Source organism: Leiobunum rupestre, chromosome 6 (genome assembly GCF_980474605.1).
Source record: "Leiobunum rupestre chromosome 6, qqLeiRupe1.1.hap1, whole genome shotgun sequence".
Classification (NCBI taxonomy): domain Eukaryota; kingdom Metazoa; phylum Arthropoda; class Arachnida; order Opiliones; family Sclerosomatidae; genus Leiobunum; species Leiobunum rupestre.
Window position 1 is genome coordinate 54,936,645 of NC_143389.1, and position 72,089 is coordinate 55,008,733.

Genomic DNA, 72,089 nt, shown 5'->3' on the forward strand with positions numbered 1-72,089 from the left:
AAGAAATTTACAATATCTATGTACACTAACTTAAGAAGGGCATTATGGACACCTACTTAAGAGGAATATTTACGAAAAGTAGCCCTTAACTGTCAATTTCTCGGCTTCTGATTGGTCAAATTTGGTCAAATCAAAGTTATTTGAACTAATAATATGACGAGCAACGACTTACTAATTGGAACCAAATCCGTAAACCCAACGGTTCTCGAGATAGTTTTTGAATGACCTTGAAGACATGGTTCAAGGTCATTCAATTTTACATTAGTAAATGTCTCCCTGCACGAGGAATGTTCCATATAAATTTGAAATTTAAAAAAAAAGTTTTTAAGTTATTTATCATTTTTCGTTTTTTTAGTGAACACCCTGTATAAGTAAGCTGTTTACTAAGGAAATAAAAAAAGTTTAAGTCGCACTGTTAAGTGTTAACCCTCTGAAATGTTATTGTTGGTGTTTTATTATATTTAAAAAATAGATAATTAAGAGGCTTACCTTGATATTATAGTATATGGATTTATTTACCCTGTACAAAATAGCAATCTAAGAGGAATGTTTACTAAAATGAGCGCTCCCTTTTCTTAAGAATCCCATTCAACGTGTTACATGACCATTGATTAAAGCGTAAAAAGTAACACTACGCTACTGATAGCGTTTTCCATTGGGAACCTCCGAGCACTCCCGGAGTGCTCCAAAATCAAAATCGTATTCCATTGGGAAAAAAGGGGCAACTCCGAGAGGGAGGATCGTCTTCCATTGACCAAGGTACTCCCTCCCGGAGTGCTCCTGGAGTGCTCCCGGAGTGCTCCCAGCTGCCCCAACGGAGGGAACCAAAAAAGTGCTCCGAAAACGTTACGTATTTCATTGGGAGTTACCAGCGCGAATCCTCTGAGCGCCTCCTACAGAGAGCAGTGACGTCATTCAACAAATCTGGATCACACTCGGAGGTTCCCAATGGAAAACGCTATAACACTGATTAAAACTATCCGATTTCAGACTTTGGCCGTCTACGGAACAATACCTCCGAAGCTTTAATGAAATCTATCCGATTTCAGACTTGGTCCGCTTACGGGAAAATACCATCGAAGCTCTAATGAAAGATATCCGATTTCAGACTTTTACCGCCTACGGGGAAATACACCCCCTCCCCCTAAATTTCCAATACGTGGAAAACGTTAATAATATGATAAATCAAAAAACATCAAGAAGATGTTCTGCCCAATAAATTAACGTATCATTGACCCTTCTAGACCTAATTGTTGAAGAGTTATGTAAGATACGGCGGCGGTGGCGGTGGTGGTGGCGGCGGCGGCTACACGGTACGTGATCTTAGTACACACAAATCCCTTAGGATTGTGTGTAAAAACCATTAGAAGCGCTTTGGCGAAAACAGATGTCCTCGGTGGTCACCGCTCCCTCCCAATTTACTTAACACGGCTAACCGCAAAAAAGAACGCGTTTGGTATAGCAAAGCACCTAATTTAATAAGAAGGACCAATTTGACCACGTATCTCTCGTCAAATTAGCAAACTATGTTGTTATTCGTTTACTAACAAGACTTCCCTCGCAAAATTTAGTTTATATACGGGACACGTTTAGCAACGGGACTCGAGGAGTGTTTATTAAGCTATTGATACTCTTTAGATTATGGCGTCACACACGTATAAATGGTGACATTTGGCGTTATATCGCATTAATAACTTCGTCACGAAAACACGATTTTTAAAAAAAAAAGTGATTTTTATTTTGAAACACCGAATGAAATTGTAATTTCGCGCGTCAAACGAAGGAAAATGTCCCCATAATTCAACAATAAATGACGTTATGGCGCGGAGAAAACGAAGTTATTAATAGGTAGAGGGCGCGGAAAGCGTGATTAGTGGCGCGAGTGTCGACTAGTAATCATAAATGGATTTTCGGAAAGACTCCGCCGAGGGACAAGCTGTTGGCGAGCGGAGAATCAAATTCAAAAATATCGGCTAAAAGAGGACGAAAAAATGCGCTGCACTAAAACAGCTTGCAAATTAATCCGAGGGAAGAGGACAAAGGAACTCTCCTTTTGTTGGTGGACAAAGAACGTACGCTTGACAAACAAATCCAAAAGCTCAGCGAAGGTTACTTGAAAATAATAGTAAAACAAATATTAATATAGTCGCGATACTGAAGACCTCGACCAAGTCGTTTATAGTTAAGCAGGATCTTTTTACGGAGAGGTTAGCGTACCGGCCTATCTTTGCCGTGTAAAGAATTGCGATTCCTGGAAAATGAGTACATAGAGGGGAATATATCGGTGTCTCGTCGCGCCATCAAACGACATCTAGTGGTACTAATATAATTTTTATGTTAGACTGAATAAAGTCGCCATCTATTGAATCTTAACATTTTTCTATATTATATAAATTATCTTTAAATATTTGTATTAAATAATTAATAAAACGATATAATCAAACTGGTACCATAAAACAATTGGTTTTACATTATTTTTAGCATATATTTTGTGGTACAGTGGCGTACCGAAGGGGCAGGGGGATGGGGTGGCCCGGGAGCCCTCCATAACCTAGCCCCAGACCCCCGTAACTAATTTCTGGGTGCGACACCGAGCGTATATGACGGAAAGCAACGCGAAGAGATTTTTTCCCGACCTGAAACTGACGAACGAGCTATTCAAATAAATGAGGGTACGCGAGCCACTCTATAAAGAAATTCGGCCTGAGCCAAAAACACGCGGGCCAATTGGAGGTCGTTCGACCGAAGAAACTGATAATAAAAGTTTTCGGATTTAAACCTACCATGAAAAAGGAAATTAACAGTCTTAAAATAAGAGAAAGGATTACCTCGCGAAATCCTAAGAGAATGTCGCGTTTAATCCGCCGAACATAAAATCTAATTGAAAAATAATCAAAGGTATTATCTCCTGGGCGTGGATTTGAATTTGCCATCGCAGCTGCGGATATTTCTTTGTATCTTCTCACTTTTCCGTATACCGAGATTATTTTCCGGCGCGGAAAATCAATAATTTTGGGTTTCTCGAAATGAGATTTCAAGAGTTTTCGAGAGATTTACGTCGTTCTAAAATTGATGTACTTTTCGTTTTGCGAAAATGTAATTGAAAATCGTCTGAACAGTAGACATATTAAAGGTATACGAGATAATAATAATTTGCTGGTACAAACAGAAATTAGAACGTAACCGGGATACGAAAAACGAAATATCTAAAATGATTAAATATTGTGTCGTGAAAACTTCATTAAAGTTTTCCGGTTAAATGTAGAGGTGTTTCCGGGAAACGAAAATATATAAGCGAAGAATGTATATTGTTAACGAGACCGATGAATGACATTGATGCTGATATATATTTAAATTTGGCTGTTTAATTAACTTAACTCCATCCCGTTGTGATATATCATTTGAAAATTGCATTGAGTGGCGTCATATAGTGTGCAATATTTAGCAAGTGACATTTCTGAAAGATAAATTTTAATAATCAGCTAGGTTAATACCCAAGTCTTTCTAGAGACTTTTAATGCCTTTCATTCCGGTGGCCAGGTTGCAATGCGTAGGAGGGTGGTGGCAAGCCCTTCAGGCCACGCGATCCCACAGCTCCCTACACTAACTAATGAGAGGTCAGAGCACGCCAAAATAGCTTGGTTAACGTAACGTCATTTAACTCTAATACGATTTTAGCTTTTGATTTCTAGCCTTGACTAGAATATTTAAGCTGTTTCTCTGTGCATCGTTAACTATCCAAATATGAGAGAAGCAAAGGCATTTGATAATGGAAAACATAGCTCAGCTAATAGAACTTTTTTTTTAATAATAATTAGCTATGCTAATACCGAAGGCACCACCATAGGCCTAAGTCATCAAGCGACTTTTAAAGCCATTAATTCTGATGGCCGGGTTATAATGCGTAGGAGGGTGGTGGCAAGCCCTGCGAGCCAACAGCTCCCTACACTAACTATTACCGTTAACCTCTACAAGTTTTTATGGAAGGGGAAACCGAAGAGCTCGGGGGAATTAAAACCCCTTGAACCAGCGGGGAGAGAACTTGTAAACTCAACGCGAAAGGAGTTGTTCCGAGTTTTCACCCAGTGCCACAAGTTGGGATCGAACCCGGCTCCTCTTGCTGCGAGGCGAAAGTGCTAACCACTCCGCCATCCACTACGCTTTAAACTAACCAACAAATTGTTTTGTCGGTTAAGTTCTAATTAGTTTTTTCACTCGAAAGGCCTGTCGGTTGAAGTCTCGCATATTTTTCTCAATCAAGTTTAGCTTTCCCCAAAACCACTATACACAGAATTAACGGCCATGAACTTTATGAACTGCATTTGAATTTGACTAGATTCCCGCCGCGAGTGGAAACATAGTAATGGGCGCGCTCCTCTCATTTTGACTTAAAACAAAAATAAGATTTTTTCCTTACTTTACCCAAAAATGTTCCAATTTACCCAAACTTGATGAAATTTACCTAAATGTGGTCCAAATTACCCATTTCGTGATTTTAAATTAAAAACAAATTCGTAGGTGAAACCGAGTAAATCTCATGCTTTTTTAAATTGAGATTTTTTGTTCAAACTTGTAAGTGGTCAAAAACGTTTTCGGTTGCCATGGCAAATCGAATGGGTAGTGCAACGTCTCCTTTTGGGAAATTTCATATCTCATATAGGTCTACATTACGCCCGACTTTGAACAAAATCGCCAATAAACACCTCGATACTCCCCTTGTAAGTAGAATTCTTGATTATAAGGATATTTAAATTGGTACCATAAAATAATTTTACGAAATTTCTTGTATGTAGTTACGGGTCCCAGTATAGATGGCGCTAGACAGCAAAGTTAAATTTTTCCTAGTTTGAAGCTGACGAACTAGTTGCGGAAAGAAATCGGGACTACGCTGACCTCTCCGTAAAACGATCCTGGTTGAGATAAAATAATTCGACGGGGGAAATCACTTTCCTTCGCATACTCCAAAAATATCCTCGTCTATATAGGATAACTTTGAGCGTCATTTTCTTATCAATTCATCGGGTTTGGAGAGAGTAAATATTGTGTAAAGACCTTCTTAAAGGGATTCTATAGAATTTAACCCATCTCGCCTCTTTACGGGCAAAGATTTCGGGGAAAGTTTGGTACAAGTTACCAAATATCTTAAAGAAAATAGCTCATAAATTTTGAACCTTAGATAAATCGAAAATTGCAAAGTTTGGAGTAGCTTTGGAATTTAACATCAAGACGCGATACCAGTTTCCCTTTGAAATTTGAAAAGCAATAATTTTGTTTCGAAATACGAAATTATTTCGTCTACACAGCCAAGGCTGTACTTAGGTATCGAAATTTTTCACCGTTTGCTGTTCTCTTGGAAACGAAATTCGGTTTTCTCGTCGTTGTTATTCATACTTGAAAAATGGTGAACTATTTCTAAAAAAAGAAAAATATTGAAATAAAAAACATTTCGACCAGGTTTTTGAAGAGAAAGAATTTCGTAGGTAAACCTACATTCCTGCTAATGCTTTGATTAAGCTTAAGGCCTCGGTACGGGCTTTTCAATTTCAAAGAATTTCAGAAGCCCTTTGACTGAGCCGAGCTTTCCTTGCAAGTTAAAAGAACATTTAATCAGTGGGTTTTATTAATAATAAAGAATATACCGATACACGTTGGACAAGGCAAAATATCCTTTCACAGGGGTAACGATATTAGAGGTAGATATTTTACTAGCCGAAGTTTCACTAGATGGCACCAACAAGCTGAAACGTAAAAATTTAAATTAGCTGAAAACAGTGAAAAATATTAATATTTTATCGTTTTTTTTAATTTTCCCTGAGCAAAACTTTCTAAATAGTGATAAAAGTAATTTTTTATGCAAAAATTCAGTAAGTATTTATACCCTTCCGGGCCAAAACTATTTAAATTGGCGCCATCTAGTATCAATAAAAGCATTATAATCGAACCTCTCATGGTTTCACTCAAAATGTGCGTTTCCTTGTAAGAAATGTTTTAATCGGTTTATTGTCTAATGGGATGTCTATAAATGACGTCACGAAGTTTTCGTGATTGGTCAGCCTTCCTCCGAGATTGAATTGGTCCGGTTGTATAGGATCTCCCAATAGGCGGACAGAATAGCAGCCGCCGGCGAAATACAATCAGGGACATTCATTTTTCCGGGTTACATCCGCAAAGGTCCAATATCGGCTCCCAAACCCCGAAAGGAAAACACTGACGCTTTTGGGCAAATAAGAAACCGCGTGTCCTCTCTTCAGTATACCAGTTAACGGACACCATTAGCTCGTTAATGTTTGGCCACCGATGGGTTATCAAATTCCATGTTCCAGCACTCCGGAAACATCCCAAACTAGTGTCGTTGACCAAGGATTTCATATGTAAGAAGGGGGAGAAGCCCCACGTAAAACCACCGACAATATCCTGGATTTCCATCGAGTAAGGTGAGGATCAACTTTTAAAATCCTCGTTAAAGATGCTTTTCAATACCCGTTAGACCTAAGGATAGGACTGTGCGAGTAGTGGTTTTAGGCAATCGAGTCGGGTATCGAGTACGATTTTTTTTCATTGTGTATTCGAGTCGAGTAACATTGAAGTCGAGTCGAGTAATCGAATACTTGATTAAGGTGAATTTTTATCTTATTCGATAATTTTCGATTCAAGAAATTCAGAAAAAACCTCGAGTAATATTTTTAACGAGTCGTGTTATCGGGTACTCGATTAGGAGCTGGTTTTATTCAAGTAATTAGGAAATTAAATTAAAAATGAGTATTAACATAATTTTCAATGCTGAAAAATATTCCTTATATTTAAATAAACCACAGTTTCCACAAATTTAGTAACCTTATACTGACTAGTGGGATATAAAAGTTTAGTATACTAGACTTCTTGTATAATTATAGTAATTAATAGTAAAATAACAATACAATATGCATTTTTTAAAATTATTGTAAATACCGTCGGTCCGTATATTGCTTAGGAAGTTAAGACTCCTCAGTCCTATTTCCGGCCGACATTCGAACTGGTGAAGAGACATCAAAGTGACACTCCAAACCATAACCAAAACTTAATGATATTGTTTGAAGAAAACCCGCGCAGGCGCGCTACGTATTAAAAACCTAGATCCATCCCCAAGGGCATTCAAAGCATTGTAGGTACCGTTTACTATTTCCACCCCAAAAAGTTGCCAAAACCCCTCTTTGAACTTACAAGGAGACATCCCGAAGTGTAACCCACCGATTTTGTTCAAACTCGGTGGATTGGTAGACCTTCATGTATCATGAAAAATCCTAAAGATAATTTATTCAATGGGCAACCGTTTTGCCATGGCAACGAAAAATATTTTTGACAACAAAAAATTTAAATTTTCCCATTGAAAATAACATGGGATTCAGACTGATTCCTAGGGGCCCCCCTCCCCCTGTGAAACATTTTAACAAATTTCAAAAATTCGAAAATGCCAAAAATAGAAAAAATAGATAAAAATTGACAAAAAAAAACATCAAAACTGATCAACTTTTGATCAATTTGAGGTCAAAATCCCATGTTATTTTCAATGGGAAAATTTAATATTTTGTGTTGTCAAAAACATTTTTCGTTGCCATGGCAAAACGGTTGCCCATTGAATAAATTCCCTTTAGGATTTTTCATGATACATGAAGGGCTACCAATCCCCCGAGTTTGAACAAAATCGGTGGGTTACACTTCGGGATGTCTCCTTGTTAGAGCAGCTTATTCGAGTAATCGTGTACCCGATTATGAAAATTTTTGGTACTCGATAATCAACGAGTATTTTCCAATTACTTATTCGAGGTCGAGTTCGAGTACTGGACCTCAAAAAATGTCGAGTAATCGAAGATGTTCGAGTACTCACACAGTCCTACCAATCTGTACATGATTTTTCAGAATTTTTAGAACTACACCAAATTAGCCAATTTGAAATACGATAGAGCTGCCTCCTAAAATAGGCCCTGACCGGCCTGGCGTAGACGCGAAATAATTGAATTAGACCTAGTGAAAACCTAGCGGCAGATAACTTAGTTACAGGGTGGCCTAATAATCATGATTAAAACTTTAATCATGATTTAATCATTTGTAATCTTTGTACAGTCAAAGCTGCAGATTTAATTTTAATCTAATCCAATCATGATTTAATCATACGAGGGTGTCCTTTTAAGAGAGCAATTCAAAGGCGGGACTATATATTTTAATCCTCTCGGGATCCAGTATAGACAAGAGAGGTAATTTAAATTTATCTCTTAAGACTCCAATGTAGGAAGTCCACTATTTCTCCCTCCCTTCTTTTCAGTCCGGTGCAGCGCGATCTATCGGCGCTTGCCGGACTAATACACTGAAATTTCATTTAAGCTAAAAAAATATTTCAAAAAGTAGAACATAGCTTTTGGAACGGAATGCTATTATCGGGGCAACTCTGCAGGGGATAAACAAATTGGAGATGGGGCCCGCACTTCGTCAGGTTTTTCTCGCAGCCCGTTTTGGAATTCAACCCTTAAAGGGTTGCAGGATCGTTGAAACTCGAAAATAACCCTTGAAAAATGGCAAAATTTGATAGGTCGTATCGGCTATCACGTGGTACGGAATGGGATGAAATAGCTGAAATTCGGCTATAATGATCAAATAGTTTATTTCAATTTTAAAAGTTTAATTTTTATCTGGTCGTATACAGATTTACCTAAGTTCAATATTAAGCACCGGATAATATTTTACCTTTGACCATCTTGTTTTACGTACAGGTACGGAGTTACCGCGGGGGAGTGGTAGCAATCTAGAACAATTTGTAAGGTATTTTACTCTCCAATCATCAATAATTTCCTTCCATCTACGTGATTATAAGCTCTTACGAAGTCAAATTTATTATTTAGAGGATAGTGGGTGGCTTGCGAATCTCAGGAATGCTAATTTTAATCATCCTCGATCATCCATCAAGTTTGGAGACGTTATCGAAATTTACAGCAAGCGGTTCAATCGGGACTCCAGGTTATTTTCATCATCTCGGGAAAGTTTAAAAGGGAAAAATTTATCACCATCTTCAATAGAAATTGGGTGTTGAGCGGACAAATTCATTTAGGTGTACTGATAACGTAAAAGTCAACCCGTTTACTGAAGCAACAAGTAGCAAGTACTACCTAGACCAGACTGAAAAATCGCAATTCGAATTGAAACAGTTACGACATCTATCGGGGACTGGTTTTAAAATATTTTTCGTTTTGCTATTTGTAATGAACGAAATTAATTTAATTCAGCTTTTACTAAAGTTGCACGGACGCCGGGAGTAGTGGCTCACTCCTGTAATCCCAGGCGTCCGGGAGGCAGAGTTTGTGGATGGCCGTGTGAGGACGACCACCAATCCCCCAACGGGTGGTCGGAATACTTCCCTACCCCTGTCCCCACGTATCCCCCCGTTGGCGTGGCCGTTACACATATCTCGCCCTGATTAATCAGATGGACGAGAGGACTGAATTGTCCCACACGTTACAAACGAATAAAAAAAAAAAAGTTGCACGGACTAAATAAAAAATAAAATGAAATTAAATTAAATAAAAATAAATAAAATTAAAATAAATAAAATTAAAATAAATAAAATTAAATTAAAATTTATAAAATTAAAATAAATAAAATAAAATAGCGCTGGCTTTCATAGGGTGAAGACGTCTCCTTTTTCGCTCCGTGTTTACTAGTGTTTTTACTGTTAAATTAGCGCGCAAGGCCTAACGGCTATGTCGTCGTCTCAAAGAGATGAACCACGAGTTGTTAATTCCGGTAAAGACCCTCCTGATAAAGTAAGAAAAGAAAAACTAACTCCTCCAGCGGTGACGAGGGAACACGCCATAGTTTTTCAGGCGGTCCCTCAAGTAGCTGCCAAGACATACGCTAAAGCCATCAACCAAGTCATTGGTAAAGGTAACACATTTTACATTTCAAGAATTCCCAAGCAAAGAATATGCGCCTACGTTGCAACAACGGAAATGGCCGATCTATTATGTATTGACGGTTTCGAATTTGAAGGCGAACTAGTTAGCTGTGAGAGACTTAAACGACCATCAGAAAAAATAACAATTTCAAATTGCCCACCCGAGAATCCAAACGAATTAATTGTAAATAGGCTATCTAAATATGGGAAAATAACATCCGATGTAATCTTCATTAATGTGAATAATGAAGAGGACCCAGATTTGGGAAAATTTAATTTTAAACGCATAATCTATATGTTTATTATTATGTTACCAAAAGCCGACCTACCTAGAAGCATAAACATGCGACACAACGTTATCTTTATTGAAAAAGGCACTAGTAATTGTGAGCGATGTGGCAAATGGGGGCATACCGTCGACAGATATTATGATAAGCCTAAAGAAGCTGAGAAAGAGGTAGTAGAGGTGGAAACCGCCATGAAAAGCGGCAACAACCAAAATGATCTAAGCCTAGAAGCCGATATGCGCCAAAAAAACGCTAGTTCAGTAAACCCTAATAAAAAACGCACATATGCAAACACAGTTGATAACGGAAGCGATCTTTCTATGTAAGATTTTCCACGCCTACAATCATCGGATGTTCAAACAAGTAAAAAATCTAAAAATGACCCTATAGAAGAATTCGACAAATCTCCAGTAAAAAACATTTCGAATATGTCGGTTTTAAATAGCGCTGTGTCTATAGCACGAGGGGCTATTGATTCTTTAAAACATATGACAGGAGGAAATAGCCTTCAAAGCAATGATTCACACATCTATAAACAATAGACAAACTGAGTAATATGACTCTAGTAAGCTTTCGACCCCCAAGAAACACGGTGCAAAAAACTCGGGAGAGAGTATGAGCGAGAACGAGGGAAATATTACGGCAAGTCAGCAACCGATTTGCACAGCGCTAAGCGAAGAGAGATTTTTACTCTATCTAGAACAGATTGAAAAGAAAAAAAAGCCCAAAAAATTTACAAAAACGCGGTTTACAACCGATATTCAAAGCGTGATTTTACAACTCGAAAAACACATAAAAATGGTAGAAGACGAAAAAGAGTTTATACGCATTGAAAAATTGATACAGAACTTAAAGAAAACATAGTAAATTGAGTTTTTATATTTGTTTATGAGTTTAGTTTTAGCATCCCACAATACCAGGGGGTTAAACTCTCCCTTTCAATTTGTTAAAGATGTAAATTTATTAAAAACGGCAAAGACTACTCTTTGTTTTTTACAAGAAACATTTTTAATAGAGTCACCACCGATAAATAATTTCTTAAATCCGTTTCTATTACAACCACCAAGCGGGAGTTGCCACAGGAATTAAATCGTCTTATTACTTGAAAAATGATATTGAGTTTAAAGTCACTACGATTGTAAAAGGTTATTTACAGCGTAGTGACGTTATCTTTAAAGATTCCAATTTACGTATAGGCATATATAATTATTATGCCTAACAGGAAAACAAGCTCGCCATAAATATACTTGAAACCATTAGTGAGGATATCCAGAAATGTAGCACTACCAACATTATTTTAGTAGGAGATTTCAATTGTACCTTGGATCCTACATTGGACCGGTATAATACAAAAGAACAAAGAATCTCAGTTGGTAACAAACTAAATGAAGTAATCGGGTTGTATAACTTGAAAGATGTCTATAGAACCCTAAATCCATATGGTCGTGACATCACGTGGACAAATAGTTCCGACTTTGGTAAAAGAGCTCGTCTTGATCGTTACTACGTATCTCCGATTATATTTCCCCTGGTCAAAAAATCTATTGTTATCAAGGTGGAACAAACTCCGATCACCTTCCTATTTTTCTTGAATTGAATCTTGGCGGCCTAGTAAGAAATATTTATCATAGTGACAATTGGTGCTTCAACAATTCCTTGTTAAAAGACATATTTACATATTTTTGGGAAAGCCAATTAAAACTATGGCCGGAAAAAAATACAGATCTACTTCCCTGGTGGGAAAAAGATAAATATATGCTGAAAGCTTTATGTAAGGAGTACACGTACCTTTCTACAAAGAAAATGTGCGATGAGATTATTCAGATTCGGGCCAAGTTGTCCGATGTGGCATCCGTCACTGAAAAACAAAAAGAAACATTATTAGAAAAATTTAAACAATTAGAAGATAAAAAGGCCGAAGGGATACTTACAAGAGCCAAGGTTGATTTCTCTTTAGCTTCTAAGTACCCCTCGGAGCGCCTCGCTTTAGAGGAAAGCTTCAAGGGGATAAATAAAATGACACGCGTCCTAAAAGAAAACGGTGGGGAGACAACTAATAATAGAGAAGTCTTAACTGAAGTACGTAACTTCTACGAAAACCTTTTTAAGCTATGAACAAGTGGACCCAGAAGACCAGTACCACGACAAGTTACCAAGTCTTTCAAATGACGAGAAGTTGATATGTGAGTCGGAATTCTGTAAAGATGAACTCGAGGAAGTCGTTAAAAACCTACCAAAACGTAAGTCACCAGGCATCAACGGCTCGACAAACGAATTCTACCAGCATTTTTGGCCACTAATAGGAGGTGTACTTTTCCAAGTATTCTTGTCGATACTGAGTCTAGATTCAATCCCAATTAAGCTCTTTTTCCATGGCGTTCATAATTTTAATTTTTAAACAAGGCGACCCAAGACTAGAGGTCGGTAACGGTTAATCATTATCCATGATTAAATTGATTTTTTTGGGAAAAAATGTAAACAAAGAAATTTACCGGTTAATATTTCGGAAAATGATTAAAAAATATGTATTATTCGTAAAGTTTGAGCTTTTTATCGAAAAAAACGTCGTTTTTCCGATTAATTTTACAAATTTATCAAAAAATTAATCGGATAATACAGAAATATAAATTACTTGATCAAAACGTTTTACGAATAATTTTGAGAGCTTTATCTATTGAAAAGTTAACCATCCCCGACCTCTACCCAAGACTATTAAAAAATTGGCGACCCATTTCACGTTTAAATGTGGACTACAAAATTTTAGCAAAGGTTCTAGGGAACCGGATTCGGAAGGTCATTGGTAACATCATAGACCAGGATCAACCCTCTAGTATTCCTGGTCGTAACCAGTGGCGGCGTCAGGATATTACTATGGGTAGGCTACTTGATTCTTTAATTTGGGGGCCCCCCCTTTACATACACTAACTAAACAAAACTGTGACAAAACCGGTTTATTTTTAATAATTTACAAAAGAAATGTACATGATTGTTTAAATGTACTCGGAAGTTATTTTTTTTTAGTCGATGAGCATAACAATGCACCTATGGGCAACATCCTCCAACAGCATTCTCCATTTTCACTTACAATTGTTGCAAAAACACTTGCCAGTTGCCACGCTTTATTTTATCTTTATTTTGGAAATTGGGACTCGGAGAGGCGGAAAACCGCGCAATTTATCATCTGTCTAACGATGCAACACTTTTTGAAGTAGCTAGTTTAGCAACTACAACGAATCAAGGCTGCGTTCGAAAAAATATTAGAAATCACTGTTCAGTGTTCGCAACTTAAAAACAGCAGGCTTTTAATTCGGATTTTGATATTTCTAGTTTCGCAAATCATTTTAGGGGGCTGTTCGGGGCCCCTTCATCTAGATTTAGGGCCCCTACAAGCGAAATAAAAGTAGGCTGTAGCCTGCGTAGCCTACCCCTGGCGCCGCCACTGGTCGTAGCATTAGCTCCAATATATCAATCGTCCGTGATGTTATCGAATACTTTGAAGAGCATAAGCTTCCTCTGGCGATAGTGTCCCTGGATCAAGTGAAAACTTTTGACCGGGTGAACCACAATTACATCTTCAAAATCTTGGACCATATAGGCTTTGGGCCGATTATCTCCAACTTTATAAAGAAGACTTATTTTTCAGCGAGGGTAAAAGTAAACAATGTCATAACATCCAAGTTCAAAATAAAGAAAGGCATAAGACATGGTGACCCCTTGTCTTCGTACCTCTTCAATCTGTCGCTGGAACCGTTCCTGGCTCATTTAAGGAAAAAATTAGAAACACACTCAGTTACCATACCTTTTCTGTCCAGACCACTTACCGTTCAGTCCTTTGCCGACGACGTCATAAACTTCCCTACACCCGAAGACGCGTTCAAAATAATAAGAACTGAATGCGTATAATACGGTAAAGCGAGCAATGCTAACTTTAACCTAGAAAAGAGTAGCGGGCTTTGGCTCGGATCGTGGAAGGGACGAAAAGATGCCCCTTTGGGAATTACCTGGAGTAACAAGAAGATTAAAATTCTTGGGTTGACATTTACACCAGAGAAAAGCCTATTGAGCGAATCCACGGAGGAAACCATTAAAAAGGTTTATACGTCTTTAGAAAACGTCAAACGAATAGCTCCGCAATTGTCGTACAAAGCGAGAGCCCAAATTTGTCGCAATCCAGAGTAAGTTTAATTATTTACTCCCACATATGGAAATTACGAGCGCTATGGTGAAATCAATACGAGGGAAATGAGACTCGAAGTCGTGTGGTGTAAGGAGACCAAACTTTGGTGTACAGAGAAAGTCACAACGCTAAAAACGTGCGAAGGGGGGTTTGGTTTACAAACCCTAACGGAGGAAATTTGTGTTTACAAAATTAAAGAACTATATAAACAACAAGAGCCACACTGTCAAAATTGAATTCGCCATGTACCACTTAAAATCCGCAAAAATTATGAATTTAGACTTTGCCGTTCTCAGCCTTAAAAACCTTGACTTGAAATTAGACCACCTGTCAAAGTACTACCAAAACTTCTTCTACTTCTGGAAATCGTTGCCAATCACACTATTAAAACCACCGAATCTTTCGTCCCTACTAAAATATCCAATCTGGAGATGCTCTTTCCTGAGTCTCTCCCTATATCACCCGAAATGGAAGTCAGATGGTTTCCAATTCTTCGAAAATATTTTCAATACTGAAACACATGAGTTCGAGTTTTCCGAAGAGGATAAAAATATCAGTGCTGCCACAAAAAGAGCGTTAACCCGACAAGTTGGATTAATCAAAGCGGACCTCACTCGTGAATTTCCAACGAGTTTTTTTAGAATTGAAAACTTTGGAAGGCCGATAAATATCAATTTACGGTTACAACTCCAACTCACGAGGAGTGTACCCGAGGTGTAAATCTCCGATTTTGATGAAACTCGTGGGGTATGTAGACCTTGGGGTAACATGAATGTTCACCAAGGGAAAAGTTACGCTGGGCTACCGTTTTGCTATGGCAACCGAAAATGTTTTTGACAACATAAAATGAAAAAATCTACATTTAAAAAAGCATGGGATTTTCTCGGTTTCACCGGGGGGCTACTTGATGAATTTCACCCAAAATTGTTCAAATTTAGCATTTTAGTTGAAATTTAAATTTTTATGTTTATTTGGGTTTTCAAAAATTTTCACAGGGTGAAACCGAGAAAATCCCATGCTTTTTTAAATGTAGATTTTTTCATTTTATGTTGTCAAAAACTAAAAACTATTTCAAAATGAAAACCAACCTTTATTTTCATAAAATAATATAGAATTATTGAATTGGTATATAAACCTGATGATGCAAAACCGACGTGCAAAACACAACTTTTCTGGAAGTAGGAATATTTTTAGAATTTAAGCTGTAAACACGTGTGGATAAACATCAGCCTATTAGTATTAGCATATGTAACATAATTACTCATAAGTATGCCACTTGACCTTTATTCCATTCAAATATCGTCACTAACGGTTTCTTTCACCAAGAAACAGTAAAAAGTTGAACTACGTTAGATTTTAACCTTTTTATTCATCCTAGTAATTTTGGGAGTCACACTATTGGCTACTAACATATGAATTTAAGCCAACGGAAAACCTCTAAATTGAGAAGGACTTTGTGGTGTCGGAATTTTAGTCAACCCAATGTAGCTCTATTGGAATTTATAATCTCGCTCGGTTTGTGCGGATGAAGTTAAATAATGAATAGTTAAAAAAAGAAAAGGTTGGGGAAAATGACCAATAGGTGATCGCTTTCCGAAAATGGAACAAGTCGTCGAAGTGCGATATTCCACCAGCGTTATTAAAACTCATACCAAGCCTAGAAGAGTTAGGCCTAGGCTCAAAAGAATCTCCAACCTTGTAGATGCCCCAGAAAAGCTCAACCTGAATTTCAACTAATTTTTCCAATAAACCTGCTTCTTTATTTGACAATTTAAATTTATTTTAGAACTGAGTCTCCGAAAACTTCATTAATTTGCATATTACTTGCATTAACAGCAGTTGTAGTTCATTTTAGTTGTAGTTAATTTTAGAACGTAAGCCTTGGTTGTTCAAACCGGTTTGTTTACTAAAATAATGACGTAGAGCTAATTGTGCGACAGCATAATCGGCATTTGAGATTCGATGACGTCAAATATTACATAGGGTACGGATGACGCAATATTTGTGAAACAAACCGTTAGTGAAGAAATAGAGCTAGTGGAATACTTATGAGTAATTATGTTACATATGGTATTAGTATTCACTAATACTTCCTGAGTATTTTCAAATCGATTGAATATGACTTTCGGTCAAACTACAAAGACTACTAAATTACATATATTTTGCTAAGTTAAAAGGAGCCACCGCTATGGACTGCATTGCAAAGGATGATAAAATACGCGAATAAGTAGATTAGTCCATAATGAAAAGGGATAAAAAAGCTAAACAAATTTGAAGAAATTTAAAAACTTACAAATAACTCGTACTAATTGGTCTTCGAGCAAACATAAAGATGTGAAACTCGGACCAAATAGATTTCTTTAAACCTTTAATTTTTCATTGGAGAAAAAAAGGTGGTAGCAAAAGTGACATAATTGTGTCACTTTTCGCGGTGATAAATGTCCTCGAGCGTCTTACTTATTTCTATAACGCTACTTATGGTTTAACATATAATATAAATTGTTGTACGAAAGGCTATTATCTGACTGGTGCTATTGAAGATATTTGGAAAGACGTCGTTCCGGAAATTACAAACGACTTGAGATAATGATATCCGCGGATAAAAACCATGGATAGTATATTTTAGAGGATTGGTAAATAGCCGGATTTTTAGCCCCCGTAAGCCAATCACACTAAGGGAGTCGTCCAAGGTTATTTGAAAAAAACAAGTATCGCTAAGAGTGGACGATACTGTTCGAAAAAAGAAAAAAGATAAACACAAAGTACATTTTTACGCCAAAAGGTATTTTTTCACGTTTTTACAGATTAAATATGATATACTAAATATCAGTTGATAGTTTTTATTGAATTAAAAAAACCAAAATTGAAAATTACTAAAATATAAAGCGCAAAAATTACGTAACAATATCAACCGCGTTAGATTGCCATTTTGAAATTTTAAGATCACGTGGTACAAACGACCTTGCAAGACTCCCTCGGAGTCTCTCGAGCTGATTGATACGCGGGGAGAAATAAAATGCACTGTGGAAGGGTATCGAAAACCTGCCCTCTTAATTTACTGTCCATGATAAAAACAATTGTTGAAAATCCACACTGTCATTATTTGTGGAGAGATGTTTGGTGTTTCGCGTTACGCAATGTTTATTTTAAGACAGAACTTTTTAATTGAGGGAGCCGGGAAGAAGGACATCATATTTTGGTATCTTGGCATCCGTTAACACTAAAAACAATCGCTGAAGATACTCAAATTTACGAAACTCTTTTCTTAATTGCATAGAGAAAGTGTCGTTTAGCAAAAGCGGTTTTGTGTTCACGTATCTCTGGGAATAAAACATCTTAAAGGGAAAATAACCTTCAACTCATTCTATACGGAAGGGATTACCTCTGCATCAAACTACTTACAAGGAGAGTACCCGAGGTGTTTATTGCCGATTTTGTTCAAAGTCGGGCGTAATGTAGAACTATATCAGATATGAAATTTTCCAAAAGGAGACGTCCCATTCGATTTGCCATGGCAAACGAAAATGTTTTTGACCACATAAAACAAAAAATTATCCATTTAAAAAAAGGATGGGATTTTTTCGGTTTCACGAAAACAATTAAAAATTTTAATTGCCCATTTCGTGATTTAAAAAAAATACGTAGCACCCGGTGAAACCGAGAAAATCCCATGCATTTTTAAATTAAGATTTTTTGGTTTTAAGTGTCAAGAACATTTTCGGTTGCCATGGCAAATCGAATAGGTAGTGCAACGTCTCCTTTTGGGAAATTTCATATCTCATAAACGTCTACATTACGCCCGACTTTGAACAAAATCGGCAATAAACACCTCGTGTACTCTCCTTGTTAGTAGCGCCGAAAATGTGAAAAGCTATAGGTGGGAGCGCTCAATATTAAATACAAATCCCGTACACTCTAGAGAAATGTTTTTTTACAAATCTTGAAATCAATTTGAAAATCCCGAAATCTCGACAAAAAGTAAAAAACTCGAAATCAACACGAAAATTGAGCTCGGAAATCTCAAAATCAATTTCTGATTACCGTAATCACTTTGTGATTCAAAATCCCGTACAGGCAAAATTAGAAAATTTCGGACCCCTCGGAACTGAACCACTTATTTTAAACGTGATAATTAACTTACGGTATCACGATGGGCGCTAGAAATACTTAAGAAGCTATATTCCCTTTAAGAGCCATAATCGTCCTTGAAGGAATAATAAAGAAGGTACTTCCCCTCTGGTGACACCCCGATGGATACGAGATCGAAGCCGCTAGCGAAAAGAAAACCGAGGGGCAGGCAGGTCACTTCCTTGATTAACGACGCACCCCTCAAAAGATTAAATCCGATTTAATCATGATTATTTTGATTAAATCACGTTTAATCATGATTAGAATGTTTAAATCTGATTTAATCATGATTAGAATGTTTAAATCTGATTTAATCATGATTAGAATGTTTAAATCTGATTTAATCATGATTAGAATGTTTAAATCTGATTTAATCATGATTAGAATGTTTAAATCTGATTTAATCATGATTAGAATGTTTAAATCTGATTTAATCATGATTAGAATGTTTAAATCTGATTTAATCATGATTAGAATGTTTAAATCTGATTTAATCATGATTAGAATGTTTAAATCTGATTTAATCATGATTAAATGATTAAATCTGATTAAAATGATTAAATCTGATTAAAATGATTAAATCTGTTTAAAATGATTAAATCCTGATTAAAAAAATTATATCGTGATTAGTATGATTAAATCGTACTTTAGTTTTGATTTTAATGATAAATTCTCTATTCGACCGATTATATTGATTATATCGTGATTATAATGATTAAATCTAATTAAAATGATTAAATCTAATTAAAATGATTAAATCTAATTAAAATGATTAAATCTAATTAAAATGATTAAATCTAATTAAAATGATTAAATCTAATTAAAATGATTAAATCTAATTAAAATGATTAAATCTAATTAAAATGATTAAATCTAATTAAAATGATTAAATCTAATTAAAATGATTAAATCTAATTAAAATGACTAAATCTAATTAAAATGATTAAATCTAATTAAAATGATTAAATCTAATTAAAATGATTAAATCTAATTAAAATGATTAAATCTAATTAAAATGATTAAATCTAATTAAAATGATTAAATCTAATTAAAATGACTAAATCTAATTAAAATGATTAAATCTAATTAAAATGATTAAATCTAATTAAAATGATTAAATCTAATTAAAATGATTAAATCTAATTAAAATGACTAAATCTAATTAAAATGATTAAATCTAATTAAAATGATTAAATCTAATTAAAATGATTAAATCTAATTAAAATGATTAAATCTAATTAAAATGATTAAATCTAATTAAAATGATTAAATCTAATTAAAAAGATTAGATCATGATTAGAATGATTAAATCTCGTTTAAATGATTAAATCCTGATTAAAAAGATTAGATCATGATTAGAATGATTAAATCTCGTTTAAATGATTAAATCCTGATTAAAAAGATTAGATCATGATTAGAATGATTAAATCTCGTTTAAATCGTGATTAGATTTTTTAATCTTGATTACCCTGATTTAATCACGATTACCCTGATTTAATCATTTTACTATGATTAAGACGCACCCAAAATCGAAGTGACCTGCCCCTCGAAGAAAACACGATATATTTATACAATTTAACCAAACAAATATGACGGTCGTCTATAAGGATGGCAGTTGCTTATCCGAAATATAAGACAGACGTCACATTTATGGAACCGGAAGAAAAAATCCACTCGGTTTACGGAATAGAAGATTTTGCGAAATCCTCTAGTTGCCTATATTCTTACTCCGAAAGCAGCCATGAATAATGCACGCGTTTTTCCCATTGTGAAAACATGTCAGATTTCTTCACGAAGGAAAATTGGAAATTGGAAAAAAATAGAAGTGCATCACAATAACGTTTATTTCTCTATTTGGTTTGTATTTCCGGCTCCAGATACGTGGCAATCATTCACCCGATCAAGGCGCACATCCTGTGTTCGCGAGGACGAATCTTGTGGATCATCGCCTTCATCTGGCCATCCGCCATGATCTGCGCCAGTCCCAACATCTTCTTCCACCAACTGCTCGTGGTCACTCCCGGGTTCACGCCGTGCGTCGTCCAGTTCCCTCGCCCACTCGACACCTTCCTCTTCAAGTACGCCGAGTTCACCGTCTTCTATCTGATCCCTCTCCTGGTTCAGGTATTTCTCATTCTTTTCTTCCTATTCTATTCGCTTCACGAGTCCTTCGACGCAAAGATTTTATAAGAAACTGAAGATTATTGTGAGGACTCGATTTTTGTCAGGGCTGCGTTCAGTAACAGTAATCGGATATAATTCGGAATCTAAGGGAAAAAATGTGAGCTTCGTGACGTATTAAGTTACTGCATGCTTTGTTTTGGCAGTTTGGTTTCATAATGTCGTCTGCTATATTTTCTGTTGGAAAAATAATAAAAATAATATTAATTAATAAACTCACTGCGGTTATGTTATATGATCAGGGTTGGACATAAGGCACTAGTCACGGCATTTGACTACTATGCTCTGACTACTAAAATTAATCGATATCTGGGGGCCCACTTATCAATTTGACTAGTGAAAAATTTACCTAAATGTTCATAAATAATGGTGAATAGAACAAACTGTGATCGGCCAAAGTCCTTGTTTTTATACCACCATTTTTACCCCCATTAATATAGTCAGTGCATACTAAAATAAAGTCGCTTGATGACTTAGGTTTAAGGTGGTGCCTTGGGTATTGAAGAATACTTAGGGACTTTTCTTTATTTCCGCGCCCTAAATATTAATTTAACTTGTAGGGAGAGCTATGCATAATTAAACCCCCAAATCGACTGAAAAATTTGTTGGGTTTAGTCTCCTAAATTTTCTAGATTGTAGATAACTCCCAGAGTTGCCAGAATAATATTTTAGATCTCGCACAAACCAACTTTACAACTAGCCCAAATTCCCGCACAAGCGAAAATCTGATTAACCCCAAAAGAGCCCAAATTCCCGCCCAAGAAAAATTACCGATTTCTGCTATAGAACGGGAATTGGCGCGTTATTTGAAAATAATTTTAGAAAATTATTGAAAACATCACAGTTTGCAAAGCTGGTTCCAGCTTATATTTTCTAGGAACGTTGATTCCCGTTATGAAGGATGGGGTTGGAAGGGGGAAAACCGGTACCCCGTTACTTCGTCTCGAATTTTTGGCACCAGCCCAAAAAACCGCCTCCCGCCCAGAGGTTTTTTTCCCCGCAACAGCTTCCGCAAAGAAGCCCAATTTGGGCGGAAAACCGCCCATCTGGCAACTCTGATAACTCCTAATTGAAATTTGAAATAACGATACGATGTTATAATAAAAATTGATTTATTGCGGGTTGAAAATAGTGACCCTTCTCGTCGGGCCACTGGAGAATTCTGCCCGAAAGGAGGCAAACAAAAAACGTGGAAAACTTCGCTTTCCACAATATAACACAATACACAGTAGAAACAGAATAAAAATGGGTTTTATTTTACGCTAGTTGAAGGTCAGAGGGACTAGGTCGTGCTGGAGCTGGTATATAGTGGGGAGCTAGGGGGAAGTACCTGTTAAGAGGGGATTAAGAACGGTTTCTCTCTTGGATTTTAGGCTATTTTTGAAGAAAAAAGGGGTCAAATACATTCCTTATAAAGTTACAAATTACACAAATATAAAGAAAAGAAGTACCAAAATTACACTAATAAATGAAATATCAAAAATTATACACTGAACTTAAATTCAAATCTCCTTCAATTCACAATGATTTCACAGGTATTAGCCTAGCTGATTATAATTATTATTATAAATTAAGATAGGAGGCTCACTATTCAGGCTGACTACTTAAAAAAATATCTTTATGTCCAACCCTGTATAAGTGATACACATTTTACAAAGAAGAAAATTAATTCACATGTGTAACGCTTTTGGAGGTACATTTTTAAATAACATATATGTCTTACCAGATGGCGCCAAACTATCTAAATTGCCAAATTTATAAATTATTTAAGACCGCAAAAATATATTTCTATTTCGTGTTTCTTTTTTATTCCTATTTTTTCCTCCAGTCAACTTTTTCTTTGCAGTTTTTACGTAGCCCATCGATTAAACTAGTGATAGAAGTTGGGTTTTTTTGGTAGTAAATCAGTAAACATTTATTCCATTCCGGGCAAAAAGTTGAAATTGGCGCCATCTAGTATAAATAAAAGCATTAAAATCGAACCTCTAAGGGCTTCTCTCAAAATGTTTATTTCTCTTAAGAGGCTTGTGAATCGTTTTATTTGATTCTCTTCGCGAATCCTTCGACGCAAAGTTTTGTAAGAACCTAAATTTTCATTGTCGTTGAGAAGGAGACGTGGATTTCATTTTTGGTCATATTTTTTTAGAAATAACCGTAATGTTTGTTCTTATACCCATGAATCATTTATAAGTTGGTTGCCAACGGAGGAAAAAAACCAACAAGGTTTTAATGACTTACGTAAGGTATACGTGTATTAAAACTTTAAGATTGAAGGAGACTACTGGTTGTAGAGGTATCTTCAATTACTAGAGTGGGTGCATCTTTGTTGTGGCCATGGTAATTTTACTATTTTGGAACGTTTCAGACATTGTCAGTGATGGATAGTACTGTTTAGTAATTATTACCAAAACGGGCCTATAAAAACATTATGTCAAAAGACTTTAAACTAGTAGCCCTAAAGATAAAAACCATATCCGTGAGAATGACACTAGGGTAATTACTACATTCTTTCTTCGAAGTGATGTCAAAAAATTAGAAATAGCGCCACCCTGTAGTGAATTTGTAATCTATATCATGCTACGGTCTTTTTCTTAATTTTAAGGGAGTGTGAAAATCCATACTTAAGGTGAATCAACGAATTTCACATGAAATTCTTCTACTATGTTTAACAGAAGCTAGATATGATTGGCTAAAATCAAGACGGATCGCGTGTTAGTAGACGATTTTTCGATTTAGTTCATACTAACATCGGATTTAGCTTTAGGTTATTTAATAGGCCTTTTCTGGGGTGGCGGAGGGGTTAGCACTTTCACCTCGCAGCAAGAGGAGCCGGGTTCGATCCCAGCTGGTGGCACTGGGTGAAAATTCGGAACCACTCCTGCGTTGAGTTTGCAAGTTCTCTCCCCACTGGCTAAAGTGGTTTTCCCCCGAGTTGTTTGGTTTCCCCTTCCATAAAAACTTGTTGAGGTTAACTGTAATATTAAGTGTAGGGAGCTGTTGGCTCGCGTGGCATGAAGGGCTTGCCACCACCCTCCTACGCATTGTAACCAGGCCACCATAATTAATGGCTTTAAAAGTCGCTTGATGACTTAGGCCTATGGTGGTGCCTTGGGTATTAGCCTAGCTGATTATTTTTATTTTATAAAGTAACACTGGCCTTCTGGTTTTGATGTTGCTGCTGCGTCACGGGTGACGTATCGATGACGTTTTACTACGAAAAGCCCTGGACATAAGAGTAAGTTCGACGAGGCACCCGGTTTTTAAGTATAAACTGAATGGAACTTCTACGTATTTCGTGACGATACATAAAAACAAGTTCAGCAATCGTACCTTTTTTATATAGGCTGGATTAAGACTTTATGGGGCCCTAGGCCAAAGATAATTCTGGCGCCCCCTTTCAATAGCGAGCGAAGCGAGCTAGGCGCTTCCTCAGTTTATAATTGAGAAATGGAAGGAAAATTCATTTTGCTGCCAGATTTAGTATTCCGTCTGGGGCTAGACGGCAGTCCGTCAGAGAATGTGACAATCAAACATTTTTGGTTCATAGGGGTGGACGCATTTACTAAAATTACTCGGGAAAATATTTTGTGAAAAGCAAATGATTAAAGTTTTGTACTTTGATTTTATTCGAACCCTCTTGGTGCCCCTTGTAGGCTTGGTGCCCTAGGCCCAGGCCTATTCGGCCTATTGGTTAATCCGAACCTGCCTTTATTAAAAGGTGGGTAAAAATGTCGACCCTCGCAGCAATATTTGAATTTATATGAAAACGAATTTCCTGTCTAGCGTAGTTTCGTGTTTTTGGTTTAAAATCATCTGCGTTTCAGACGTCGTGTAACGAAATAGCAGTTTCTTATTGGTCTTTTACATAAATTCAAATTTTGCTGGGAGGGTCGTCATTTTTACTCACTTTTTAATAAAGGCCTATAGAAAGGCTTATTCGCAAAGTTAAGAAATATTTTTTTTTTTCAAAATGTTTAAAACTAAAAGTCTTCCTTATAAAAAATCATAGCGCTTCTCTTACTTGGACGCAGTATTTCGATTATTCCCCATCATATTTCATTTCCATCCCACCCGTTACAGTCTCGTCATTTTTCCAAAGCCGACCATAACAAGTTGGCAAGCCAAAATATACCTCTCCTCGGAAGAATTGTCCCTAGTGGTATTAATTTCTCGAGATGAACCTTAAAGATATCTCCGCAATTTAGAGTTATTTGTTAAAAATGTTATCCCAGTTCTATCCAGCCCGGTATAAAATTTTAATTATAATAATTGAGACGAAACGACCAATTTTAATTTATTCAGAATATCATAAGTTAAGTAGTTACAACAGTGAGTTAGACGTACTATAACAATGCACAATTGAATTAAACCCTTTTTACAATACAAGTTTATCAGTTGAATATAATACAAAGCAAATTTTAATGAAAGAAATATCTACAAAGGGTATTATAACGACCGTTCGCTTTGTGGTTTATAAATTTAACGTAATCGGCCCGATTTTAATTAAACGATAGTTTATCGAAATTTTGTTAAAAGAATATTCCCTAAGGCCGCCCGATAAATTTACGAGAATAATTTCCCGTCGCCGTTATATCGAAAATTTATTTGATTCGGGATTGCCAGAACTGTAATGTTGTGGGCGAGTGATTAGAAAATAAAATGGCAACCAGAATTATGCAAAATTATAAATGTTTATTTTTATTCAGAACAGTCTATGGAACGTTCTAGATTTAACTTTCATCAATAACCCAACAATATATATCCCTTCTACGTAATTGTACAGAACTGGTACTCAAGTGTCTAAGACTAGATTTGTCTTAGTTCATTGAAAAATAAACCAAAACACACTTACACTTAATAAAATATCATAAATTATACTGAGTAATTTTAAATAAATTCAAACTACCTAACTATAAACTCTGTCTTAATTAACAGCTAATTACTTCCAATCTTCTTAATTAACCTCACAGGTTGAGTTGATAATTTTAAGGGTATAATTAGGTTATTCCAATTAAAAAATAATAACAATCAATTTTATCTTACAGCTGACTTGAATTAGTTCACAATTACTTTAACACTTTCAGTCTTAAACACGCACTGTTCATACACTTAAGTCCATTCACTCACGTTCCAAACGCGAAACACAATTTATCTCTTTTCTTGACCGAAGACCGAACATACTAATTAAAACCGCAAAGTTACCTCATAACTTTTGACCGACACCAGGACCCCGTCCTGTAGTAGTTCGTCTGACAGCCAAGAACTAAGAAAGACTAAATCTTCTATATTGAAGGCAACGGCCTTATATACTTTTATTTTGTGTGTGTTTTTTTTTTTACCCGTCGAGATTTCACTAAAGTTCGAAAAATTGAAGAGATTATATTTTTTACCCGGTTTGATTGATAGTTCTCCACACGGTGGCGCTATATTATTACTTTGATATAGTTTCCGCGGGAGTTTTGAATAATTATCCTTTTTCTAAGCGATATTAAAAGGTAACAATGAACTACTTTTTGTGTTTTAACGAAATTTTGTTAAGAATTTAACAAAAATTTAAAACAAAACCAAAAACCGTACCAAACAATAAACAAACAAAGTTCAATAAACAATATATACAGATATTGTATTAATCCGGTTAGTAAAAAAACCCGCCTTATCATAATTGTTCCTTTACTTTAATATTTTCCCTAAGGAAGTCAATGGCTCGGCGGTGAACTATCCGCATTGTTACAATGCGACCCGAGTTCAATTCCTGATCACGATCAAATTTTATATTAAAATACTAAAATATTTAATTAAATATAAGATTAATATAATCTATAATAATTTAATTAAATATAAGATTAATATAATTTATAAATATTTAATTAAATATAAGATTAATATAATTTATAAATATTTAATTAAATGTAAGATTAATATAATTTATAAATATTTAATTAAATATAAGATTGATATAATTTATAAATATTTAATGAAATATAAGATTAATATAATTTATAAATATTTAATTAAATATAAGATTAATTTAATTTATAAATATTTAAAATGATGTAGAATAAATTATAGTACCTAACGGTATAACTTTGTAAAGGACATTAGCCAAACAAGCGTTGGTGGCTGAGTGGTTAGAGTACATCTCTTGCACGAGGCAGACCCGGGCTCGATTCCCGGCCGGCGCCAAACAATCGCAAATTGATACAAAGACGAATACCGTGTACAATTGGTGGAAACCCTGCCATTGGACGTTGAGAGATTGCATAACACTCAGCACTCGGTCCGTCCCAAAGTCATTAAAGTGTTGGTTGCACGAAAAATCGATAGTAATAAAAACGAATGAATGCGGGCTTGTTTTGAAGCCCAGGACGTTCTCTTTCCAAAAATGTCATTGTCGAAACAAATTTCCAAGCCTAAGTGTATTAACTTTGAGTCCGAAACTGACCTTTTTCGCTCCCCAAAATCCTGGAATTTTCGGCGAATTTTTTCCTCCGTAGCACGAGCAATTTGGGGCAAATCAAAGCTGTAGTTTTATTCCTAAAATAGAAGGAACTGAAGTGGAGGGATTCTGTTTACTTGTAGAAGGTTTCAAACCAGAGGTTTTTAATCATAATATTAGGCTTATTATCGAAATAATTTTTTTTTACGCGCGCGCTACACGGGCCACGGCGCGCGCGTCCCGACGTTTTAAGAAGAATTTACAAGGAGCCTTCAACCTGCTTTTAATCCCAGATGTAAAGAAATGTATTACAGACAATTAGCCAATGATACGCTTCGCATTTTCTGACGTCATGGGTGCCGAGAAGTCTGGAAATTCGCCGAAAAACTCGACTTCCACCATTTCGACTTCTTTTTATAATAATTCAAAGACCACTTAACCGATTTTGATGAAATTTTCTGTACTTGCTAAAAAATGTTTGCTCTTTCTAATGAACCATTAATTAGCCATAGCAAAAATTTCGTGCAACCAACACTTTAAGAAGAAGTTGGAAAGAAAACGCCCATACAAACACAACAGACTCAACATCCACAACCATCATAACACAACCAACTCCACACCCACAACATTCACAACACGAGCTCAACATTCACAACAAACTCCACACCCACAACTTTCACAACACGAACTCAACATTCACAACTTACACATAAACATTACAATAACGAAATATCCAATCAAACTGAATTAAAACTGTCGCAACGGTGAGCGTTGACGAAAAAAAGACAATCCGAACGGACTCTCTCTCTCTAGTTCGAAGTGATTGATGCTCGGGGAAACCAAAATTCTACAGGAGAAGGCTACGCTTTACTCGTCCTCTAAAATTTACAGTCCATGGTTTTGCCAACCCTTCGAGAAACTGCGAACGCAGAAATTTTGAGTAACTGCTTACGCAATGATTACCCTTTGCCCCGAAAATGCGAACGCGTTCGCAGGCCAGACAGACAGACACGGTGATTGTATAACCCCTCCTAGTGGAGAGGTAAAAATGAAAGACTAATATTTCAAACCTTTTCCTTTTTGCAATAATGAGAAACAAATCCCCAATCACGATGACACCAGAGACCTCAGGGAGTATACTTCAAGATAAAAGAAAATCCTGGAAGGCTTTTTGTTAAAATCGAAAATTACAAAAAAATCTCGATCCGTCAAGGGGCGGATAACGAAAAATTAAACTATCGATTTTATAAGTTCAATTTGAAGTAGTTACTGTATGTTACGCTATATCGGTATTTGAGTCAAATCATAAACTAAATGCAACTAAATGCATAGAGATAGAAAAGAAATAGAGGGAAGATTACCGCGTTAAGGCACCCCTGTTTTTGACCGAGAAAATTCCTCCCCCCCCCCCCCGCATGTACGAAAGCGGAGATGGGCAGAATTTGCAACGCCATCTATCCTTCCTTTGTTTACATCAAATGACAGTTGATTTTCAAAAAGGCATAATGTACTATTTCATTTCACCGCGCGTCGATAGCGCCACGTAATCTGCCCATCTCATGGCTTCCTACATTGGCGAAAAGGGGTCGGCACTCGCTGTCAACTTCGCCAGATACAATAGTGCCTCTATTTATTTTCTATCTCTATGACTAAATGCTTAAGCGGACGACAAATATCTGTTTATTTTTGGTGCATAAGGCTTAAATTGGCACCATCGACCGTATGTTGAAACATTTCAATAAAATCACTTACGCCGGCATTACAGACTACCACGATTTTGAATTTGACCAATACTATCAAAATGTAAAATCAAGAATGTATTTATTTATACTCAGGGATAATGAATATGTCGAGACTATCGACGGACACGTTGAGGCCCTAACCCCGACACGCTTAGGGGGGGGGGGGGGAAGAAAAAGAGGCTGTCTTATTTTTTGCGTCCTCGCAGCCGCGTTAATCGCGTCGAAAAACGTAATTTTTAAGAACCAATGAGATTGCAGTATTATTTGATTTATTAAAGCGGAGGAGCATACCGGAGAAACGCTACAAATAATCTCGACATATTCATTCTCCCTGAGTATAAATAAATACCTTCTTGGTAAAATTATCTAACCCAAACATTACCAACCAGATATTTTTCATCAATTCGCCATCCAACTATATATGATGGATACGAAACTTAAATCCATGGTTACCACAGTAGCTGGTAAATTTCCCAAACCAATGTCCCGTTATTTCCACTTCATTTTTAAATTAACCTCAATAGCAGATGAAAGAAATCATCGATTGAACTTTGAAAGGTAACTCGGGTTTGGTTTTACGTACTAGAACATAACGTATATCAGAGCGAAGGAGTGATACTTGCTCCGGGATAGGTTAAATAAATTTTCAAGCTTCTCAGGGGAAATTTTTATTCATTTTAATTGATTTTTTTAAGGTTTTATGCCTTATTTTTATTGACAAAATGATTAATTATGCGAGCTCAGCGGTCACGTAATTTAAATTAATCTTAATTAAATTCAATTACCAATTAGAAACTAAATTTGAGTTAGTTTGCTAGAGAGCCTACTTTAGTACATTTTCGTAAAATAGGCAATTTAATTAAAATTGCTTAATTCGTTTTTTAATAAAATTATTATTTTAAACTCTCTCAGAAATAGTTTGAGCAACTAGTTTTTAGTTTTAGCACGCAATAAAATTTACGTGAAGCAGTGAAGCATCCTTATAGGCCATGAGAATTAAACTCGAACCTTCGCAGGCTCGACGCCAATTCCATGATGGCGCGAATTTCCCGCCAAACCGCGGATGGGTACACCACACCACATCACGGCTCAAAATCACCGCGCATATTAATTTAGTCAACTATGTAAAATGGTAAAATTACACCGCATAGGAATATGTACTAATTAATCAATCATTTTAACTCTGTAATATAGTTTTAGAAACTCGCTATATTATGAATTTCGCTCAGCACTAGGGATAAGCTAGTAGTTTACTTTAGCTACTGGGGATAAGCTAGTAGTTTACTTTAGCTACTGGGGACAAGCTAGTATAGTTTAGCTACTGGGGATAAGCTAGTAGTTTACTTTAGCTACTGGGGATAAGCTAGTAGTTTACTTTAGCTACTGGGGATAAGCTAGTAGTTTACTTTAGCTACTGGGGATAAGCTAGTAGTTTACTTTAGCTACTGGGGATAAGCTAGTAGTTTACTTTAGCTACTGGGGATAAGCTAGTAGTTTACTTTAGCTACTGGGGACAAGCTAGTATAGTTTAGCTACTGGGGATAAGCTATAGCAGTTTACTTTAGCTACTGGGGATAAGCTAGTAGTTTACTTTAGCTACTGGGGATAAGCTAGTAGTTTACTTTAGCTACTGGGGATAAGCTAGTAGTTTACTTTAGCTACTGGGGGTAAGCTAGTAGTTTACTTTAGCTACTGGGGATAAGCTAGTATAGTTTACTTTAGCTACTGGGGACAAACCAATAGTTTACTTTAGCTACTGGGGACAAACCAATAGTTTACTTTAGCTACTGGAGATAAGCTAGTAGTTTACTTTAGCTACTGGGGATAAGCTAGTAGTTTACTTTAGCTACTGGGGATAAGCTAGTAGTTTACTTTAGCTACTGGGGATAAGCTAGTAGTTTACTTTAGCTACTGGGGATAAGCTAGTAGTTTACTTTAGCTACTGGGTATAAGCTAGTAGTTTACTTTAGCTACTGGGGATAAGCTAGTATACGATAAGCTAGTAGTTTACTTCACCATAGGTTTAATTCATCTAACGATTTTTATTGCCTATAATTTAAGTGGCTGGGTTACAATGCGTAGGAGGGTGGTGGTAAGCCTTTCGCGCTACGCGAGCCAACAGATCCCGCGATAAATACCAGCAAAAAGGCTATCTTTATTTGAAATGTCAGTGTTTATAATTGTCAATTTTATTTTCCGATTCAATATTGTATTATTATTTCACGCAAGTAAACGTCTGTTTGCAATACGAAAGCGTTTTAATTTTCAATAGGCCTTAGCCTCGAGCAAAAATTAGCAGGTGAAGGAGATTACTGGCCCTCGTTACCTGGAAGTTACATACAGCGCCAAGATCGCCCGCGGCGAATGCGTGTACTTCATAATGAGGTCGATAATATTCTTTAGTCGTCAACGCGGTCAATATGGTTTTTAAAAAACCTTTGAGAGGGCCTTCCTCGACCAAGAGAAAATTGGCTGCTATGTCTCTGGCTTAACCTTTGTTTCAAAAAGCCTTTTTCGTTTTTGTTTTTGAAGTCACTGGCCGATAATTGTTATAACCGAATAAACGTATTTCTATTGACAAATTTCGCTACCGAGACTTCGAGATCATGACGTTTTCCAAATCGCATAGTTGTAGCAAAAGTGACATAAGACCCAAAAGTGTGTCAACTCTACCTTTGCGCCCGTTAAAATATTTACTGAGAGCTAGTCTCACAATAGACTACATAACCTACTAGTTGGAATAGTACTAGTAAATGTATATTTAGTCTATGGTCTTACGCGATTTTCTCTCTTCGATTAACTCGCCCGTAGACATACGTTCTAAATCGCCTCACTCGGCGGCGCTGGAGTGGAGAAAATTTCAAATTTTGATGACGTATTTTCAACCCCCTCTCCCACTCCCTGTTTTTACTTCGAGACAAGCTCCCATTAAACATTTTACCGTACTGACACACTTTTGGGTCTTATGTCGCTTTTGGTTGTAGCTTTAATAGTGGCTGCTATTCCCGTGGATAATTTGGGCTCTATGCAGGGCCGGACTTAGAGATCCTGGACCCATAGGCAGATAAGGAGTCTGGGCCCCCTTTTCACGCGCTGCATTTACTCTTATCCCTGGAACTAGGCTGTGCCTGAATTTACCTGATTCAGCGTAGAAGTCTGAGCTCTACGGTTATATTTCTAAATAAAAGCTCTTAACAATCGTCGACTAAATACGCGATAATTATGCAACATTGCGATTTAAGGCTGCGTCCGTAAACTGCCAGGCAGAAATGTTGGTAATTTTAAAACAAAATCTTCTAGCTAGGAATTACTCCAATATAAATTACGATTGATATTATAGATTTATGACTTCGAATACAGTAATTACGGTTACTGGAGGGCCCCTTCCAACGATGGGCCCCTAGACCACTGGCTCTATGGAAAAATAACGTAGGTAGGTGACGTCCAATTACAAGCGTAGCTTTTTTTATGAACCTTGGGTGACATGTGGGGATAATTTGGCCAAATAACGTAGGTGACGTCAGCCTGCTTTTCGTCAAAGATTCAGTTTATAAATAAGTTTTACAAAGGTGCGCTGTCAGTTCCTGATCTTCGACGTGTTAAAATTTTACGGAGAGCCATTTTTAGAATGACCACCAATTTTTGGTGGACTTCACACTAACGAGGAGACTACCCGAGGTGATAGTCACCGATTTTGTTGAAACTAGGTGGCTACGTAGACCTTATGGTAACAAAAAATTTCACCAAGGGAAAAGTTGCAATGGGCATTAGTTTCGCCATGGCAACCGAAAATGTTTTTGACAACACAGTATGTATATTTTCCCATTGAAAATGACATGGGAATCTGAGCACTTCTAAAAAATAATAATAATAATTCTAATTAAAATTATTAATTTTGATCAAATTCAAACAACTAAATTCCATTTTATTAATTTTGATAAAATTCATTTATTACCGTCGATTTGGCGATTAGTTGGTAAATACAACTTTTTATTTTTATATTTCGCTTTTCTCCATTTTTACCGATTGTGATAAAATTTGATCAAATTGACCAAAATTCATCAAAATATCATAAAATTAATTTCATTTGTCAATTTTGATCTATTTTTTTGGTTTTGCAAATTTTCACAGGTGGGGACCCTTAGAAGCGCTCAGTTTCCCATGTTATTTTCAATGAGAAAATATACGTACTGTGTTGTTAAAAACATTTTCGGTTGCCATGGCGAAACTAATGTCCATTGCAACTTTTCCCGTGGTGAAATTTCAGGTTACCATAAGGTCTACATACCCACCTAGTTTCAACAAAATCGGTGATTATCACCTCGGGTAGTCTCCTCGTAAGACCCAGTCTTTCCCTCGTCATCATGCCGAGAGCCTTTCCTAGACGTAGGACCAGTAGCATCAACACCTAATAATTCATTTTTAAGTCGCGAATTTTTCTCGGTTATCTTTTTGGGTATGACTTCAATTCTACGTCACTCAACGCGTAGAAATAGGTTATTATTTCGAACTATCTTACACACTTATGTAACATAATGACTTGACCATGACTTATGGTCATAGTATTGCAATTATTGGGAAGCAGGCACTTATTTCGAAGTATCCAGGCAATAAGAGAAGATCGTGTTCAGCGGAGACATCGTCATTTTCTTTGTCAGGTTGAGGAATGCGTAGAAATATTCGTAATATCAAATAACCAATTAACGCTCGGAGAGTTCGATTGACTTTCTTTTCACACTTACGACATACTATTCATTCTTTAAATCAAACACTGTTACATACACTTACAAGGAGAGTACCTGAGGTGTTTATTGCCGATTTTGTTCAAAGCCGGCCGTAATGTAGACCTATATGAGATATGAAATTTCCCAAAAGGAGACGTTGCACTACCCATTCGATTTTCCATGGCAACCGAAAACGTTTTTGACCACTTACAAATTTTTCTAATTTACCCAAACTTGATGAAATTTACCTAAATGTGGTCCAAATTACCCATTTCGTGATTTTCAAATTTAAAATAAAATTCATAGCTAAGACCAAGAATGTATTTATTTATACTCAGGGAGAATGAATATGTCGAGACTATCGACGGACACGTTGAGGCCCTAACCCCGTCACGCTAAGGGGGGGGGGGGGGAGGAGGCGGTCATATTCTTGCGTTCTCGCAGCAGCGTTAATCGCGACGAATAACGTAATTTTTAAGAACCAATGAGATTGCAGTATTATTTGATTTTATTAAAGCGGAGGAGCATACCGGGGGGCACAACGGGTGGGATTGGAGAAACGCTAAAAATAATCTCGACATATTCATTCTCTCTGAGTATAAATAAACAAATAAATAAATAAATACATTCTTGCTAAGACCCTGTGAAACCGAGAAAATCCAATGCTTTTTTAAATAGAGTTTTTTTTTTGTTTTAAGTGATCAAAAACATTTTCGGATGCCATGGCAAATCTAATGGCTAGTGCAACGTCTCCTTTTGGGAAATTTCATGTCTCATTTAGGTCTACATTACGCCCGACTTTGAAGAAAATCGGCAATAAACACCTCGGGTACTCTCCTTGTTAGAGAAATATGTTCTATAAAAATTACAGAAAGTTTCTGGCAACCCCTGATGCCAGAAAACCCCGGGATATTTTACAAAAAATTATGTCTGTCGGTACTTCAGAACCTTTCTGTAAAATTTATATATTTAACAATATTCTAAAAAAATACACATTTCCGTAAATTTTACAGTTGTCATCTGTGTTTCAATTATGTATTTTGTACAGAAATAATGATAAATTTACCAGTTTCGTTCTGCATTTTACGGTTTTTCACTGAGTCAATAAACAATGTCGAAATTACAGAAATTTTCTGACAGCGCATGATGTCTGAAAATTGTAGTAATATTTCCAAACTATGCTCGTAGAGTTTGAGATATTCACTGTAATATGAACCGATATATCGTTATCCCCAATTACCGAAAATGTTATGTTAACTTTACTGTGTGTTTTAGTATTTCAAACAAATATCCATTTTACCTGGAGCTTGTTCCGTTTTTGTTTTTGAATTTTGTGTTTTTTTTACAGTAAAATTTTTAATTTTTACCGGTTATATTTGTGTTGGTATTCATTGATACTAAAGTCAAAATTTCATCCAGATATTCCAACTATAGATCGTTTTCGACCTTTAGGGGCTCATCAGTACAGTGTAAAAACTCTGTCTATCCTCGGAACTATGTTGGCCTATATGTGAGCTAGCATTGTAATTTATAGTTCAACTAATTACAATTATTGCGTGGCGTTTCGATATTTATCGAAAAACTTTTATTTTAATGTCCGAAAGTGAAAATAGTTATCGTTATATAGATTAATCAATATAATTATTTTATTTCAAGCAACTTTGGGAAATATTTTCATTCGTTAAATTATTTTTTACGTGGGCCAATCTGTATATATGTAACATAACTAACTAAAACCCATTAGGAAATTTTAACCTAAAAAACACTCTATCACAGTAATAAGAAGTTTATCTGCAAAATTTTCAGTTTAAAAAAAACAGTTCGTCAGTAAAGCATTTCAGGGACATTAACAGAGTATCTGACGTGTTTTGTATACTGCTTTTTTAAAGAAAAACACTGGAAAAGCTCTGTAATTTCAATAGGGACTTGGCAGTGCTACGTCACAGTTTTTTTTCAATAGTTTTTATCGTGGGGAGAAAAATATGACCACAATGGCGGCCATGGCCAAAGCTACGGAGTGCCAAGTCATTGATGACGTAGGGATGAAAACTATGTTATACATAGTTTGCATCCCTACGTCATCAATGACGCAGTTCCAAGTTTAGATATAAGAACCAAGAATAAATATTTAATTTGAGCAAGAATGAACGGTTCTATGCCGCCATTTTGCCGGTGTAGATTTCTTAGTAAAACGGGAGGGTTAACAGTTTCAATCGTCTGTTTACGGATTTTAATTATTTTCAAATGATTAAGAAATTAGTTTCACGTTAAAAATGGTTATCTGCCTGGTTAAAAATTGTACGAGTAGTTCAATTACCAAGGGAGAGCGAAAATTGTTTATTTTATTCGATAGCGAAGGTAATTGTAAAAAGGATGACCGCAAAGGCCTAACTTTGATAAGCTTTGTCAACTTCTTTTCGTAGATATTTCTGTCGTAATTTGATATTTTATTTAAATAACCCGGCCTTAGAATATTATCTGGCTTTGTTTAGGGCCCATTTAAAATTTTAAAGCATAAATCTAATACGTTTTGTAGCTTTGACGATATTACCAACAAAATGGCTACCTATTTAGTAGCTACGCGCGAAATGGTTTGAATTTTTGATTGCCCTCCCAGTTTCCTTGGAGACCATAGGCCCCTCCCTTCGGTGCAAACTATGTATACTGTAAAAAATCTCTGTAGGAAGTAAAGAAATTTATTTCAGTGTACGTTTCCATCTAGTTTGAACTCTATTACATGTGTTTCTATCTTTCACTCTGCTACAGACGTTTCTATTTTTGAATTTGTGACTTTGTTCAAGACGTGTTTCTCTGTCTTTGACTTTGGCTTTATTACCGAGGTTTTTACGTTAGACTTTACTACAGGCGTTTGTACCTTTGACTAAACTAGATACGTTTTTACCTTTGGCTCTATTACAGGCGATTTTACCTTTGACTTTTTTACAGGCGTTTTTACCTTTGGCTTTATTACAGACGTGTTTACCTTTGACTTTACTACAGGCGTTTTTACCTTTTTTGACTCTATTACAGGTATTTTTACCTTCGTCTTTATTACAGAAGTTTTTACCTTTGACTTTATTACAGGCATTTTTACCTTCGTCTTTATTACAGAAGTTTTTACCTTTGACTAGATTACAGGAGTTTTTATCTTTGGCTTTATTACAGGCATTTTTATCTTTGGCTTTATTACAGGCATTTTTACCTTTGACTTTATTAGATACGTTTTAACCTTTGACTTTATTAGATACGTTTTTACCCATTGAGTTGGGAATATTAATCTAGAGGTCCAATCAAAACGTCGGATTTCAGTATTTCGCGAAACAAGTTTTTAAAAATAAGAATACTGTCGTCTGCTCCCATCGGCGTCCCAAATGACGAGAAAACGTTATCATTCTACCCGTGGCGCCGTCTATCTCTCAATGGTTCGTTCAAATAAGACGCGTTTTCAAGCAAAAAGATTTTTTTTCTTCAAAATAATGGATGGCGCCACGGGTCATATGATAACGTTTGCTCGTCATTTTAGAGCAGACGGCACATTCGTATTTTTCAAAAACTTGTTTCGCGGGGAGCAGATTTGATTGGATCTCTAGATTAATATTCCCAACTCAATGTTTTTACCTTTGACTTTATATTAGATACGTTTTTACCTTCGACTCTATTACAGACATTTTACCTTTGACTACGTTACAGTCAAAGATAGAAACGTCTGTACTTTAAACGTAACTCTGTGACAGACATTTTCATCTATGTTTGTCTCTTATATAGGTGGTTCTGTACATCTACATCGGCAAGCGCTTGTTCGGAATGGACGCCCTGTCCAAGGCGATCGAGCCGGCGGTGGGCAAGGAGAAGTACGCGGCCACCATCCAAGCTCGGCGAGGAGTGGTCAAGATGCTGATCGCCGGCGTGACGGTCTACTTCGTGAGTTTCTCTCCGCATCAAGTCCTTCTCTTCTACAACACTTTCTCGGACACGCTCTTCCACGAAACGTGGTCTTACCTGATCTTCGTCAACATCATGGCGTACGCTTCTTCCGCCTGCAACCCTTTGCTCTACAGCGTCTTCAGCCAGAAGTTCCGCTACAAGTTCAGGAGTATCCTTTTTGGGAAATTCGGAGCCAAGCAGCCGAATCATCCGGCCGCCACTAACAACTGCAAAGTTCGAAACGTCCAAAAATCACTCAAAACGACAGTCACCGAGGTGTGAAAAGGTGGGAGCGATTAAAACTGTAAAGCCGCGCTCGGAAGAGTGGATGGAGATGGTACGGGTACAACGATGTCGGTCTATTTCTTATTACGGGACAATTTTTTCCCGCCGGTGGTTACAAAGTCAGGCGCTTCGGTACAGGCTACCAAAATAAAACAACAATGTCTTCGCGAAGCTCAAAGGACCAAAAGAAACGGTAGATTCTCGTTCATTGTACTACAATATGTCTGAAAAAAAGAGAGAAATAAATCTTTTTCTTTGACTTATCTTCGATTGAGCAGTTCCCGAAATTCCAATAAAGCCGTTGGCGATCTTTTCCTAATGAAACGAAATATTTTTCCGGACGGCGTTTGGAATACGCCCGTGCTTAGTCAAGGAAGCTTACGGGAAGCTCCTTGTAAATGTAGCTTGAAATATCTGTCGCGACTAGGATAAGAAGCTGATCTTACAATAGAAAAATAAGCCTAGGCTCAAATGAAAACACCCGTAAAAAGTCGCTATCTATGTTTTCCCGCTTGTTGTTGCTGGTTGTCGTCTTGAAAAAAGCATCGCGTATTTCTATTTAAAAAGAACTGCGATTCAAAAGTTTGTAAAGTCAAGTATACTGTAAGTCCTGGTCGATATGCTCCGCTCTTGGAAGCGAGGGAAATAAACCGAATTATCGATCCATGTCCGTGTCTACACCGGGTTGTTATTTTGTTAACGCGGATTCTTCCAAACCTTTCCCTACAAAGGTGCGAATAAAATGAAACGTCGAAGACTTTGACAACTCATATTTAAACCCAATTTCTTAGGGCCCTAAGGACCACGGATCGTTGCAGTTCCTCGTTATTCTTTCCTCTGATTTGGGAAGTCACTTTCGTAAGTATGCTAATATCAGGATCCTTTTTATGGAGAGGTCAGCGCGAAGGCCGTTAAGGAAGGGCAACCCATTCAGTAGCGGCGCTAAGGGTGGGCTGAAGTGGGCTTTAGCCCCCCTGCATTTCTGAGAGGGGCCACATATTTATAATTAAGAGGCTACATATTTAAATTTATCAATTTTCTTTATCTCTAGAAATTTGTTTTATTGCCAAGAAACGTTTTTCTGGAAAAAAAAAGCTTTCAAAATCAATTCTTTTACTCAAGAAGTTAGTAGACCATAAACAGATAGATTCAGCAGGAAGGGAGCAGAAATTGGGAGAAAGTTGAATAGATAATAGAAACAGAAGAAAGGGGTTTAAGGGAATTTAGGGAAATACCCCGGGCATGCACGTGTCCCCTCTAGGTCGGATACAAGGTCAGTAGGGGGTCCACTAAACGCAACAATAAAACGACCTTGCTCTTCTCGCTTCCTGGAAAATTTATAAGGGGTCACTAAAGTTGTAAGGGCCACAAAATTCTAAGGGGCCACAAAATAATTAGCCCACCTGTGAAAAAACCTTAGCGCCGCTACTGAACCCATTCCCCACTAGAGTACACTCTGCTCCAAGTGGCCGGATAAAAGTAGTACGTAGAGCGGACTATATCCCTGTGCCTCCTCACGCCATCTACCGACTCCTAGTCGTAATTTAAAGTTGAATGAATAAAAGCTGTACACTATACGACACAATTAATTTAATCTTAACACTTTAATATATCAATATTATCAGAAGTGTTTATTTCTTACTAGATCATTAAAATGAAACGTGTAACTTTGCAAGCTCGAAGTAGATTTCGTTGGGCGCGAATTTTCTGAGTCTAAATTACAGCGCGTAAGGATATTAACCTATTAATAAAGTATATTTTCCCGATGAAATAGTATTAGAAAATCAATATAAGCCTACGTAGGTTTAATGCGAATAACATTAGCAAGATAGCTAGAACAATTCTCTCGTAACAGATGTTATTTAAAAACAATTAATATAATTTCTTATATTTAGTTTGATGTAGGTGTTCGGGGCGATTTTGGGAACGTATTTTCCCCAATCACGAAACGTACTTTTTCTAGATTTTAACGTACTTTACCGTAATACGCTTAGTTCGCCATCTAGGGTGAAACGTTCATAATTATTTAAAAATGCGCGAAATTTAAAAAAAAAACAGAACAAGCTTTTGAATTTCAGAAAGGCACCAAATTTAAGTTTAAAAAACTGCAATAACTAAGTTTAATTTATGGATATACAACAGAAATATATAATCTGAGAAAACATACCAATTTATTTTTTAAAAACATGCTAAAACCATAAAATTATTTCAATTTATATTGATAAATCGAAAACGTACAAAATATTTGAAAACGTATTTTCGTACTACAAAATCCAAAACGTACTAAAAAAGTACAATTGTACCGCCCGGAACACCAGTCTGACGAACGAGTTGCGGAAAAAAACCGAAAAGTGCGCTAACCTCTCCTTAAAAAACTCTGCTTATATCAACATAAAGAGTTCATCCACGCAGTGAAAACTAGTTAAAACCCAAACATAAGCCGCATAGTTTAAAACAATGTCTTACATGAGAACAGATGAAAAAGTAGAACTCAAAAAAGACGGAGCTTAACAAGTGAATTATTTGAAATGGGTTTTTCACGCTGCTGACGGCGGGGAGTTATTTTGCCCGTTACATCTGTTCCCTGGTTTCTTTGTTTTTTATTTGTCGCGTTCCCATTAGAGGGTTCTTAGCGGGAATAATCCGAGACGTCTGCGCCCCACGCTAGAATCGGCCAACCGTGAAGAGATCTAGAACACTTTTTAGCGGAAAATGTCCCAACCTCGCAATATTCTATAGGGATTATATAAATACTCAACCCGTTAAAGAATTTTACTGAAATCTCTGTTGACTCATTGATCTAGTCAGTTTTAAAGATAAAAAGTTATAATCAAAAGTATATAATATGTAGAGTGAGCTGTTTATCTTCATATTCTGCTAAGCTTATTCGCTCGAAACATTGTTCAAAATACTTTTCCGAAGAAAAAGTAGTGCGTGGAGAAACACATCTAATCACAGGGCCGGCGGATAATGTGGGTATGGTGGGTAGAAGTACCCACCCGGAATTGATGTCATCAAAGTCTGTACTGTGGGGATAGAGCCACGGCCATTGTCACAGAATAGCTATGTTTCCACTCTCCTCGAAAAGGTTTTACAAAGAATAATAGAGCCATGCCACCTACATAATCATTTGCACAGTTTTCCTGGGACTACGTATTTTTCCTATCCCCTCCTTGATGAAGTTAGTACCGGCCACAATTAAAAATTTGTCCCTGAGAGAAGAACCGCTTTCCCGGTTTTTCCCCACCTTCTTCGCCCGATTGTAGGAGTGAGTCCGAGTAACGTTGTGCAGTGAAAATTCAGTTCCTGGTAAGTGGTCAGTGACACTTTTCAGTATAAAAACTGCAGAAGTAAATTTGTAAAATAGGTTATTAAATATTAGTTTTTAATTCTAATGAGACAAGCGTGAATAGTAAAACGCAGTCTTCGCAAAAGGGCAAATCACAACTTAAGCATAGACTTTTAACAAGTTTTTTCATTTCCTTCGCGTCAATCCCCTTTCTATTTCTGAAAATACGGTAAAGACTGACTTATATCGGGAAGTGATGCGGAAGTTAAATACAACACTATCTTTATCTCATGCTTTAAATATCGGTGCTGTTGAAAACTATGCACGCGGCACTGCCCCGATTGAAATAGATTGAAGTAAATCATCAAAATCAAAATTTAAAAATACATAAAATGACAAAAGCATAATTTTCATAAGTGTATTTAAACGTTAATGTTTGTCGTCATTAGTCTCTTTGTATCAAACATTTATATAAAATAGTTATTAGGTGTTACATTTCTACCTCGCGTTGTGAAGTAGGATTGATAATTGCATACACTATAACTTTTAGAAGGTAAACGATAGTAAATGTATATTACGTATATGATATTGAGTTGATTATTCGGTTAGTAGTGGGCTCTAATGTAAGTGTTCAAATAATAAATAACTGATTCTCCCTAAACTGCTTATTTGACACCAAAGCCATAAAGTCTCCATTTATTTTTTAAATAATTGTAATTTAAATAATCGGTGCCTAGTTTCAACATCTTCTACCACAAGTTGGGGTAGGAAAAGTACCCACAGTTGTCAGTACTACGTTTTACGTTGTCTCTACCTTTCTATATAATTGAGTTTAAATATTAGTACCCAGATCCTTCAAACATCGTTACACGTAGCCATATGAATTTTAATAGCTACATGAAATCACCCGTCGAAATATTTGGAAAAATTGGTGAATCAGTTCATTTCCGAAAATGCAAAGCGCAGTACAGTTTTTGCATTGCGCAATTAATACATTGTAATAATAAATTTGAATAATACTAAACTTTTTGTAGTTTTTACCTCTATCAATTTCTCTTAATTAGTATTATATAGGCCTATCTTTATATGTAGGATAACCCAATAAACCCCCCCCCCTTCGTCTGACTACCCACCCGAGATTAACACGATCCGCCGGCCCTGTCTAATCATAAGCCTATCAACCCTAAGTTTGAATCGAAAGGCAGTGTTGGTTCAAGCAAACGACTGGCGAAAGTACAGCGCTAAATCCACCCGGTGGCGGAAAAGAGAAACGTGACGCGTCCCGCAATGTATGATGCCAGCTGCTTTGGTAAGAGCGAGGTGCGTAGAGAGAGAAAGGGGGAAGGAAGAAGCTTCAATTTATCTCTACCAGGTGCCGATACTATCGCCTGATTTCTTCTTTTTCACCCGTCCAGTGGTGGTACAAAGGGCGCTATGCGCGTTTCAAACTTAGGGTTGATACTAGGCTTATGATCTAATATAATGACTTTCTAAAAGTTGTATACCATGAAAATGAGGTTTATGCGTAATTAAACATCCCTACGCGGTGCCAATAGGTCGATTACGAAATTCAGTGGGTGGAGATTTCCTTACCTCTATGGCGAAGAAAATTTTTACCCCTGACTTTCGGGATAGATCTATTTTACATAACTAGGCGGAGTAATACAAGCGGAATGTTTCCGCGGTTTGCCGGTAAAATCGCTCCCATCGAGCCTTCAAAGGAGAGTGTTTAATTTTTATGGCCTAAATGTATAAATTCTTTAAAGGGGAACGGCCAGGCTTTTCCAAATATGGCCTTATTTCCGTATCAAAAGATTAACAAGACGTTCAATATACTAACACGTACCTTTTTTTGTCTTGAAAAAATAGCTTTTGGTCTCTTATAACTGGAACGCGCCGCGCGTGCAAAACATATTTTTCGCGTCTTCAGCAGCGCGCGCTTTTACGTTGTTTTTCTATCTCACCGACTTCTCACCAGGTTTCGCGGCGGACGCGCGCTTTTCAATTTCCCGAAATTTCTTTACTTTATTAAAAATTAATCGCTCAATATTTTTTGATGTGGTTTTCGCCATAAATTTTAGTTTTTAATGGGCTATAGGGCTATCTAACGGGTTAAAGCTTGACCGTTCCCCTTTAAAGAGGGTAAGAAAAAAGAGTGAATACTTCTCTCGTAAGAACAATTTTATTTACTTCTGGGAATAATGTTAAGTATAGAGTCACGGTATTTCTTTGCTAGTCAATTTCGTAAAGTTTAGGAAAAAGTCCTCGCTTTTATCGGCGAAATGAAAGGTAACAAAATCGGTACTTTAAAAAAAAATGGTCAACGGTTGCAGCAACCTCGTCAATAAGAAGCTAATATGGGATCGGACAGGAAGCCGGTGGCGAAATTATTGGAGGCTCTTTCATCGACAATGAAATTGCGACGGATAAAATTCAGTTTGCGAGAGAATGAAGCGCGCGCGCTCTGGCGTCAATGTGACGAACCAGAAGGGCCAATATAGATATATATCGCTTGTAATAGAAGTCGGAGAATTTGATTTGCTCATTCGTTTTTCTTTTTCTACGCTTCGACCCATAAGCCTCAGTCCATTTTGAAATGAATTGTTCTTCAGCAATAAAACATTTTCCACGGAAATTTCGACTTTTCATCCGAGCCCAAAAAAATGAAACTGCCCCGAGGCTGGCTTAGTGAACTTTTTAGGAAATTCGCGTCGAAAGTTCAATCGTGATTTCGGCATCTTCCCGAACGTGTTTACCCTTTCACTTTCTCCATAAGTATATAATATATCTCTTAAAAGAATCGTACGCATCTACGACAAGGGCGTATTTAAGAGGGGTTTAGGGGTTCAGAAATAAATAAAAAGGGGGAGTGCAAAAAGTTACATTTCTTTTAAGTCTCAATGGGGTTTGCGGGTTTAAATGTAAGTGGATTCTAAGTAAAAAATGGGGTACACTGCTTAAGCACCAGCCGATATGAAATCATTGATCTACAACATCAACGTTAATCATATGTCATGTTTGAGTCAGTTTGAAATTTCCCGACAATCCGCGGAAGCATACAAGTAACGCGGCGGAAAATATACCGCCTAACAATGTGGAACAGGAAAATAACGAGGCGTAGGGATATTTATAAAGTTGTAAGTCGGAAAATGACCGAGGCCTTTTTTCCGAAAAAATTCCGTATTTTTCCGAAATAAAGATAAAAAAGGTTTGCATTCCATGATTAGCCTAATATTGTTCGCAAATTTAAATTTCGCGACATTTTCGCCTCAGTGTGTCGAATCCAAAAGTAAAACTAAACCTCTAGACTAGTCTAGAATAAAAACCCTTCAAAAGTAATATGTTTCAATTTTTTATTTTTCCGATTTGCGGAAATTTTTCCGGATATTTTTCCGGAAAATTAACAACTCTAGATATTTATTTAATTATGGAAGTTTCTTTTAACCCAAGGAATACTTCTGCGCATGTATCCATACCAGAGTGACTAAGAAAAATCATATCACATCGGGTTGTAGGTTCAATTCCTGCCCGAGGTGATATGATTTTTCTCAGTCACTTTGGTATGGAATCATGCGCAGAAGTATTCCTTGGGTTAAAAGAAACTTATATAATTGTATTAATTCCTGTACATTTAAATATTATATTATATTATATTATATTATATTATATCTCATCTAGATATTTATCTTTAAACTATAGTTTCCCGATGTAACTGTTTTAAGAAATGATTAATTGACGTATGTCCCCGCCTAATCAGGCATACTTTGAAAATCAGCGCGAGTGTGCCAAGGTACGTGTTTCAAGTAAATTGTATTAGCTGTCTAGGAAAACGAATTCTCTAAGTCCGCGTTACGTAGTTGCGCCAGACGTCAATAGTTTCAAAGTCAAATTCCCTGATTTTTCCTAGAGGCTAAGACGGTAAAAGGGTGATGTTTTACGAGTATCTTGGGCTAATATAATTACCTCTGCCTTTGAAAAAAGGAACAATGTTCCAATTTATACGCGAAAGAAGATCTGATAGCGAATACGTTCTTGAGCTAACTTAATTAGACCCTATACTATAATGAAACTATCCAATCTATTAGAGAAAGTTTGCGAGCTACTTTACTAATTGTTGGTGGACTCGGGAAGGTGAAGGTAACGACCCTACCCGTGGGCTATAAATAACTTGAAAATCTTTTAATTCCCCTTAAGAAAGTTCCTAATTTGCATATTCAGCCTTCATTTAAAATTTACGGCTATTTTGAATTTCAAGATTGAAGGTCTAGAACCCTATTCGCTACAAGTCGATAATTTCCGCTACTATACGAGCGAGCGTGTAATATATGAAATTCAAATTCAAATTTATTGCCAATTTTAAAATAATTTTTTTACAGGTTGATACGCGCTAAGTCGTTTATGACTGGTAATATAATTTATATATAATATTTAGCAGCATCTTCTTCAGAAATAATCATACCACTAAACTAACAAGGGGAGTACCCGAAGTGTTTATTGCTGATTTTGTTCAAAGTTGGGCGTAATGTAAACCTATACAGGGTGTTTCAAAAGGTTATGCAAAAATTTGAAGGAGTTGTAGGGGGTGAATTGAGAAGTATGCCTGTTTTTCCCCATTTTCCTACGATGAGTTAGTGTAGGGAGCTGTTGGCTCGCGTGGCATGAAGGGCTTGCCACCACCCTCCTACGCATTGTAACCCGGCCACCTGTTTAAAGGCATTATAAGTCGCTAGATGACTTGGGCCTAAGGTGGTGCCTTGGGTAATAATAATCATAATAATCAGCTAGGCTAATACCCAAGGCACCACCTTAGGCCTATGTCATCAAGCGACTTTTGAAGCCATTAATTCAGGTGGCCGGGTTACAATGCGTAGGAGGGTGGTGGCAAGCCCTGCATGCCACGAGATCGAGCCAACAGCTCCCTACACTAACTATTACCGTTAACCTCGACAAGTTTTTATGGAAGGGGAAACCGAAGAACTCGGGGGAAACCCCTTAAACCAGTGGGGAGAGAACTTGCAAACTCAACGCGAAAGGAGTTGTTCCGAGTTTTCACCCAGTGCCACAAGTTGGGATCGAACCCGGCTCCTCTTGCTGCGAGGCGAAAGTGCTAACCACTCCGCCTAGCTGATTATTATTATTATTATTATTATTAGAGCTTCAAAGTGTGGCCTACTAGCCCCTGGAAGTAGGCTGCAACGAGCGCAAAACCAAGCAGCGGGGAAACGCGAACATTAAGGTTTGGGTTCGTGTGGTAGGTAGAAAAGGACTTGGTAAACAAATCGAGGTAACCAGCGTAAAAAAGTAAACTTGAACAGTATTTAAAGTTCCTGCTGCTTGGTTTGGCGCTTGTTGCAGCCTACTTCCAGGGGCTAGTAGGCCACACTTTGAAGCTCCCTGGCGCTCTTTTAACTCATCGTAGGAAAATGGGGGGAAAACAGGTATACTTCTCAACTCACCCCATACAACTCCTTAACGTTTTCATAACCTTTTGAAACACCCTGTATGAGATATGAAATTTCACAAAAGGAGACGTTGCACAACTTGCACTAAGCATTCGATTTTTTTGAAAATCACGAAATTAGGTAAATTAGGGTAAATTGGAACATTTTTGGGGTAAAATTGTAATAATATTTAGGTAAAATAAGGAAATGGAGATTTTTTTGTTTTAAGTGGTCAAAAACATTTTCGGTTGCCCTGGCAAATCGAATGGGTACTGCAACGTCTCCTTTTGGGAAATTTCATATCTCATCTAGGTCTACATTACGCCCGACTTTGAACAAAATCGGCAAATAAACACCTCGGGTACTCTCCTTGTAAGATTAATGCCAATGGAGGATTATGGTCCTTTGAAGCCCTGTCAGTTTTTTTATTATTAAATTTTGTAGTTATTTAATTTTCGTGTGCAATTTTGTTATAAGGCCTTATAAGTGAATTGTTTTTTTTTGTAATTTCATTTAGAGATCCCTCGAGATGACGGGGCCATACGTGTAATTTCGTTATAAGGCCCAATAAGTGAATAGTTTTTAATATTATTTTGCTATTTACGGCTACGAATAGCAGTTGCTACCGGCTTTTCACCATAAAGGTCATAGACAAAATACATACATGGACTTGAAGGCGCTATGGAGCGGAAAAATTTATTTAGTTTTACTGGACGACTTGTTTTCGAGGCTTGAATTTCCTGAAACAAGACGTTGCGTTTTCTAGGTTGCGCGCGAAACCCGTATCACCCGTGTGGGTAGAACTGTAGATCGTAGTACGTGAATTAATTGTTAGATTTATTTATAACTACGATGTGTCATGATTAAATTAAGAAGTTTAAACTTAAATGAATTAGTTTCTGGGTAAATGTTAAAATGGGAAAGGAGCCTTTATCGTCGTAAGACTTGACTGACACAATAAGGAAACCCTTTTCTTGTTAGCCCCCGTAATTGCAACTTGTTTATTTCACGCATCGAAAACAAGACGTCGCGTACGAAAACTGTTAACAACCTGCACCATAAGCCTATCATAAGGTCCCCATAAGCAAAGGTCTACCATAGGGGCCCATGTTAACGGCGTTGTCCTGGAGAGAAGAAATTTAACGTACGACGATAGGGTAGTAGCGCCATCTTCGTTTTCAAAATTTCTACATCTAATGTGGTGTCCGGCTCATTCCGGTATCCCAGGGAACGAGATGGCGGACAAATGTGCCACAGTAGCGGCTATCGACCATCCTGCGCGGCCGATGGTTTTTTTGCCTCGCACCAAAAGCTACCTTAAAACACGGGTTTCGGTTCTGGTTACGGACTCTTGGCAGGTTTCATGGAACCACTTTGTTTCGGCTCGGGGCGTCGGGTGGTACAAGACTGATCCGTCACGGGACTGTATTGCGGGTGTTCGGTTGCCATGTTGGCAAGACTCGTTAGTAGCACGTGTTAGCTGTGACCGGCTTCCAACTGCTGCGGTGCTTTTCCGTTTTCGCTTAAGAACGTCTTCGGTGTGTCGCTCCGGTCAGTGCGCGGCGATAGAGACGCTTCACCACCAGAGAGAATTTAGATAGGGAGAAGAAAGATGGGTTCAGAATGTAGCTCACAATACCACGTGATCAAAAAAACTGGCCAGGTTGATTTCCGGTTTCACGATTTTGTTACCGCCCCGAGAGGCGGGGTCATTATTTGAAATTTGGCTGGAAAACGTATTTGCAACGAATAAATTATGTCGTTTCTCTTGAGAGGTAAATATTTATCAACTATTTACACTGGAATATTAAAACTTCACTATAAAGTATGTTTAAAATATTTTTCGTTCAAAAAACTTTTTCGGTTAAAATAAAAAAACTTGGTTCGGAAACGAACAACCAATGACTGCCAAGAGAGATAAATTCTCTCTGCTGCCAATGAAAATAGAGAAATAAATTTGTTTTTAAGGTATTGTCACGTGACCGGAAGAAGACCTGGCCAGAAATTCGAGCAACGGCCGCTCGTAGGAGCGACATTATGGTTTGTACTAATAAAGGCTAGCCTTCTTCTCCCTATCTAAATTCTCTCTGTCACCACATTCTTTTTGAATGTCGGGCGGCTAGCGGTCGCTTACGGCAGGTGACTTTCTCCACTCTGTATCGGGTCTCCGTTTGGCTTTTTCTCGAGGTGTACTACCGATTATTTCGGACGTGTGTAATCTGCTCCGCGCCGTGGGCATTCGTTAACTTTGCCGGGTACAATAGTTTTGTTTTTGGTTTGTGTATTTATCTTCTTATCGCTGTTTGTATATACTTTCAATTTGTAGTCTAATTCTGTATGATGCACATGGTGTGAAGGCCTCCGCTGCCATATACACCAATAAAGTCTTTCTTATTTTTGAAAAAAAAAATATTATCTTACTTGTAAGTTGGTAGAGCAGCCACGCTCGGGTTGATAAATGCCACACAAAACGCGTCTAAATCTCAATTATGAAAAATAAATACCTTCAGAAACAATTTATCTTATTTCTAAAAGCCAGTTTTAGGTTCTGACGAATCATTTTGCAACGATAAGTGTTAATTTTTAGTTTGAAAGTGATAAAATGTTGAATAAGCCTTGGCTACAGTGCTAAGGGCTCGCGGCGGAGATTTCTCCCGCGTGGTTTAAAAACGTCCGCGCACACCTTCCGCGCATTCATCATGCAACGCGCGAAATTCATTTGTGGAAATGCCTAGTCACGGCCAACTTCGATCGAGCGTACCGTGCTTTAGCGGCCTCGTCAATCGCCTCGCATCTAATGTTAATTTGCGTGTATGAATAATCCCGATAGGGGCGCTACATACGACCAAAAACCTACTATCACCAAAGGCGGGGAATACAAGCGAAATCGCGGAAAAATGTTTTTTCTTTGGTTTTACACTTTCCTATTTAGAAAAACAAGGTATAGTAAGTTAAACTATCTTTTCGCAATATATTTATGTTATAATTCATAATTTAAAAAAAAATATTACTTTATAAATATTAAATGAAGAAAAAGAGAAGCGTTTTTTACGCGAAGGCGCCATATTAGAATTTATAGTTTTGAACATAGTGTTTAGAGCGTTTTTACGCGTAAATTATGTATCTCTTAAAATTTTATAAATCTTTAATAATAACAAATCTTTATTAATAGTATATATATATATATATTGCTTAGGTACATCTTTGGAACTAAATAGGTAAAAGATAGATGGTCTTCAGCCTGCATTTCAAGGAGGATGATTTCTATTCATGTTTGTACCTTTATTATGGAAAACATTTTCAGTCAAATGAAATTACAAACCGGCCCTTTCTAATTATACAATATTATTCCAGGTTTAAAAAGACGAAAGCTTAAAACTTGTTGTAACCTAAAATTATTATTTATTGCGCTTATAATATATTTTAACTTAATATTAATTAATAAAAAATGTTAAAATAACATATTTACCCTGAAGTTACAGTGAATCTTCTTTTCACTTTTTACAAAATTATGTTGCTGGCAGCATCTAGAGGATGTTCTTGGTTTCTGTTTAACTCTTTTATAATTTATAAACACCGTTAAAAAATTAGAATAATTAAAAAAATATTATACTATTAGTTAAATATTAACCTACATTCGGTTTAATTCAATGTTTTTTAAAATTTATTTAAAAATAATTGTTTTGTGTGGATTTTTCCTATCTGACTAACGTTAAATTTTGGTCGTAGCGAAACCCTGGTGAGAAAATATATACACGGTAAATTCAGGCGATTGACGGGGCCGCTAAAGCGCGGTACGCGTGATCGAAGTTGGCCGTGGCCTAGTTGAGAACATAAAATTTGGTCAAGAGGAAAGCGAAAATATCCGATTGAAACAGATCGACGCGACGGGCAAAGTGAAAATCATTGTAGCGGGAGCGGATTTTAAGGCGAACATGAAAATGAGTTTTATTTCCCTCCCCAAAGACGGCGAGATAAAAATACGCCAAATTACCAGCGGGCCTGCAAATTAATTAATTAATTATTTATTATTCCCAAATATAACGGTCCGTTTTATAGCAGTGAGGAGCGTAACCCGCCGATACACCAATATAACATAATAATAAAATAATATAATATAATATAATATATAAAAATTACTTTTGAAACAATATTAGCGTATGTAACATAATATTAATAAGTATTTATTACTTTAAGAAAGTTAGTGTATGATGTTTTTAGCCCCGATACAATTTTTGTTTCTTCTAAAAAATTCGCGTATTCAGGATAGGGTGGGTGATGACACTTCTCTCGTAAGCTAAATATTATATACTTCTGTTTCCACCTGTTGAGAAAGTTTCCACTCTATAAAGGCGAAATATGATTGGCTAATTCAATTTGCGAATAAACATCGCAACGAAATAAAATCACATAAATAGAAACTTATTTTCGCGTATTTTTCTTGTAGCAGAAGTAAAAAATACTCCATAAGTGGGAATGTAAATCGAATCATAAATTAAATAAGCGTGACACTGAATGTTAAAAATAGTCTGTCACAAGATGATTGCATATTCGGAAATTTTCCAACAGGAAATTTTAACTACCTTCTCAATTCAATGGCAAAATTAACAAAAACCTAGAGAAACAAAGTAGTTGTTTATACTGATAAATTTTATGTACCGATTAAAAGCGTTTCAAATTTTTATAGGGAGACAGGACTTACGTACCTACTAAGAAATGGCATACGTCGCAAAAACTTTAGCGGAGCTTAGAATCTGTTTTGATTCGCCATTTTGGTGGAGCGATGAGAAAGGCTAAGATTTCTTAGTCACTAACGTCGCCATTTAAGAGATTTTTCTAGTCTTGAATTTTTGTGATAGATATGATATTCCGAAGATACTTAATTTTACTTTAGTGCTAATGCTTTTGAAACGATCTACACATCGAACAATGAAAGATTCTCCACTTAAGTTGTCATCTCCACTTGAGGATGGCGATGGGGATGAACCGGAATTGGATACAATACCCGCAAAGTTTTTCTGATCGCTATTCGTCGGTGTAAAAATTCCCTAAAAAGTCTGTGACCTAATTCTGCGTTTAAAACATTTTTTTTCAAGGGGCGCTAGTAGTCAAAGGTGGGGCGCATTTGGCCGACTCCTCATTTGGCCGACTCTTCATTTGGCCGACTTTTCATTTGGCCGACTGCTCAGATGTCCGAATGCCCATTTGACCGACAGTTCATTTGGCCGACTGCTCATTTGGCCGACTACTGAGAAGTCGGCCAAATGGACAGTCGGACAAATGTTCAGTCGTCCAAATAAACAGTTTATTTGGCCGACTTCTCAGTCGGGCAAATGGACAGTCGGCGTAACGTGTATTTTGTGGTCGGCCAAATGAGAAGTCGGCCAAACGAAAGTCTTGGTATCGCGATCCAGAGAGATTTTCGTACCCGATGTATCGACGTATTTTTTATACTAGCCGCCTTGGACGGTTCTGAGAAATTAAGGGGCAAAATTTGTGGTCCCCCGAGGATTATAACGGGTATCACGATCCAGAGATTTTCGTACCCTATGTATCGACGTATTTTTTATACTAGCCGCCTTGGACGGTTCTGAGAAATTAAGGGGCAAAATTTGTGGGCCCCCGAGGACTATAACGGGTATCGCGATCCCGAGAGATTTTCGTACCCTATGTATCGACGTATTTTTTATACTAGCCGCCTTGGACGGTTCTGAGAAATAAAGGGGCAAAATTTGTGGGCCCCCGAGGACTATAACGGGTATCGCGATCCAGAGAGATTTTCGTACCCTATGTATCGACGTATTTTTATATACTAGCCGCCTTGGACGGTTCTGAGAAATTAAGGGGCAAAATTTGTGGGCCCCCGAGGACTATAACGGGTATCGCGATCCCGAGAGATTTTCGTACCCTATGTATCGACGTATTTTTATATACTAGCCGCCTTGGACGGTTCTGAGAAATTAAGGGGCAAAATTTGTGGGCCCCCGAGGACTATAACGGGTATCGCGATCCCGAGAGATTTTCGTACCCTATGTGTAATATCCTCAATAAACTCCCTATGTTAAATATTCAAAATTTGAAAATGGAGCGTATCGCGCGCGGAAATAAAAAGAAACACGGTCTTGTAAGAACACGTGATTTGAAAATGTAAAACAAAAAGGTAGTTGGGAATAAAATATTAAACCAAAAGGATTATTCAAATTTAGCTCTTAAAAATAATATTAAGCCTAATATACAAAATACGAAATTGGCGACGGAGACTGGGCGAATCTCAACATTTTATCGTAACATACATCTCAACTGAAGTTTGTCGTGCTAACGGATCATAAACCGCTAGTGGCAATTTTTGGCAACCCTAGATCGTTAACATCCATTCTAATTCAGCGATGGATTTTACGGCTTCAACAATATGACTTCGAAGTCCACTATCAACCTGGGAAAACAAACCCAGTCGATTACCTATCTCGACACCCCATATACAAATCCGACGATAGTCACAAGGATGAAGAACACTTAGCAGCTCTTGTAAATCCATTTCTGGAAGCCGTCACCCTAAACGATGTTAAAGAGGAAACACTAAAGGACCGGGTACTACTTTCGGTTCAACAAGCCATTCGTGACGAGATCAAATGGGACACAATTAAGCCCACCGAAGAAGACGTGAAACGATGGACACCTTACAAAAAAATAAGGCACGAAATATCTGAGATTGATGGCTTACTTCTCAAAGGACACCAAATATTATTACCGTTTACCATCGTTGAATCGAGAGATGACGTAAGCCAACGTTGGGAAAAATGGCTAAAGCGATTCAATATCTTTCTGGATGCATTCGCCATAAACGATCCACACCGAAAGAAATCGATGCTTCTTTACTACGCTGGACAAGAGGTCCAGGATATTTTTGAAACACTACAACTCCAAGTACCACAAGCAGCCCCGGCTCAACCAGCAGCGGGTCAACAACAAGCGGGCGCAATCCAACAACTTGACGAATATATTTTCTCCCAAGACGGAATACAGTCGTGGAAGAATTCAAATTTCTCCAATTAACGCAATTACACTATGAGTCGATCGATGAATATACAATCAGACTAAAAGCTCTCGCTGTGTCCTGCGATTTCCATGACTCTAACAAAGAAATCTTGGGGCATCTCATAAAAACGTGCTCTTCGGCATCACTTCGCCGCAGAGCATTAAGGGAACCAGCGATAACTTTGAACGAATTTCTTACAATCGCTAAGTCCTACCAACTTGCTGAGGAACAAGCCAACCTTATCGAAACTACATCGGACTATCTACCGTCTGCAAATGCCCTTAGAAATACTATAACCCAACAACCAAGCCAAAACTTTCAAATTCCAAACCAAAAACAACAACCAACTCAACGAAACTATGATAACAATTTTCAACGAACATCCAATCAATTAACAACACGTCAAGCAACTAATCAACAAACAAATTATCCACAGCAACAGTCTCACCAACAACAACGTTACCAATCACCATTTCCATCTTTTCAAGGGGGTTATCGTCGATCTCAATTTCCTATTCCGCAACAAATACCGCGACATCCATCACCGATCATGGGCAGTAGGTTTCAATTATCGGGAACATGTTATAACTGTGGGGGCACATATCCCCATCTTCAAGGTCGACAGGGCTGTCCAGCGAGAAACGAAACATGTGCATGGTGCGGAAAATTAGGACACTTTGAAAATATGTGTCGATCGAAATCAACCAACTGTGGGATAACGTCAGCCGCAATGATTACAACGGATGAATTCCCGGAAGATCACGGCGAATCTAACCCTTCCCGTCAACCTGACTGTTTCATACTTTATATTCTTTATGAAAATGATTAAACAGGTTAACGTAACAATGAGTGAATCTTTATTCTTTGGTCTCGCGATGTCGACTAGCTTAGTCGTGGCGCGCTCTACAGATACATTAGAGAGGCAGTGTTGCCATATAAGAGCAATTATTGCAACATCCCCTTTACAACGAAGAGGTTCAAAATTTGTAGACTTTAAATAAATCTTTAAATTAACTTCTTTAGTAATTACTTCGAGAACGGTTTCCAAGTATTTACAGTTGAAGTATTATATATTTACAGTTAGTTTGAAAAGTCTTTGTATTTCTTGGGAGTTTGAACTACTCGTCCTGATCGGGTTTGACGCACTTCTGGTCTGGTTTTTCGCACTGGAGTATAAGATCTTTGGGCTGACTCTTCATTCTGGCGTTGTGAAGTCTCGATTGCTCTGTGTCGTGCTGGGCTCTGCACTGGAGTTCCGGGAGGCTCTATCTGTCGGTGTTCGGCAACCGGTGATGGTGGCGCTGAAATAGGTTGTCCAGTCTGAGGCAACTGCGGTAGCACGGGATTTGGGACAGAACTTGCAGTCAAGATTGGAGTTGAGTTTGTAGTTTGAGGTTTTCGTACCTCTCTAACTTTTGGTCGAAGAACAACTCGATTTCGACGATATTCCTTTCCATTAATCGAAACTATGTAAGACCGTTCCGCGACTTTTCGAACTACAGTTCCTTTTCTCCACAAACTTTCACTGAGCTTCGGATTCGGCTTCACCCAAACCTCTTCACCGTTTGAGAGTTCACGTAGTGGCTTTGTGTTTTGATCATAATGCTTCTTACTTACGAGGCGGCGTTCTTCTTGTTTTCTAACTACGCCAGTAGCCACTTTCGGTTTCAGTTGTTTTGACGAATAAGGTAACGTTGACCTTAGACGGCGTGACATTAATCTTTGCGCGGGGCTAAGTTCAATACCTTCGGTAGGTGTGTTTCTCCAATTCAGTAGTGCCATGTGGAAATCTTCTTTTGACTTCTCAAGTTTTTGGAGCATTTTCTTTGCGATTTTCACTGCGGACTCTGCCTTTCCATTTCCTTGAGAATGGAAGGGAGAGGAGGTTTTGTGAGTAAATCCCCACAAGTCCGCAAATTCTTTAAAGGTTCGCCCATTAAAAGGTGGACCGTTGTCGGTAAGTACGATCTCTGGAATTCCGAGTCTGCTAAAGTGACGCTTGCAGTATTCCACTACTGTTTCGCCTGTCGTGTCCGGGAGACGATCTACTTCCCAGAAATCTGAGTAAACGTCGACCATAACCAGATATTTGTGACTATCTGTGCTAATGGCGAATAGATCCATAGAAATCTTTTGCCACGGAAGTGAAGCTAAAGGCAGTGACATTAAAGGTTCTCTCGGTTGAGACGCGCTGAATTCGTTGCAAACTGAGCAGGACCTGATTTTGTCTTTAATGTCATTCGTAATACCTGGCCAGTATACAACTTCTTTGGCTTTTCGTAGACAAGCTTGTATACCACAGTGACTTGAATGAAGTTTATCTACCATGTCGGGACGCATGCTCGTAGGTATTATCACTCGGCAACCTTTGTATAATACACCTTTGTCAACTGTGATTTCTTCTCGAAAACACCAGTATTCTCTTAAATCTGTTTCAACACTGGATCTCAGTACAGTTCTCTTAAGAATTTGAAGAGTATTATCGCTTCGAGTTTCAGCTGCAATTTTTTGAAAACAATTTGGAGACACACGTAAATAGTCTGAGTGTTGCACCTTGTCAAATGAATTGACGTCGCCACTGAGTTGAAAAACAATGTCGTTCTTTTCCATTTTGCTTCGAGCGGTTAACGGAAGAGATGCCCTTGAAAGGCAATCCGCGATATACATTTCAGAACCTTTTTTGTATTTAACATTTATGTTGTAGTTTTGCAATTTCAAGAGCATACATTGTAGTCGTTTAGGAGCTGAGAGTAAAGGTTTCTTGAATATATTCTCGAGAGGTTTATGATCAGATTCGACTTCGATCACATCTCTACCGCAAACGTATTGGTGAAAACGCCTTAGAGAGAAAACGATAGCGAGACACTCTTTTTCAATCTGAGCGTACCGTCTCTCTGTCTCCGTAAGAGTCCTAGACGCAAACGCGACTGGCTGACCATCTTGCAGAAGAGTCGCTCCGAGCCCAACTTCGCTGGCATCGCACTGAATTGTCACGGGTTCATTTACGTCGTAATAGCGTAAAACAGGTGCTCTCGATGCTAATTTCTTCACTGATTCAACAGCGTCCGTGTGCTCTTTCTTCCAAATCCACGATGCGCCTTTACGAGTCAATTGGCGCAAAGGTTCGGTAAAATCTGAAAGTCTTGGTAGGAATTTAGCTAGATACGTAACAAATCCAATAAAACTTTGCAAGGACTGGAGATTGTGCGGTAAAGGCATTTCAGCTACTGCTCGGATTTTTTCAGGGTCCGGCGATACTCCATTCGAAGTTAGTAAGTGACCAATATAATGTACTTCTGTGAGGCGGATTTTAGCTTTATTTCTGTTCAGTTTTAAGTTGACCTTTCTAGCTCTTTCCAACAAGGCTATGAGATTGGCATCATGGTCGGAAATCGCTGTGTCCATGGTTTCTCCACATCCAACTACCAGTAAATCATCGGTCATTTCTTCTACACCCTTGAGTCCTTCTTGAAGTCGCTGTTGAAATTCTTCTGGAGAGACCGATAGACCGAAAGGTAAGCGTAGCCAACGGTATCTTCCAAACGGTGTCCAAAAAGTAGTTAGTTTACTACTGTCGTCATCGAGGCGTATTTGCCAAAAACCGTCCTTGGCGTCCAGTACAGAAAACACTTTCGCTTTCGGATATCTCGCCAATATTTACTCTACGGTATTCAAAGGAAACTTGGAACGCTGTAGTGCCACGTTGAGATCTTTAGGGTCGAGGCAGATTCTCATTTTGGTGAGCTTCTTAATCACTACCATACTAGAAATCCATCGAGTGGGTTCAGTAACCTTCTGTAAAATTCCTAGCTTTACCAGGTCGTCAATTTTCGTTTTAAGAGGATCGCGTAATGCAACTGGAACCTTACGAGGTCGATGTTGCACAGGTTCTACCGTTTGGTCAACTACTAGATGACAAACCCCTGGAAGGCAGCCTAAGCCTTCAAAAACATCAGAGTATTTTTCGAAAATGTACTCCTTAGTCAAACGACTTGGTAGAGTAGTAGAAGGATTCAGAGCTTCTTTAGATAGTTCATTTTAAGTATAACTTGGTTCCATGTCAAACTGTATTAAACCCAGTTTTTCACACGTCTGTCCTGATAGTAAGGGTAACTTCAAAGTGTCCACTACTTGAAATTCAAGGGTTATTTCTTCGTTATGATACTTGAAACGTATTTTCGCAGTTCCCTTAGATTTCAGAACCGTGTCATTGTAACAGTGAAATTTAGAAGAATCCACTTTGATTTCTTTTTTTCGAGAAGGTAAAGAATCGTAGATAGATTTACTTATTATATTGCAGGTTGAACCAGAGTCCAGTTGAAACTTCACTGTTACGGACTTCTGCTCGTCTTCAACGTGGAGTTCGGTAAAGTATTTCTTACCACTTTTCGAGGTAGTAGTAGAAACATAGTCACTAGTGTAGCATGAGTCATCAGTGTCCGGAGGAGAGTCCGATAAAGTGGTTGATTTCTCCATAGTGTGTACCTGCTTATTTGTCTTCTTAGGACGAGGTTTAGATTTACTAGATTTTTTAGGGGACTTTTCGTCATTCATCTTGTTGGCCTTACATTGCTCTTCGAAGTGATCCGGCCCTTTACACTTTCTACAGGTTTTTCCAAACGCTGGACATTCCTGCCTTGACTGTAGATGTAGTCGTCCACAATAGAAACATTTCGATTTCAGCATAGTTAAGGATTGGGAAGACTTATTTGGCTTGGAGCGTGCGCCAGATTTCGAGGATCTGTTGACGTAATTGACTTGAGTAGGCTCTTCAGTATAGCCTATATGTTTCATCTGCTGGGCAGTCAACTCATTTGTACGGCAGATATCAATAGCAGTAGCCAACGTTAGTGTTGGTTCCCTTAAAAGTCGTGCTCGTGAGCGTGAATCTGATATTCCCAGGACAATTCTATCCCGAATAAAGTCATCTACCATATTGCCATAGTCGCAAGATAAAGAGAGTTGACGTAAGCGATGAACATATTTGTCAATGGTTTCGACTGGTTTTTGATTTGCAGAATTAAAAACGAAACGTTCATAAATTACGTTCTGTAGAGGCTTGAAATAATTGTCTAGAGCTGCAATTACTTTCTTTAATTCCGCTTGATCAGCAACAGACAAGTTGAGGCCTTGATACACTTCAAAACAAGCAACGCCCATTACGGAAAGAAAGGTAGCAATACGTACATCTTCGGCGCCTTTCGAAAGTTGCGTAGCTGTTTCATAATTCGTGAATTGTGCTTTAAAAAGTTTCCAATTTGAGTATACATCCCCATCAAAAGATAAAGGTGGTGGCGGAGGTATTGCTGCTATAGCAGTAGTAGCAGTAGCCATGGCGTACGTGACTGACCTTGAGGTGACGAGTCGAAGATAAATTCACCGCAAAACGAAAAAAGAACACTCGTGCCTGTAAGCCTTGGCTTGGCTGGAATTTGTTGGAGATCACAAACTTCCTTTTAAGGCGTTCAAACAAACATAAATACCAGAAATAACACGAGCGGACGTCGGTAACGAGGAAAGCTAATTAAAAACCACTTCTGACACCATGTTTCATACTTTATATTCTTTATGAAAATGATTAAACAGGTTAACGTAACAATGAGTGAATCTTTATTCTTTGGTCTCGCGATGTCGACTAGCTTAGTCGTGGCGCGCTCTACAGATACATTAGAGAGGCAGTGTTGCCATATAAGAGCAATTATTGCAACACTGACGACGAAACTTTTTGTATTTGTACATTAACTCCATCGTGTGAATCTACAATCAACACTTCTGACCAAACAGTAACACCAAGCGTTAAAAATCGTATGATGAAAATCTTCAACATAAATGGATTCAAGGTAACCGCGCTCCAAGATTCAGGAGCGTGTATCAATATTTTGGATTTTGAAACATTTTCAAAAATGCAACCACGACCTAACCTCGAGGCTACTACGATTAAGGTATTTCCCTATGCTTCTAAAGAACCTCTACCACTCATTGGCAAATTTTCAACAACCATCAATAGTATCCATGGTATCTTCCACGTTTTACACCCCAGTAAATCGGCGTACAACATTGTCGGTGCTCCAACATTAGAAAAATTGAATTTAATATCGAAAATATCTTCAATCAACGAAGCAACTCAAGACAATCACGACGATATTTACTGTCGGTATCCACACCTTTTTAAAGGAATTGGCAAACTTCGAAACTTTCAAGCACATATCCATATCAACCATTCCATGCCACCAATCGCTATACACCACCAGCGAATTCCATTCCACATGCGACCACAAGTAAAAAAAATATTAAACCAAAAGGATTATTCAAATTTAGCTCTTAAAAATAATATTAAGCCTAATATACAAAATACGAAATTGGCGACGGAGACTGGGCGAATCTCAACATTTTATCGTAACATACATCTCAACTGAAGTTTGTCGTGCTAACGGATCATAAACCGCTAGTGGCAATTTTTGGCAACCCTAGATCGTTAACATCCATTCTAATTCAGCGATGGATTTTACGGCTTCAACAATATGACTTCGAAGTCCACTATCAACCTGGGAAAACAAACCCAGTCGATTACCTATCTCGACACCCCATATACAAATCCGACGATAGTCACAAGGATGAAGAACACTTAGCAGCTCTTGTAAATCCATTTCTGGAAGCCGTCACCCTAAACGATGTTAAAGAGGAAACACTAAAGGACCGGGTACTACTTTCGGTTCAACAAGCCATTCGTGACGAGATCAAATGGGACACAATTAAGCCCACCGAAGAAGACGTGAAACGATGGACAGCTTACAAAAAAATAAGGCACGAAATATCTGAGATTGATGGCTTACTTCTCAAAGGACACCAAATATTATTACCAGAATCACTCGAAAACCACGCCATTGCCATAGCACATGAGGGACATCCTGGTATTGTTAGGACAAAACAGGCATTAAGGGACAGACTTTGGTTCCCAAATATCAATGAACGCGTAAAGAAAATCGTTGAAGACTGTATTTCGTGCCAAGCAACAACACCAAACCCACAATTTCAACCAGTTCAAATGACCCCTTTACCAATTTACCCGTGGCATTCCATCGCGATGGACTACTTCGGACCTACCTCTACAGGGGAATATATTTTGATCATGGCTGACGAATACAGCAGATTTCCCATCACAATAACGCTTGCATCCACAAACGCTTTCACCGCTGTCAACGCTTTAAAACACATCTTTTCAATCTTCGGAATACCCTCAAAAATCAAGACGGACAAAGGATCTCCATTCAACGCCATGGAGTTTTCAAACTTCGCTAAAGAATACGGGTTCACTCATCATAGAGTGACACCTCGATGGCCACAGGCCAATGGATTAATCGAACGGCAAATGCCACTATTAGCAAAAACCATAAGAACCGCGCTTTTAGATGGAATTTCTTGGAAGACAACTTTGACTAAATACCTTCTAAACTTCCGTGCCACTAGCCATCCCACAACGGGGAAACCACCAGCATTCTTATTCTTCAATCGACACATTCAGACACGCCTCCCAACAATACCATCAACTCCACTTTGTGATGCCGAAGTAAGGGAACGTGACGAATCAAAAAAGGCCAAAATGAAGGACCAAGCGGACATCAAACATCATGTCCAAACCCATATCGACGTATTTTTTATACTAGCCGCCTTGGACGGTTCTGAGAAATAAAGGGGCTAAATTTGTGGGCCCCCGAGGACTATAACGGGTATCGCGATGCAGAGAGATTTTCGTACCCTATGTATCGAGTATTTTTTATACTAGCCGCCTTGGACGGTTCTCAGAAATAAAGGGGCTAAATTTGTGGATCCCCGAGGATTATAACGGGTATCACGATCCAGAGAGATTTTCGTAGCCTATGTATCGACGAATTTTTATATACTAGCCGCCTTGGACGGTTCTGAGAAATAAAGGGGCTAAATTTGTGGGTCCCCGAGGATTATAACGGGTATCACGATCCAGAGAGATTTTCGTACCCTATGTATCGACGTATTTTTATACTAGCCGCCTTGGACGGTTCTGAGAAATTGAGGGGCAAAATTTGTGGGCCCCCGAGGACTATAACGGGTATTGCGATCCCGAGAGATTTTCGTACCCTATGTATCGACGTATTTTTGTATACTAGCCACCTTGGACGGTTCTGAGAAATAAAGGGGCAAAATTTGTGGGCCCCCGAGGACTATAACGGGTATCGCGATCCCGAAAGATTTTCGTACCCTACGTATCGACGTATTTTTTATACTAGCCGCCTTGGACGGTTCTGAGAAATAAAGGGGCAAAATTTGTGGGCCCCCGAGGACTATAACGGGTATCGCGATCCAGAGAGATTTTCGTACCCTATGTATCGAGTATTTTTTATACTAGCCGCCTTGGACGGTTCTGAGAAATAAAGGGGCTAAATTTGTGGATCCCCGAGGATTATAACGGGTATCACGATCCAGAGAGATTTTCGTAGCCTATGTATCGACGAATTTTTATATACTAGCCGCCTTGGACGGTTCTGAGAAATAAAGGGGCTAAATTTGTGGGTCCCCGAGGATTGTAACGGGTATCACGATCCAGAGAGATTTTCGTACCCTATGTATCGACGTATTTTTGTATACTAGCCACCTTGGACGGTTCTGAGAAATAAAGGGGCAAAATTTGTGGGCCCCCGAGGACTATAACGGGTATCGCGATCCCGAGAGATTTTCGTACCCTATGTATCGACGTATTTTTTATACTAGCCGCCTTGGACGGTTCTGAGAAATAAAGGGGCAAAATTTGTGGGCCCCCGAGGACTATAACGGGTATCGCGATCCAGAGAGATTTTCGTATCCTATGTATCGACGTATTTTTATATACTAGCCGCCTTGGACGGTTCTGAGAAATTAAGGGGCAAAATTTGTGGGCCCCCGAGGACTATAACGGGTATCGCGATCCCGAGAGATTTTCGTACCCTATGTATCGACGTATTTTTATACTAGCCGCCTTGGACGGTTCTGAGAAATTGAGGGGCAAAATTTGTGGGCCCCGAGGACTATAACGGGTATTGCGATCCCGAGAGATTTTCGTACCCTATGTATCGACGTATTTTTATATACTAGCCGCCTTGGACGGTTCTGAGAAATTAAGGGGCCAAATTTGTGGGCCCCCGAGGACTATCACGGGAATCGCGATCCAGAGAGATTTTCGAACCCTATGTATCGACGTATTTTTATATACTAGCCGCCTAGGACGGTTCTGAGAAATTAATGGGCAAAATTTGTGGGCCCCCGAGGACTATAACGGGTATCGCGATCCCGAGAGATTTTCGTACCCTATGTATCGACGTATTTTTATACTAGCCGCCTTGGACGGTTCTGAGAAATTGAGGGGCAAAATTTGTGGGCCCCCGAGGACTATAACGGGTATTGCGATCCCGAGAGATTTTCGTACCCTATGTATCGACGTATTTTTGTATACTAGCCACCTTGGACGGTTCTGAGAAATAAAGGGGCAAAATTTGTGGGCCCCCGAGGACTATAACGGGTATCGCGATCCCGAAAGATTTTCGTACCCTACGTATCGACGTATTTTTTATACTAGCCGCCTTGGACGGTTCTGAGAAATAAAGGGGCAAAATTTGTGGGCCCCCGAGGACTATAACGGGTATCGCGATCCAGAGAGATTTTCGTACCCTATGTATCGAGTATTTTTTATACTAGCCGCCTTGGACGGTTCTGAGAAATAAAGGGGCTAAATTTGTGGATCCCCGAGGATTATAACGGGTATCACGATCCAGAGAGATTTTCGTAGCCTATGTATCGACGAATTTTTATATACTAGCCGCCTTGGACGGTTCTGAGAAATAAAGGGGCTAAATTTGTGGGTCCCCGAGGATTATAACGGGTATCACGATCCAGAGAGATTTTCGTACCCTATGTATCGACGTATTTTTATACTAGCCGCCTTGGACGGTTCTGAGAAATTGAGGGGCAAAATTTGTGGGCCCCCGAGGACTATAACGGGTATTGCGATCCCGAGAGATTTTCGTACCCTATGTATCGACGTATTTTTGTATACTAGCCACCTTGGACGGTTCTGAGAAATAAAGGGGCAAAATTTGTGGGCCCCCGAGGACTATAACGGGTATCGCGATCCCGAAAGATTTTCGTACCCTACGTATCGACGTATTTTTTATACTAGCCGCCTTGGACGGTTCTGAGAAATAAAGGGGCAAAATTTGTGGGCCCCCGAGGACTATAACGGGTATCGCGATCCAGAGAGATTTTCGTAGCCTATGTATCGACGAATTTTTATATACTAGCCGCCTTGGACGGTTCTGAGAAATAAAGGGGCTAAATTTGTGGGTCCCCGAGGATTATAACGGGTATCACGATCCAGAGAGATTTTCGTACCCTATGTATCGACGTATTTTTGTATACTAGCCACCTTGGACGGTTCTGAGAAATAAAGGGGCAAAATTTGTGGGCCCCCGAGGACTATAACGGGTATCGCGATCCCGAGATATTTTCGTACCCTATGTATCGACGTATTTTTTATACTAGCCGCCTTGGACGGTTCTGAGAAATAAAGGGGCAAAATTTGTGGGCCCCCGAGGACTATAACGGGTATCGCGATCCAGAGAGATTTTCGTATCCTATGTATCGACGTATTTTTATATACTAGCCGCCTTGGACGGTTCTGAGAAATTAAGGGGCAAAATTTGTGGGCCCCCGAGGACTATAACGGGTATCGCGATCCCGAGAGATTTTCGTACCCTATGTATCGACGTATTTTTATACTAGCCGCCTTGGACGGTTCTGAGAAATTGAGGGGCAAAATTTGTGGGCCCCCGAGGACTATAACGGGTATTGCGATCCCGAGAGATTTTCGTACCCTATGTATCGACGTATTTTTATATACTAGCCGCCTTGGACGGTTCTGAGAAATTAAGGGGCCAAATTTGTGGGCCCCCGAGGACTATCACGGGAATCGCGATCCAGAGAGATTTTCGAACCCTATGTATCGACGTATTTTTATATACTAGCCGCCTAGGACGGTTCTGAGAAATTGAGGGGCAAAATTTGTGGGCCCCCGAGGACTATAACGGGTATTGCGATCCCGAGAGATTTTCGTACCCTATGTATCGACGTATTTTTGTATACTAGCCACCTTGGACGGTTCTGAGAAATAAAGGGGCAAAATTTGTGGGCCCCCGAGGACTATAACGGGTATCGCGATCCCGAAAGATTTTCGTACCCTACGTATCGACGTATTTTTTATACTAGCCGCCTTGGACGGTTCTGAGAAATAAAGGGGCAAAATTTGTGGGCCCCCGAGGACTATAACGGGTATCGCGATCCAGAGAGATTTTCGTACCCTATGTATCGAGTATTTTTTATACTAGCCGCCTTGGACGGTTCTGAGAAATAAAGGGGCTAAATTTGTGGATCCCCGAGGATTATAACGGGTATCACGATCCAGAGAGATTTTCGTAGCCTATGTATCGACGAATTTTTATATACTAGCCGCCTTGGACGGTTCTGAGAAATAAAGGGGCTAAATTTGTGGGTCCCCGAGGATTATAACGGGTATCACGATCCAGAGAGATTTTCGTACCCTATGTATCGACGTATTTTTGTATACTAGCCACCTTGGACGGTTCTGAGAAATAAAGGGGCAAAATTTGTGGGCCCCCGAGGACTATAACGGGTATCGCGATCCAGAGAGATTTTCGTAGCCTATGTATCGACGAATTTTTATATACTAGCCGCCTTGGACGGTTCTGAGAAATAAAGGGGCTAAATTTGTGGGTCCCCGAGGATTATAACGGGTATCACGATCCAGAGAGATTTTCGTACCCTATGTATCGACGTATTTTTGTATACTAGCCACCTTGGACGGTTCTGAGAAATAAAGGGGCAAAATTTGTGGGCCCCCGAGGACTATAACGGGTATCGCGATCCCGAGATATTTTCGTACCCTATGTATCGACGTATTTTTTATACTAGCCGCCTTGGACGGTTCTGAGAAATAAAGGGGCAAAATTTGTGGGCCCCCGAGGACTATAACGGGTATCGCGATCCAGAGAGATTTTCGTATCCTATGTATCGACGTATTTTTATATACTAGCCGCCTTGGACGGTTCTGAGAAATTAAGGGGCAAAATTTGTGGGCCCCCGAGGACTATAACGGGTATCGCGATCCCGAGAGATTTTCGTACCCTATGTATCGACGTATTTTTATACTAGCCGCCTTGGACGGTTCTGAGAAATTGAGGGGCAAAATTTGTGGGCCCCCGAGGACTATAACGGGTATTGCGATCCCGAGAGATTTTCGTACCCTATGTATCGACGTATTTTTATATACTAGCCGCCTTGGACGGTTCTGAGAAATTAAGGGGCCAAATTTGTGGGCCCCCGAGGACTATCACGGGAATCGCGATCCAGAGAGATTTTCGAACCCTATGTATCGACGTATTTTTATATACTAGCCGCCTAGGACGGTTCTGAGAAATTGAGGGGCAAAATTTGTGGGCCCCCGAGGACTATAACGGGTATTGCGATCCCGAGAGATTTTCGTACCCTATGTATCGACGTATTTTTGTATACTAGCCACCTTGGACGGTTCTGAGAAATAAAGGGGCAAAATTTGTGGGCCCCCGAGGACTATAACGGGTATCGCGATCCCGAAAGATTTTCGTACCCTACGTATCGACGTATTTTTTATACTAGCCGCCTTGGACGGTTCTGAGAAATAAAGGGGCAAAATTTGTGGGCCCCCGAGGACTATAACGGGTATCGCGATCCAGAGAGATTTTCGTACCCTATGTATCGAGTATTTTTTATACTAGCCGCCTTGGACGGTTCTGAGAAATAAAGGGGCTAAATTTGTGGATCCCCGAGGATTATAACGGGTATCACGATCCAGAGAGATTTTCGTAGCCTATGTATCGACGAATTTTTATATACTAGCCGCCTTGGACGGTTCTGAGAAATAAAGGGGCTAAATTTGTGGGTCCCCGAGGATTATAACGGGTATCACGATCCAGAGAGATTTTCGTACCCTATGTATCGACGTATTTTTGTATACTAGCCACCTTGGACGGTTCTGAGAAATAAAGGGGCAAAATTTGTGGGCCCCCGAGGACTATAACGGGTATCGCGATCCCGAGAGATTTTCGTACCCTATGTATCGACGTATTTTTATACTAGCCGCCTTGGACGGTTCTGAGAAATAAAGGGGCAAAATTTGTGGGCCCCCGAGGACTATAACGGGTATCGCGATCCAGAGAGATTTTCGTAGCCTATGTATCGACGAATTTTTATATACTAGCGGCCTTGGACGGTTCTGATAAATAAAGGGGCTAAATTTGTGGGTCCCCGAGGATTATAACGGGTATCACGATCCAGAGAGATTTTCGTACCCTATGTATCGACGTATTTTTGTATACTAGCCACCTTGGACGGTTCTGAGAAATAAAGGGGCAAAATTTGTGGGCCCCCGAGGACTATAACGGGTATTGCGATCCCGAGAGATTTTCGTACCCTATGTATCGACGTATTTTTATATACTAGCCGCCTTGGACGGTTCTGAGAAATAAAGGGGCTAAATTTGTGGGTCCCCGAGGATTATAACGGGTATCACGATCCAGAGAGATTTTCGTACCCTATGTATCGACGTATTTTTGTATACTAGCCACCTTGGACGGTTCTGAGAAATAAAGGGGCAAAATTTGTGGGCCCCCGAGGACTATAACGGGTATCGCGATCCCGAGATATTTTCGTACCCTATGTATCGACGTATTTTTTATACTAGCCGCCTTGGACGGTTCTGAGAAATAAAGGGGCAAAATTTGTGGGCCCCCGAGGACTATAACGGGTATCGCGATCCAGAGAGATTTTCGTATCCTATGTATCGACGTATTTTTATATACTAGCCGCCTTGGACGGTTCTGAGAAATTAAGGGGCAAAATTTGTGGGCCCCCGAGGACTATAACGGGTATCACGATCCCGAGAGATTTTCGTACCCTATGTATCGACGTATTTTTATACTAGCCGCCTTGGACGGTTCTGAGAAATTGAGGGGCAAAATTTGTGGGCCCCCGAGGACTATAACGGGTATTGCGATCCCGAGAGATTTTCGTACCCTATGTATCGACGTATTTTTATATACTAGCCGCCTTGGACGGTTCTGAGAAATTAAGGGGCCAAATTTGTGGGCCCCCGAGGACTATCACGGGAATCGCGATCCAGAGAGATTTTCGAACCCTATGTATCGACGTATTTTTATATACTAGCCGCCTAGGACGGTTCTGAGAAATTGAGGGGCAAAATTTGTGGGCCCCCGAGGACTATAACGGGTATTGCGATCCCGAGAGATTTTCGTACCCTATGTATCGACGTATTTTTGTATACTAGCCACCTTGGACGGTTCTGAGAAATAAAGGGGCAAAATTTGTGGGCCCCCGAGGACTATAACGGGTATCGCGATCCCGAAAGATTTTCGTACCCTACGTATCGACGTATTTTTTATACTAGCCGCCTTGGACGGTTCTGAGAAATAAAGGGGCAAAATTTGTGGGCCCCCGAGGACTATAACGGGTATCGCGATCCAGAGAGATTTTCGTACCCTATGTATCGAGTATTTTTTATACTAGCCGCCTTGGACGGTTCTGAGAAATAAAGGGGCTAAATTTGTGGATCCCCGAGGATTATAACGGGTATCACGATCCAGAGAGATTTTCGTAGCCTATGTATCGACGAATTTTTATATACTAGCCGCCTTGGACGGTTCTGAGAAATAAAGGGGCTAAATTTGTGGGTCCCCGAGGATTATAACGGGTATCACGATCCAGAGAGATTTTCGTACCCTATGTATCGACGTATTTTTGTATACTAGCCACCTTGGACGGTTCTGAGAAATAAAGGGGCAAAATTTGTGGGCCCCCGAGGACTATAACGGGTATCGCGATCCCGAGAGATTTTCGTACCCTATGTATCGACGTATTTTTTATACTAGCCGCCTTGGACGGTTCTGAGAAATTAAGGGGCAAAATTTGTGGGCCCCCGAGGACTATAACGGGTATCGCGATCCCGAGAGATTTTCGTACCCTATGTATCGACGTATTTTTATACTAGCCGCCTTGGACGGTTCTGAGAAATTGAGGGGCAAAATTTGTGGGCCCCCGAGGACTATAACGGGTATTGCGATCCCGAGAGATTTTCGTACCCTATGTATCGACGTATTTTTATATACTAGCCGCCTTGGACGGTTCTGAGAAATTAAGGGGCCAAATTTGTGGGCCCCCGAGGACTATCACGGGAATCGCGATCCAGAGAGATTTTCGAACCCTATGTATCGACGTATTTTTATATACTAGCCGCCTAGGACGGTTCTGAGAAATTAATGGGCAAAATTTGTGGGCCCCCGAGGACTATAACGGGTATCGCGATCCCGAGAGATTTTCGTACCCTATGTATCGACGTATTTTTATACTAGCCGCCTTGGACGGTTCTGAGAAATTGAGGGGCAAAATTTGTGGGCCCCCGAGGACTATAACGGGTATTGCGATCCCGAGAGATTTTCGTACCCTATGTATCGACGTATTTTTATATACTAGCCGCCTTGGACGGTCCTGAGAAATTAAGGGGCAAAATTTGTGGGCCCCGGAGGACTATAACGGGTATCGCGATCCCGAGAGATTTTCGTACCCTATGTATCGACGTATTTTTATATACTAGCCGCCTTGGACGGTTCTGAGAAATTAAGGGGCCAAATTTGTGGGCCCCCGAGGACTATCACGGGTATCGCGATCCAGAGAGATTTTCGTACCCTATGTATCGACGTATTTTTATATACTAGCCGCCTAGGACGGTTCTGAGAAATTAATGGGCAAAATTTGTGGGCCCCCGAGGACTATAACGGGTATCGTGATCCCGAGAGATTTTCGTACCCTATGTATCGACGTATTTTTTATACTAGCCGCCTTGGACGGTTCTGAGAAATTAAGGGGCAAAATTTGTGGGCCCCCGAGGACTATAACGGGTATCGCGATCCAGAGAGATTTTCGTACCCTATGTATCGATGTATTTTTATATACTAGCCGCCTTGGACAGTTCTGAGAAATAAAGGGGCAAAATTTGTGGGCCCCCGAGGACTATAACGGGTATCGCGATCCAGAGAGATTTTCGTACCCTATGTATCGACGTATTTTTATATACTAGCCGCCTTGGACGGTTCTGAGAAATTAAGGGGCAAAATTTGTGGGCCCCCGAGGACTATAACGGGTATCGCGATCCCGAGAGATTTTCGTACCCTATGTATCGACGTATTTTTTATACTAGCCGCCTTGGACGGTTCTGAGAAATTAAGTGGCAAAATTTGTGGGCCCCCGAGGACTATAACGGGTATCGCGATCCCGAGAGATTTTCGTACCCTATGTATCGAGTATTTTTTATACTAGCCGCCTTGGACGGTTCTGAGAAATAAAGGGGCTAAATTTGTGGATCCCCGAGGATTATAACGGGTATCACGATCCAGAGAGATTTTCGTACCCTATGTATCGAGTATTTTTATATACTAGCCGCCTTGGACGGTTCTGAGAAATAAAGGGGCTAAATTTGTGGGTCCCCGAGGATTGTAACGGGTATCACGATCCAGAGAGATTTTCGTACCCTATGTATCGACGTATTTTTGTATACTAGCCACCTTGGACGGTTCTGAGAAATAAAGGGGCAAAATTTGTGGGCCCCCGAGGACTATAACGGGTATCGCGATCCCGAGAGATTTTCGTACCCTATGTATCGACGTATTTTTTATACTAGCCGCCTTGGACGGTTCTGAGAAATAAAGGGGCAAAATTTGTGGGCCCCCGAGGACTATAACGGGTATCGCGATCCAGAGAGATTTTCGTATCCTATGTATCGACGTATTTTTATATACTAGCCGCCTTGGACGGTTCTGAGAAATTAAGGGGCAAAATTTGTGGGCCCCCGAGGACTATAACGGGTATCGCGATCCCGAGAGATTTTCGTACCCTATGTATCGACGTATTTTTATACTAGCCGCCTTGGACGGTTCTGAGAAATTGAGGGGCAAAATTTGTGGGCCCCCGAGGACTATAACGGGTATTGCGATCCCGAGAGATTTTCGTACCCTATGTATCGACGTATTTTTATATACTAGCCGCCTTGGACGGTTCTGAGAAATTAAGGGGCCAAATTTGTGGGCCCCCGAGGACTATCACGGGAATCGCGATCCAGAGAGATTTTCGAACCCTATGTATCGACGTATTTTTATATACTAGCCGCCTAGGACGGTTCTGAGAAATTAATGGGCAAAATTTGTGGGCCCCCGAGGACTATAACGGGTATCGCGATCCCGAGAGATTTTCGTACCCTATGTATCGACGTATTTTTATACTAGCCGCCTTGGACGGTTCTGAGAAATTGAGGGGCAAAATTTGTGGGCCCCCGAGGACTATAACGGGTATTGCGATCCCGAGAGATTTTCGTACCCTATGTATCGACGTATTTTTGTATACTAGCCACCTTGGACGGTTCTGAGAAATAAAGGGGCAAAATTTGTGGGCCCCCGAGGACTATAACGGGTATCGCGATCCCGAAAGATTTTCGTACCCTACGTATCGACGTATTTTTTATACTAGCCGCCTTGGACGGTTCTGAGAAATAAAGGGGCAAAATTTGTGGGCCCCCGAGGACTATAACGGGTATCGCGATCCAGAGAGATTTTCGTACCCTATGTATCGAGTATTTTTTATACTAGCCGCCTTGGACGGTTCTGAGAAATAAAGGGGCTAAATTTGTGGATCCCCGAGGATTATAACGGGTATCACGATCCAGAGAGATTTTCGTAGCCTATGTATCGACGAATTTTTATATACTAGCCGCCTTGGACGGTTCTGAGAAATAAAGGGGCTAAATTTGTGGGTCCCCGAGGATTATAACGGGTATCACGATCCAGAGAGATTTTCGTACCCTATGTATCGACGTATTTTTATACTAGCCGCCTTGGACGGTTCTGAGAAATTGAGGGGCAAAATTTGTGGGCCCCCGAGGACTATAACGGGTATTGCGATCCCGAGAGATTTTCGTACCCTATGTATCGACGTATTTTTGTATACTAGCCACCTTGGACGGTTCTGAGAAATAAAGGGGCAAAATTTGTGGGCCCCCGAGGACTATAACGGGTATCGCGATCCCGAAAGATTTTCGTACCCTACGTATCGACGTATTTTTTATACTAGCCGCCTTGGACGGTTCTGAGAAATAAAGGGGCAAAATTTGTGGGCCCCCGAGGACTATAACGGGTATCGCGATCCAGAGAGATTTTCGTAGCCTATGTATCGACGAATTTTTATATACTAGCCGCCTTGGACGGTTCTGAGAAATAAAGGGGCTAAATTTGTGGGTCCCCGAGGATTATAACGGGTATCACGATCCAGAGAGATTTTCGTACCCTATGTATCGACGTATTTTTGTATACTAGCCACCTTGGACGGTTCTGAGAAA

At 38.9% G+C, this 72,089-nt stretch overlaps 1 protein-coding gene across 1 annotated transcript; it reads left to right on the forward strand.

Annotated features, from left to right (window-relative positions):
- The first annotated feature begins 20,396 nt into the window (after positions 1–20,396).
- On the forward strand, positions 20,397–38,427 carry LOC149942641 (neuropeptide receptor 15-like). Its single transcript, XM_090178411.1, has 2 exons — positions 20,397–20,638; positions 37,363–38,427. Exons 1-2 carry the CDS (start codon positions 20,483–20,485, stop codon positions 37,801–37,803), a joined length of 597 nt encoding a protein of 198 aa, XP_090034537.1. The 5' UTR covers positions 20,397–20,482; the 3' UTR covers positions 37,804–38,427.
- The last annotated feature ends 33,662 nt before the right edge of the window (positions 38,428–72,089 follow it).

Coding starts and splice junctions, on each gene's coding strand:
- LOC149942641 (XM_090178411.1), top strand. CDS start 20,483: ATGATCTGCGCCAGTCCCAACATCTTCTTCCACCAACTGCTCGTGGTC. Junction 20,639..37,362: donor TGATCCCTCTCCTGGTTCAG/GTATTTCTCATT, acceptor TCTCTTATATAG/GTGGTTCTGTACATCTACAT.